Source organism: Fistularia commersonii, chromosome 12 (assembly GCF_037954325.1).
Source record: "Fistularia commersonii isolate RoL2024-O1a breed Wild chromosome 12, RoL_Fcom_v1.0, whole genome shotgun sequence".
NCBI lineage: Eukaryota > Metazoa > Chordata > Actinopteri > Syngnathiformes > Fistulariidae > Fistularia > Fistularia commersonii.
Genome location: NC_141295.1, coordinates 14,963,782 through 15,017,860, shown reverse-complemented (window position 1 = coordinate 15,017,860; position 54,079 = coordinate 14,963,782). Strand labels below are relative to the sequence as shown.

General features: G+C 42.3%; 4 protein-coding genes across 5 annotated transcripts; 3 read left to right on the top strand and 1 right to left on the bottom strand.

Annotated features, from left to right (window-relative positions):
- Window positions 1–6,242: 6,242 nt before the first annotated feature.
- Window positions 6,243–31,059, top strand: tbc1d9 (TBC1 domain family, member 9 (with GRAM domain)). The gene is made up of 21 exons (XM_086157334.1): window positions 6,243–6,722; window positions 13,975–14,085; window positions 15,068–15,186; window positions 16,032–16,260; window positions 17,199–17,460; window positions 17,737–17,944; window positions 18,378–18,584; window positions 18,690–18,854; window positions 19,213–19,363; window positions 20,544–20,758; window positions 21,450–21,567; window positions 22,176–22,461; window positions 23,211–23,340; window positions 24,154–24,252; window positions 24,386–24,454; window positions 25,661–25,901; window positions 25,981–26,046; window positions 26,305–26,391; window positions 27,424–27,492; window positions 27,788–27,891; window positions 27,996–31,059. The coding sequence occupies exons 1-21, from the start codon at window positions 6,602–6,604 to the stop codon at window positions 28,779–28,781; spliced, it is 3,843 nt and encodes a 1,280-aa protein (XP_086013460.1). The 5' UTR covers window positions 6,243–6,601; the 3' UTR covers window positions 28,782–31,059.
- Window positions 31,060–33,300: 2,241 nt separating this feature from the next.
- Window positions 33,301–36,386, top strand: ucp1 (uncoupling protein 1). Its single transcript, XM_086157335.1, has 7 exons — window positions 33,301–33,459; window positions 33,648–33,784; window positions 34,001–34,208; window positions 34,362–34,559; window positions 34,656–34,757; window positions 35,128–35,308; window positions 35,421–36,386. Exons 2-7 carry the CDS (start codon window positions 33,659–33,661, stop codon window positions 35,533–35,535), a joined length of 930 nt encoding a protein of 309 aa, XP_086013461.1. The 5' UTR covers window positions 33,301–33,459; window positions 33,648–33,658; the 3' UTR covers window positions 35,536–36,386.
- On the bottom strand, window positions 36,282–45,149 carry elmod2 (ELMO/CED-12 domain containing 2). The gene is made up of 9 exons (XM_086157336.1): window positions 44,903–45,149; window positions 43,656–43,803; window positions 43,536–43,564; window positions 40,505–40,602; window positions 40,290–40,419; window positions 39,504–39,637; window positions 38,558–38,626; window positions 37,631–37,764; window positions 36,282–37,516 (listed from the first exon to the last, which is right to left on the bottom strand). The coding sequence occupies exons 2-9, from the start codon at window positions 43,798–43,800 to the stop codon at window positions 37,359–37,361; spliced, it is 897 nt and encodes a 298-aa protein (XP_086013462.1). The 5' UTR covers window positions 43,801–43,803; window positions 44,903–45,149; the 3' UTR covers window positions 36,282–37,358.
- A 3,814-nt stretch (window positions 45,150–48,963) lies between these two features.
- Window positions 48,964–53,719, top strand: gprin3b (GPRIN family member 3b). 2 transcript variants are annotated; one of them, XM_086157327.1, is made up of 3 exons: window positions 48,964–49,183; window positions 49,283–49,381; window positions 50,758–53,227. In XM_086157327.1, the coding sequence occupies exon 3, from the start codon at window positions 50,850–50,852 to the stop codon at window positions 53,097–53,099; it is 2,250 nt and encodes a 749-aa protein (XP_086013453.1). In that variant the 5' UTR covers window positions 48,964–49,183; window positions 49,283–49,381; window positions 50,758–50,849; the 3' UTR covers window positions 53,100–53,227. The 2 variants fall into 2 exon arrangements, with proteins under 2 accessions (XP_086013453.1, XP_086013454.1); XM_086157328.1 differs by lacking the exon at window positions 49,283–49,381 and having other exon boundaries at window positions 48,974–49,183; window positions 50,758–53,719.
- The last annotated feature ends 360 nt before the right edge of the window (window positions 53,720–54,079 follow it).

The window sequence follows — 54,079 nt, the reverse complement described above, 5'->3', positions numbered from 1 at the left end:
TTATCAATTATTTTCGATTGTAAACGATTTTGACACATAAAACTGAATTCGACCTTCTCACTGAAAGATACAACCCTTCTTTCTTAGATACAAATCGTGGAGTCTCGCAGTCGTGGTTCCCTGAAACATCCTCGGGTTGCTCATGTCATCTCGCCGCCCTCTCTCGGGTTATTTTATCCTGAAGTTAAACTCCCAGATGACAAAATTCTCAGATACATCGCCAGGGGGAGAAACTTACAACCAAAAATATCCCAAATCGGCCCATGGTGCCTTCCGCAGACTGACACAAGTGCAAAAGTTCAACAGAAATTTTGTAACAATTAAACTAAAAAAACGAATTTTCCGATGTTTTTGCACAATTTTAGCGTCATTGCATTACTGATTTCAGCTCATCTTTAATGTTTAAATGATCTGCGTTGGTATTTTATGATCTACACCAACTATATTGAAGGATATAGTTGATGTAGTATGTAGTATGAGGAGGTCAGGAAGCCGAACGACTCAGGTGAATGGGAAACAGAGTCGAAGCCACAAAGTTTGGTCCATAGGCTGGTCCATAACTACTTGGACAGAAGCATCTCTATCTTTTTGCCTCTGTGTCAATGGATTCTAAATAAATGGAGATATGACCGGGCAGAGTCACAGTTGGTGGCTGCTGACAGTCTTGACCTTGTGGCCATGACTAAACGCTGTTCCCTACATTGAAGCTCCTTCAAGTTGCCGTTTCTCCGTGGCTTAAATACATTCGCGTTTGAGTTCGGTACAAGTTCAATATAAAGTTAAGGTAGTTTTGAGTCAGTAAACAATACTGACCCTGCAGTATCATTACCATCCCATCAATGTGTTGGACAGAAATGCATCAGATCATGAGTTAGTGCCGCATCATATTTATTTTTGTCATCATCCAAATTTTGGTTTAAATCTTATATCTAAAGATTTTGTTCCCAGGAGGTTTTATTCCAAGTCTTCTTTAACGGTTGCGTGGGTATTTCCTGTTCTTGAGTGTCACCAGTAATTCGCAGGTTGTTGCAAACCCTCTGTATTTAAATGGCCGGAGGAGTGTTTTGATTATAGAGCTTTACAATACAAAGCATTCCTCTTTCAGATCCTTCCTGCTTTGTCCGGATGCTAAAACCAATTTTCCTCACCAAAAAAAGGCAGTCTTTCATCATCCTCTTTTTGTATCTGTTTTAGTTTAATCAATTCTGAGCCTGTCACTATTTTTCCTTTATTTTTTGAAAGCATATCCCAGGTGTTGATACTCTGGGAATACCCAGGAAGATGTAACTGCCAAATGCCCAAATTCCTATTTAAGCCTCTGTACATGAAGACTTGAGTGCAAAGGTAGCTACACCTTCTAAATGTTAAATGCAGCATTTTAGTTAAATTCAGTAAATTACAGACAAGATACAAACACACACACACAAGTGGACTTGTTAGGATAGATTAAGATAGACTTCCCTCTAAAAAAATAACTTCTCGCTTTCTGTGAGTTGTAGTTCCGTTTATGGCCCAGTATGGGCGCCAAAAACCACGGTTGTGAGGGTGTTGGAACAAGAAATGAGGCTATAGAGCCTGCATACACACACACACACACACAAACACACACACACACTGTCACAGTCATTTAGCTGTGATAAGTAAGCAAACAGAGATATAAAAGTACCTTTAAAAACCACATCATTGACCAACTTGACATCAATTGCATTGCTCTATAATAAATGGAACTCCAAGGTTCAAGTTTATCATCAACACGCTGGCGCTCATTCATTACAAGCATTATGAAGATAAGAACGGAATAAGCTCTTCCCCTTATTCAAAGACAGGTCCTTCAGTCATGACTAGAGTAGGAAGAACCCCCCCCACAAAAAAAATGTCATTCTTCCTGTTTACTGGAAATTCTACAAGACCTATCAGAAAAAAAGGGGATGTGATCCAGGAACTAAGAAGTGGTGTATACTGTCAGGGACAGAATGTTCCCAAACCCTTTCTTTCATGCAAAAGTTTCACAAAAACATTGTCTTTACTATGCACAGTAGCATGTTCAGAGTAAGTAGAAAACTAGAAATCACCATGGTCACCCGTGCTTGGTACATTCTCACAGTTTTGTGTTCCAGTATTACTGTTATTGAGTTGTTTTTTTTTCTTTGTTTTTTTTTTGTGAAAGAGCAGGACTTACCCCACTGTTCATTGACCAATTCATTTATTCATTTAATATCTATTCTGCTTATCCTGCACTTTGGCGTCACAAGTAGCTGGAGCCAGCTGTAATTTCACAACAACCACAACAACCAACCTCGACAACCATTCACCTGTTATCTTGTCATACAGTGACATAAACCCATTTACTCTCACTCATGTCGTATACAAACATAAACATTCGCTGTCATTCACATGTCATATGGAGATGTATGGCCTGTATATTCACTCTGTCACTGACATGTCATCATAAAATGTATTACTATTATAAAGAGACATTCAACCATTCACACTTTGTATTAATACATACCATAATTTCCGGACTATTGCATGCACCTGAATATAAGCCACACCAGCTGGAAATAAATAAATACATGTGTGCATGTATAGGCCACACTTGTCTGTAAGCCGCAGGTGTCCATGTTGTAACATGAGATTACACAGAAACTTTTAATTAAATGCATAACGGTTACATCCACCAATCTTCTTCTTCTTCTTCTTCTTCCTCTTTCGGCTTTTCCCGTTAGGGGTCGCCACAGCGAGTCAACTTTCTCCATCTAACCCTATTCTCTGTATCTTCCTCTCTCACACCAGCTACCTTCATATCCTCTCTCACTACGTCCATAAATTTTCTCTTTGGTCTTCCTTGAGACCTCTTGCCTGGCAGCTCCAATTCCAGCATCCGTCTACCAATATATTCACTATCTCTTCTCTGTACATGACCGAACCATCTCAGTCTGGCTTCTCTGACCTTCTCTCCAAAACATCGAACATGTGCCGTCCCTCTGATAGATTCATTCCTGATCCTATCCATCCTGGTCACTCCCAAAGAGAACCTCAACATCTTCATCTCTGCAACCTCTAGTTCTGCCTGCTGTCTTTTGGTCATTGTAACAGTTTCTAGTCCATACATCATCGCTGGTCTCACCACTGTCTTGTACACCTTTCCTTTTATTCTGGCCGATAGTCTTCTATCACATAGTACCCCTGACACTTTTCTCCACCCATTCCAACCTGCTTGGACCCGTCTCTTCACCTCTTTTCCGCACTCTCTGTTGCTCTGGACTGTTGACCCTAAGTACCTGAAATCCTCCAGCTTCTTGATCTCCATTCCCTGTAGCCTCACCACTCCACCCGAGTTCCTCTCGTTCACACACATATATTCTGTCTTGCTGCGACTAACTTTCATTCCTCTCCTTTCCAGAGCATACCTCCACCTCTCTAGATTTTCCTCTACCTGTTGTCTGCTCTCACTACAGATCACAATGTCATCCGCAAACATCATGGTCCATGGGGATTCCTGTCTAACCTCATCTGTCAGCCTATCCATCACCATTGCAAACAAGAAGGGGCTCAGAGCTGATCCCTGATGGAGTCCCACCTCCACCTTGAACTTCTCTGTTACCCCTACAGCACACCGTACCAGTGTCTCACAACTAGCACACATGTCCAGCACCAGTCTAACATACTTCTCTGCCACTCCAGACTTCCTCATACAATACCAGAGCTCCTCTCTTGGCACCCTGTCATATGCTTTTTCTAGGTCTACAAAAACGCAATGCAACTCCCTCTGGCCTTCTCTGTACTTTTCTATTAGCATTCTCAACGCAAATACTGCATCTGTAGTACTCTTCCTAGGCATGAAGCCATACTGCTGTTCACAAATGCTGACTTCTGCTCTCAGTCTAGTTTCCACTACTCTTTCCCATAACTTCATTGTATGGCTCATCAACTTTATCCCTCTGTAGTTGCCACAATTCTGCACATCCCCTTTATTCTTAAAAATAGGCACCATCACACTTTGTCTCCATTCTTCAGGCATCTTCTCACTCTCTAAGATCCTGTTGAATAATCTAGTCAGAAAATCTACGGCTGCCTCTTCTAGACACTTCCACACCCACACTTGCTAGGAATTTTGTGGGTGTTGTTTGGGGTGCAATGAATTCTGGTTGCTTTTTTTTTTTACCTGGAATTGAGCGGGAACAGTTAGTTGTATTGCAGACTTGTGTGGCGTGGCTGTGACCAACAACAGCTTCTGCTCATTAAACAGACATTTTACCATTACCCGGGTGTTCCCCTGACTAAAACGCAACAATATAACCATTCACCTACTCATCCACATGTCTTGGCCATTTAAGGTCTCCAATGAACCTCTTATATGTTCTTGCAATCGCTGGCAGAAGATCACGGAGTTGCCCAAAACGGGGTGAAATAATAAAGGAATGATGGCGTGCTGATATTAACGTGACCCTCCCTTCCCCTGCCTCCAATCGTCACCACCATCTATCTATACAGCATGACATCCAGTATGATCTTTTCATTTGCAGCCCCACAAATGAAACCATACTGGAATCATGTCCGTGGAGGTTCTCAGTCATCCAGGTCATGGTGAATTCCTGTGGAAATCTTCTTGTCGTGGCAAATGGACTTGAATTTCTTCACTTGAAGACATTTCACCCCTCTTCTGACAGGCTTTTTCAGTTTTGATGACCTGTGGGGAGTTTCCCGATATAACTGGCCGGGTTTTGGGCGGGTCTAGGTTATGGTGCATTGTTATGTAGATGTAAGCATTGATTGGCAGACACTGGTTCTAAGGAAGTGACATAAAACAGGAGGAAGACAACAACAGATGAAAGAACATGGTCATACCACACGTTGCTGGTTTGTCAGAGAAACTCCGAAGGGTGTTAAACAATAACCATATACATTTGAAACCCAACAACACTCTGAGACAAAAACTAGTGCACCCCAAGCATAAAACACCCAGGCATAAGGTGAAGAATGTGGTGTACGCTGTCACTTGCACTGCGGATTGTCATGCTGTCTACATTGGAGAAAGCAAACAACCTCAACAACACCAGTCACTTTTGTCCCTTTAGAAACGTCAACTCATCTGTAGGGGGTGGTTTCAGTCTGTAGATTGCGGTTCACAAAAGGGAGAAACTTCATAAACAACAGCCTGAAAGCTGCATCTCGGTGGAGACCGCTTGTGAGTAAAGTCCCACTCAATCTCTTCCTGCATTGTTTTTATAAAGAGTAACAAAGCACACTTTTATTTTTACCAGTGGTGTGACCTTGTTGTGATTATGTTGTGATCTTACACAGACATCACTCCATCGAGTGATCCGCTTTACTCAAATTCCAATTTTCAGGATCTGTGTATTGTTAGATATTCATCAGACAGTAACTTGCGGGTTGACTCATTTTGTTGTGGGAATCGAGGCATATGTATGAAAAACGTGTTTCTAATGTGTCACTGTGGCATTTATGTGGGTGATGAATCTTGAAAAGTGTGAAAGCAGCACGGGGAAGGTTCTGTCTGCCATCAGGTTACATTACATTTATGACATAGCGGGTAGACGCTGCAAGGAAAACACAGCATTACCTGACGTCTCATTCCTCCACCTTCCTAAATTAAGGTCATTGTGCAAACCATGAAGGTCAACAAGATGCTACAAGGACTCATTGTTTTTCTGAAAACTTTACACCAAATTCCAAATAACTTTTGAATAGAAACTGATACTGAAACACAATAAAAATGTACATTCCACACCCGACCTTCTGCTTTTTGAGGTCAGACCCTGAAGGTCAAAGAGATGAGGGCATGGTTATTCCGAAACTTTCACATTGAAATGCAGTCATTTCAGATTAAATTAATAGTAAGTTCAGACCCGAAAAGAATCATAAAAAGGAATAGAATTTCCATAATGCACATTCCCCGTCCAACAGAACAACAATGATGGCATAGTATGAATGCTTTGTGTGACGTCATAGCCGCTATCTGACATCACGCCCCTCTATGTTATTATTCCATTATCTAACTATTCAAATTATAATAATATTATAGTTGGGAGATTAAAAGAGTTTCCCCCTTTGATTCTATGATTTGAAGCGAGGAGTGTTGACGTTTGCGTGTTCCGTCACGCCTCCTGTGCCGACCGCGACGCACTACTTTAACGCGCGGAGGCGTCGGGGAAAAAAAGGAGTGACGCGGTCGGCGGACTAAAGCAGACTCCAACCGCCCGCCGGCTCGCCTCCTCACACGCCTCACCGCCGGCCCGCCGCTCGGCTCGGGACGGACGATCCGCTGAGCTCGGCCGCACCGCGGGTTCTTCGGACCCGACTCCCGTACCTGTCCCGGGGGAGAGAGAATGGATAGTAAAGACCGAACCGGGTGAACCGGAGAGGCCCGCGGAGCGGAGGCTGACCGGTAGAACCGGACTCGTATCCGGCGGGCGTTCGGTCGAGAAAGGCCGCTTGGATTCGGTTTAATTATAGCGACACTTGCCTGCGCGTTCCCGGCGAGGGAGCCGCTCGTCTTGACGTACGCGCACACACACACACACACACACACCTTGATGTCACCTTAAAAAAAATTACCAAACAAAACAAAAACCGCATTATGTGGGTCAGTCCCGAAGATGTGCTCCTGGCGGGTGCACTGTGGATCACCGAGAGAGCCAATCCGTATTTCATCCTCCAGAAACGGAAAGGCCACGGGGGCGGCGGCGGAGGACTGGCGGGTGAGTCTCACACGCACACTCCTGCGCGATCCGATCAATCGATCAAATCGATCGATTTGAGAATACGCGTCATTTTTGTGTGTGGGTTTTTTATTTTCTTTTACGCGCGACTTGTTTTGTCGACTGCGGACGAACAACGTGATGATCACGTGACCAATCGGCGGTCAGGTGGCCTCACCTGAGAGCAGAGCATCAGAACAGGCCTCTTTCCAAGATCTGACCCCCACATTGTGGATAGAATTGCAAGCAGAAGTATAAAAAGAGTGTCAAAGTGTGCAGGGCACATTAACTTTATGATCCAGGACATATGACATGAGCTTATATCATAATAACAGCCATTAATGGAGATCGAGATATGCACTGCATTTTTAAGAAATGCAAATCCACGTACTGCAAAATTGTGAGTAACATGGTGCATCCTCTGGTAAATGTGCTTCGGAAAACATAACGTCTGCAGAAATGTTTTCACCCCAGCAGCCTGTGCAGCTGCAGAGTCTCCATCAAGAGGAACACGGTCAGGACTGCTCGCTCATGCTGAATCATTCCCCCTGTTCTTCTTCTTCTTCTCCTTTTCTCTCCGCCTCTCGCTCGCTTGTTCCAGCCGAAGTGGGTCAAGCAGCCGCAGGAGAGAGGAGAAAGAGGAGGAGGAGGAGGAGGGACAGGTTATCGAAACAGTTGCAAAGGTTCACACACATCCTCTCTCGCAGATGTGAAATACTGTCTGGCTCTTGACCCGCATTGGAATCTGTAGATTTCTGTGTGTGTTCTGTATGTTGTCTTCCAGATCTATTTTCAGAACAAAACCAGAGTTATTTTTAATGCTTCTGTGTTTTGTTCCCAGACAATTTCTCGCTTTCTTCATTTTTCTTATCACCGACCGGCGATCCTTTCGGGTCAACAACAACAGGCCCACTGCTCACTTCTGTTTTCTCTGCGGTGACAATTTGAATTGTAAACGTTTCCACCACATAACAAGAAGGTTCCCAGTTCGATTCCAACAAGGGGCCTCCATGTTCGTGCCGAGTCTCCGTGTTCTCCCACGTGTCTGCGTGGGTTTTCTTGGGATTCTCCGGTTTCCTCCCGTGGCCCCAAAACATGCCACAGCTTCATTGGAGACCCCAAATAACCCAGATGTGCACATAAGAGTGTCATCTGTCGTCTGTCTCTTGACCAGTGAGTATGATTTTCACAGTCGCAGACTAAAAGCCTGAGGTTGCAAGGAAATCCTAGGAGTTTTACTGGAGTCGGAGGACGCATCTTGATCATCAAGTATAAGCCAGTAATCTGAGCTGTTTTAGATAAATCTTTTCCTCGTCTTGGTTCTACGACAATATCAAATGTGTTTGATATTTTCTCTCAGTCTTCATGGTGACGTCATGCGATCAGCAGCCAATAGAGGAGCTCCATCACAACCGCAAAAAGGAATCCTGGTACAATCACCAGATCGCCGCAGTATTGGCAGCAGAGATGGTATTTCTTTACGGTGTGGATGAACAGGAACGGCATTCTGATCAGTAGGGTCGGTCCAGAAAGAGTTGCGGATGGTGAAGGTCTGGACAGAACAGCCCGGCTTGTGCGACGTAAACTCGCCAGCGACCGGTTGGAGAAGTAAAAGTAACGGAATAGCAAAGGCTCCGCAAATACCCATTGAACACATTGCATTGTGGGGAAAAATAGCCTTTTTTTCCCCACAATTCAGTCTAGATTCACAGTCTTTGCAAAATCTTCTAGTCTCAGAGTGAGTGAGTGGTTGTATGTCTCCCTTCCATGTGAATAGTTGCATGATTGATTGGTGACTGATGGAGGATGATTCTTGGCCTCTCACCCAATGATAGTTCTCACCAAACAGCAACCCTGATAGGAGAATAAATGGTATAGATAGTGAATGAATGAATTTCAAGTGGTCATTTTGTTGTGATCGATAGCCCCATATTTTTGAATTATGATCATGTATGTCCCCAGATGATCATTACTCCCTTATGAAAGAAGTAATATAGAAACCCTGGGAGTTTGGACTGACAAACATACACTGCATTAATTGATGTTATTGGCCGTGTTCCCCTTGTCTTTGTCGTAACACGGCCGCCTGCAATGCTACCGCCTGAGCGTTGGCGGTCGCAGTCGGTGCGTTGCGTCCCCACCAGCTGGAGTCAGCAGCTTTTCCGGGCTATGGAGTTTGTTGAATCGGTGCCAAAGCCGTCCTGTTAGAAACGTCACCCTGCCAGTTTGGTTAATCGCTTCGGAAGGAGGGCAGAGGTGAGAAAAAGCAGCAAAGGCATTTTGTCCAAAAAGCGCAAGCGCTAAACCAAATAACCAGCCACGTTTGCATCTTTTAAACACACACTTCTCCAAACACAATTTTTTTTTTTTTTTATTTGTTCCATCTGCTTTCTCCCTGTACCTGACAAATACAGACTTAAGGCCTCTTCATGGTCCGGTGAGTTAGTTTCTTGTGTCTGCTGAACCCTGATCTGACCAGTCAGTGTGCTGTGTTCAATAGCCTCCTTGGGTAACACGAGAACATCTAGGCAACCAGCCTGTTCTTTGCAGTGGGTGTCACATGTCCCTGCCATTATATTAGCGGTTAATGTGACTGTTTACGTTGCTATTGTAGCATTTAGAATTAGCATACAACACATCTCCACCTCTGGACACTGGGCTCGCTTTTATTTGCTTGCGATCTTGAATGCAGAGCAGCTACTTTTGTGTCCCCTGCTGAGAATCTGCTTGTCTGTGTCGCTGCTCCCTTGACCGGACTGTCTCACCTGTGAATCCCTGGTTTATATAACTTTAGAGAAATTCAATCAAAAAGGGATTTCCCCCGTGTTTGAATCCCAAGAGGTGAAAGTCGGGCCAGGCAGCAAATCAGATTTTATTTTCACGCAATTTTGACTCCCAAGGATTATGAATCCAACAAAACTATTATTGTTCCGCATTCCTTTTATTTGTTTTCCTTTCACTTTAGTTCCTTCTTTGAGAGGCAATAACATGATTTTTAAACCCAGAGATACAAAAAATGTTTTGGTTTGATGCATCGTCTTTATGTTCCTGAGTCAGTAAATGACCAGGAGTTCAACAGAATTTAATGATAATCAGAAGTGTTTACGTTGCATAATTTGATTATTTTTTTCAAAACTCCCAATCTGTATTTTGACATCCTGTGACCTTGCGTAGTCGTCACGATCGTCAGGTCAGGCACCACTGATGTAATCACTGATGTGGGATTGTGTGTTTAATCACTCAAACACACGACGAAAAAACCTTATTACTTTGACGCACAAATCTCGTCCTGTTAATCCCCCGCCTTGTCGAGCCGTCCTTCTCAAAAAGGGAATCCTTATCTACACTGAGGAAAATATTCTGCCAAATTCCAATCTGACAGACAAATATTATGCAATTGATTCCACTCAATACAAATTAGACAATAAAGCGATTCGATGCTCTCAGCCGTCGAAGGAAAAGAATTGGTCTCTGCTGAATTCTCGCAGAGTCTGTGCTAAATAGCACTGGAAGATGATGTCATTGCAGAGTAAACGCTGAGCTTGCTGACTTGCGCTGTGTGCCAAATGGCACGCTGCACCCCCGGGCACACTGGCACAGGCGTCTCCTCCAGAAAATGGCGGAGGAATCAACCACAGGACCGAGCGCATCGCTTGGTCGTGCCGAAATGCCTGAAAATGAGAAACCCTCCGAGGTGTTGAGGATCTGGTCAGTTAGAAAATCTCCAGAAACATTTGTGGTTGACCATTATTCTATTTTATTTAAATTATGGGTCTCATATTACACCTCTACCAAACACTATAAATGATAAAGTTGATCTGTTCCTTGTAAGACACCAAGGTCCAGAGTCAAGCTAGTCTGCATGTTCGGGTGATAACTTGTCCTATGATCAAAGGGGACATTACTGAACATGATCATGGGTTACTTGGGAGACAGTTTTGAAAAGAACCAGGATATTAGTTTTAAATGATCAGAACTTTAAAAAAAAAAAAAAAATGACTGCAGGCAGTTCCTGTGCAAAATCTTTTAAAAGAATAGATGGACAAAAAACAATGGTTGCCTCCACCAAGTGATTCAACCAGAGGCCTCATATTTTATTTTAATCAAATTAAAATAAACAGGATTGTGCATGTCTAATACTTAATACTAAGTAACCAACTTTATTGCCTTTGATTTTTGCCCCAGGAATACTCCCAGTCCAATAATGTATATCTGAATATGCATAAGCCCTGTTTTGTTGCGCTTAACCTACATAAGCAGTCCACAGGTTTCCCAAAGCATCAATAAATGTAGTTGTTGTCCAGAGAGCACACATCAGGGAGCAATGTAACAGTTTTGTTATTTATCAACATATTAACCTAGACTGGTCAATGCACGAAACCGTGGAGGATTTGTTTGATTCGAAGAGTTGTACTTTCATCTGATGACAATCCAGAGTTTGTGCTATTTTCTGGTGTCATGAATAAGTACCCTGTGTCCTTAATGTAAATATCACCGGATTGTTTTTTGATGGTTTTAGAGTAAAGAAAAGTAATTTTGTCACACATTGTTTAGCATTGCTCACTTACATGATGTATGTGTCAAGCACAAATCTGCGATTGCAATGTGTTTTTCCATTCGGTCATGCACAAAACATTCCATGATTCCATAGCTTGTCGTGTTAGTTTGTTTTTTTCCTAGCCAGAAACAAAACATAGATCGCCCATTACGGATTCTCAGCTTGTGGCCTCATGTTTACGTCCTGTTGGTTGTGTACTACCTCGATTACTGAGTGGAAGAACACGTGCATGGAAAGGGGTTGACGTGACATCGAATATCGACGTGAACAACAACAGACGCCCCCAAAAAATCCTCCATCTCAAAACGGATGTTTTTATTTTCTTTTTCTGATTTTTCTGAGGAGGAGCGTGCTGAGTAGCAGCCTTGACACCTCATGCGGTTTCCTGACTTGTGCACAAAACCCAGAGTTTCCTGTGTTAACCTCAGTACAAGTAGTTGCTCGCGTTGAGGCTGTCATTTTTTTTTTGGTCATTTTAAGGACCCCCTTCCAAACCTTCTAGACCAAGAAGGTCCTGTTTTGTAATGAGATTTTTCTTTTATGCGTGTGTGTCATTAAATTGGTATGCCCTCAGGCAATGTATGAGACATTGTAGTGTTGATGCTGTCTTATAGCCTTGTGATTTTTTTTTTTAATTTTTTTTTTTTTGTCAGAGGAAGTTGCTACGCCTACCATGTAACTAGCAAGCATAACACTACATTAAGCCATTGGTTTCTGTCTTACTTCAGATCAATGGAAATGTGTTCTTGATTAATGTTTACCAAAAAAGAAAAGCGTTAAGTCTCCTGTTCTTATTTGTCAGTGCAAAGAACCTTGACATGTGATCAGAAGCTACAGCATGTCGCTGGGCTTCGAGATGATCATTGTGATTAGCGTAGCCGTTTTCTCTTAGCATGCGCATCATTGCAGGGATGGAGATTTATATAGTAAAGTAGAGTTTGTAACTAAAAACCAGGGAGGAGCACAAGAGAAAATCAATGCTTCAAGCGAGTCAGTTAGAGCTTGGAATTTGCGAGTGTAGCCCAAAGTGATCGTTTAGGCTCGGTGTCGTTGGACTGACTGTAAAATACACTCAAACCACACAGGTGTTCTTAAGCGGCTATGCGCAGGGGGTTTGAGTGATCGTCTTTGGAACTGAACATTCTTGGTTCGATTTCTGGTTCCTCCCAGCTTGTCGAAGTGTTGTTGAGCATGACACTGAACTCCAAACTGCTCCCCTGGCACTGTTCCTTAGCTGCCTCCTGCTCATGGTGCATCCATGATTGGTTAAATGCAGTAGTCAAATTTCACTGATGTTATGCTCTATGTATAACTGTACTTCTTCTTTCTTCTTCTTATTCAAACACACTGACATCAACTTGGCTCCTTGCATTTGCCATCCTTTCTGCACAGCTCCCATATTATAAGTCAATTAACAAAAGAACCTGGACCTACGTAGACCCAGACAGCCCAAGCTTACAGCTACATAAATCCAGTGTACACAAACAATATCTTTCCTTGCAGCTTCTCCTTTCAGTGGTCACCAAAGTGAATCAACTTCCTCCATCCAAAGCTCTCCTCTACATCCTCTTCTCACGACAACAACTTTATGTCCTCTTTCACTTCATCCCTCAGTCTCTCTGATCTTCGACGGGGCCTGCAAGCCCAGCAAGTCTGTCTGACTTTATCTCCAGAACATGTAACATGTGCCGTCCCTCTGATTGACCCATTCCTGGTCCTATCTATCCCTCGCTCTCCCAAAGGGAACCTCAACATCTTTACCCTTGCGTGCTCAATGTCTTGACATGCAGTATCAAATCTGCAATCCTGTGAGGATGATTTCTGAATTTCAAGGGGACAGTGCTTTTTTATGTTTTTGTTCCTGCTGGATTACCGTTCAAATTGACCTTGTTATCAGTTTTAAGTTGGTAAACGGGAGGAATCTTTCCTGGTGTTGGAAAAAAGCACAATGTCTAGTTGTCTAAAAGTCTTGTATTGTCACATCTGGCATGAGTTTTTGGGATTTAACTTATTAGTTCATTAGTGTTGAAAGCCTGTTTTTGAAGACATCACACAGCCTTAACTATTTTGTAATATTTTGAAAAGTCACCTGTTTTAAACAATATATTTTATTGTGAAACACATGACCTCCTTGAGTGTCCCACTTTCTTTGGGTCAAGCAACAGTGATTCTTCATCCCGAGAAGCTCTGGCACCAATTCAGCTCTCTCCATCATTTTATTAGATTAGCCCCTTTTTGCTCATACGCCATTTGTCATCTATAAGAATGCCAGTTACTTGACACTTCTTTCGCTCCTCGGAGGGGGAAATCAAATTACTGTGTTCCACAGCTACAAATAAAATGCAGCATCGCCGTCACATCATGTACCCGACAGGCTTATCAAGTAAACAATTGTGTGTAAAGTACATCACCAGCTAATCTCAGAAAGACAAAACCTCATGGATTTTTTTTCCAAGAGGTTGATTTTAAATGCTCGTCATTTCATTTATTTAGCATGTCTGTGATGAAAAGTAATGTCTCGAAGCTATATCGCTGCATTGCAAATCAATATGTCACATAAAGTGTCTCTGTATTTGTATAAACACACAACACAATACCATCTTTATGCAGCTGCCGTGAAAGGACTTTGTGTTTACTTGTTCTCTATTCTGTGCTTGAGTCTCAGTCTTTAATTATATCATTCTGCGCCCGCAGGTTTGCTGGTGGGAACCCTGGATGTTGTCCTGGACTCAAGCGCTCGCATGGCCCCGTACAGGATTCTGTACCAGACCCCCGACTCTTTAGTTTATTGGATCATTGCTCACGGTGCGTACACACACACACACACACACACACATATGCGCAAACCCACTTTTTTATTGGCTCACTGCTAACGGTGCATACACACAGACACACATGCATAAACCCACTTTTCGTTGTAATTCAAGAAAGGACCCCTTTGTCTTTTACTTCTCCTTGCGAACCCCGCACCCACCCCCCACCGACCCTGGCCGCCACAAGGCATGATGTTGTAACATTCTGCCTTTTCCCATGTGTGCGGCCGAATGCCAAGCATTACATCATGCCCCAGTGGTTTAAAGGGGTTGGATTACAGGAAGAGGTGCCAGAGTTAATGCTCAATAATAAGTGAATGTGAGAGGTTTCTGCTAATCACTTGTTTTTCTGATGTTCACATTGTTCACTACATGTTTAGTGCAAAGCTTGATTTGTTATCTGATTTTTACTCATTTAGTTTTTATTTATTTCTAATCGATAAGAATCTATCAAACGATCTATCTTCACCCACAATGGCGCTTCTGTTTTTGCCTGTATGTCTCGCTGGCTTCATTTTCCAGACCCCATTGTTTTCTCCTCTCAGGATCCGGGAACCCCCGGTAGGGCTGTCTTGCAGACGTAGCTAATGCAGTTGAAGTGCAGTTTAGTGGAGGGCTGTTTGCAGCGGGGTTGACGGATAATAACCCGTGGCAGCAGGCAGCTCTCCGGCTGAAACAGACCAGTTTTGACCTCACAGCGGACCAAGAACAAAAACAAAAGAGGCACCAAGTCATGTGGTTTAAACAGAAGGGAAAGATACAGTTTTATTCAATTTCTATGAACCAGATTTTTTCACTTTAATACCTTTTCCTAAATTCCTATCAAGAAAAAAAAACAAGCATTTGTGTGTATTGCTTCTTTTTAGATTATGACTTTAAATGAACACATGTGTATGCAGTATTTATGAAACCTAAGATCCGCAGCTCCTCTGGCGATGTGCACTTATGTACCCCCTCCCCCCATCATCTTCCAGGGACCTCCCGCAAAGAGATCACGGAGCACTGGGAGTGGCTGGAACACAACCTGCTGCAAACACTCTCCATATTTGAAAATGAAAACGACATAACCACCTTTGTCAAAGGAAAAGTTCAGGTAATAATGTATTCTTGACCATCATGTTGTTGTTTTTTAATTGTCTTCATAGAGTACATTAAAAAACAAAGCAGTAGGATGTACACAAAGAGCGGTCAAGGGGAAGAAGATTAATTTATGCAATATCGACAGCAATATATGCAGATGTAAGCACAAAGGTGGACGATCTGTGTATGAATAAAAGCAAAGTTCCACTGAAATTATATTTTCCTTTTGCCCGCATTTGTAGTTCTCCCTCCTGATTGATTCAGTGGGAATTACATACATTGGAGATGGCAGTGACTGAGACATCTGGCTTTTCTCAAATGCAGTTTATTTAATTGCACCAGTCTTAACATGTTAAGAGCAAAGAAAACAAATGCTGGAAAACTCAACGGTAGTGTTTGTTTCCTAGAGAAATGGCCGTTTGCTCAACATCAAGGAGGGGCCCTTTTGTAAGCGGTTTCATGCTGGAACTGAACTTGTAGTTTTGCTAAAAAACAAGGTGTCCTTCACAAATCTGCCCGCAGGTTCTGTTCAACATCCAACACTGCTTTTATTTATCTATTTTCAAGATGTATTTTTAGCGCTTGAGCACAACAAGACAAATAACCATTCAGTTCCACTGCACGGGAGGAAAGGCAGACGAACTGGCAGCATGTATCTTGTTATTTTGCACAACAATAATCAATATTCCTGCAAACTACATTGAGCATTTCTACAAGGGGAAACTGTGAGAGCTAAGAAAATAGTGGGGATGTAGAACTGGATCAAGGCTTTACATTGAAATGTTTTCGTGCCGCTGAGCCTCAGCTGTTGAGTTCCCGAATCAATCGCGCCTTTTGTTTGTTTCCACCTTGCTGCAGGGTATTATTGCAGAGTACAACAAGAACCATGATGTCAAAGAGGACGATGACACGGACAAGTTCAAAGAGGCCAGCGCCAAATTCCGTAAACTGTTTGGGATGCCGGAGGAGGAGAAGCTGGTCAACTATTACTCCTGTAGCTACTGGAAGGGGAAGGTGCCACGACAGGGGTGGCTCTACCTGAGCATCAACCACCTCTGCTTCTACTCCTACCTGCTGGGAAAGGAAGGTAGGATACGTGCTGTGCTGCATTGAAATACAGATGCTCCTCAAAAAAGAAGATTATGAACAGAACTTAACTTTAACGGCTTTATTACACACCATTTCCCAGATCTCCCATTTCATCAGAGAGCCTGAACTTCTCTCTAGCTGATATTCACTTATTGTCTTATGTTTGTGTCTGGCAAAGTGGTGTGTTCCTCATTATCTTTTCGATAGATGGATAGACTTCATTAATCCCAGAGGGAAACTCATTTATCATAGCAGGTACATTTGGGCGTCTTAAGGGATAAGAATATACAGCTTGTATCAGCATAGAAATAAGTGTAATTCTCTCTCTCTCTCTCTTCATATATATATATATAGTCTATACAGAATGTTGAAAGGAAAGGTGTACAAGACAGTGGTGAGACCAGCGATGCTGTAGGGCCTAGAAACTGTTGCAATGACCAAAAGACAGCAGGCAGAACTAGAGGTTGCAGAGATGAAGATGTGGAGGTTCTGTTTGGGAGTGACCAGGATGGATAGGATCAGGAATGAGTCTATCAGAGGAACAGCACATGTTAGATGTTTTGGAGAGAAGGTCAGAGAAGCCAGACTGAGATGGTTCGGTCATGTACAGAGAAGGGATAGAGAATATATTGGTAGACGGATGCTTGAATTGGAGCTGCCAGGCAAGAGGTCTCGAGGAAGACCAAAGAGAAGATATATGGACGTAGTGAGAGAGGATGTGAAGGTAGTTGGTGTGAAAGAGGAGGATATGGAGAATATGGTTAAATGGAGAAAGTTGATAAGACCCCTGAAGGGAAAAGCCGAAAGAAGTCCATACAGAATGTTAGCATGGAGATAGAAAAGGGTTATTTGTGTTTTGTTTTTTTTTGTGTGTGTGTTTTGCATTGAGTGACGAGTACTTTACCCAACTGTGCTAATGTTCCATTTTACTCACAGCCAAACTGGTGGTGCGCTGGGCAGATATCACCCAGTTGGAGAAAAGCGCCACCCTCCTGCTGCCCGACGTGATCAAGGTGAGCACCCGTGCCAACGAGCACGTCTTCTCCGTCTTCCTCAACATAAACGAGACCTTCAAGCTGGCCGAGCAGCTGGCCAACATCGCCATGCGTCAGCTACTGGACAACAAAGGCTTCGAGGAGGACCGTTCGCTGCCGAAGCTGAAGAAGAAGTCACCCAAAAAAGTGTCTGCTCTCAAGAGGTAAGATGTGGTGGTTTCCAGTCATTGCCAGAGGTTTCAATATATTCTAACAATCAGAGACTCTTTAATAATATTTGCGGCAGGGCAGCATTGCAACGCCTGCTTTGTGATACCAATGTGAATAAAAAGTTCATATTATCTGGGGATGTTGTATACAGCATGTTACCTAACCTTTGGAACTCTGAAAAACTAAACGTTATTTGGCATTAGACAATTTAACAGCTCTCACAACACTAAGCACCATTTTGTATAATTCCCTTTTTTTTTCACATTCAGAGATCTGGATGCAAGAGCTAAGAGCGAGCGCTACAGGGCACTCTTTCGTCTTCCCAAGGATGAGAAACTGGACGGGCACACAGACTGCACCCTGTGGACCCCCTTTAACAAAATGCACATTCTGGGACAGATGTTCGTCTCCACAAACTACATCTGCTTCACCAGCAAGGAGGAGATGCTTTGCAGCCTCATCATTCCCCTCCGAGAGGTCAGTCATTCCCGTGCTTCAAAATATTCTCTTTTTTTTTTTTTTTTTTGGTATCAACATCCAATTCGGTAGCTTTATTTTTCCTTTTTTGTACATTTGGCATGGCAAAGGCACGGTGGCGCACTGGTTAGCACTTCTGTCTGAAAGCAAGAAGGTCCCTGGTTCAGTTCCAACGGGGGGGTTCTATGCTAATTGGAGATCCTAAAGTGTGAAGGAGAGGGTGAATGGTTGTATGTCTATATATGTTGTGCAGTTATGCTGATGAATGTATGATTTCATTTTGCATTGACCTCAAGCCTTTTCTGGAATCTGTAATTTTACTACTTGGTTTTTACCACTCATGTAGATAGTAAAATTGCCCTGGACATTAAAAAGATGCCTGTATTCAACCTATAAATGCAAATGAGATAGTAACTCACGATGCCTTCTGCAGGTCACCATCGTGGAGAAGGCTGACAGCTCCAATGTGCTGCCCAGCCCGCTCTCCATCAGCACCAAGAATCGCATGACTTTCCTGTTCGCCAACCTGAAGGACCGGGACTTCCTCGTTCAAAGGATCTCCGACTTCCTGCAGCAGACCACCTCCAAGATCTGCCTTGACAGGGAACTTACCGGCAGTCTCAACAGCTCTGATGAAGAGGTTGGTTTGTTGTGATTAATTTCTCCTGCTGCGTTATTAGAAAGTCGTTTTGGTATTTCCTTTCTCAATGCTCTGAGTGTTCAAGATGGCATGCGTAACCTGCAGGTTTACTCCCAGCCTGGATCCCTGCTCTCGAGCAGTCCGCCGCACAGTCTAGGCTCAGATGTCGATCGCACCTTCAACCTGAATGACAGCAGCGTGCCGACGGCCACACAGGCCCTCATGACCATGTATCGCCGCCGTTCTCCCGAGGAGTTCAACCCCAAACTCGTGAGTGCAATACGATCATTTCACGTATAGTAGAGAGCGTTTTAACATTGTCTAATATCTTCCTGGTCCCTTTTGAACAACAAGCTGGCAATATTTTCGATTTCACGTCACAAATGTAAAACCGTTTGTACGTGTTCTGTTTGGTTTGGCGGCGGCTTCATTCACAGTTAAGCGGCGTAGCAAATCTCTCTAAACAGCAAGATCTGAAGATTTGTTACAGCGAGGCTATGCAGCAACAAAAACCAGGACTGTTAACCCCACGGCGACTGCTCTCTCTCTGTGAAAATGAGACACTGGAACTGGCATTGTCATTTTTTTTCAAGTGTTTTCCTTTTCCTTTTTTTTTTTTCTTTCTCAGGCGAAGGAGTTCCTCAAAGAGCAAGCTTGGAAGAACCACTTCACAGAGTATGGACAGGGGGTGTGCATGTACCGCACGGAGAAGACCAAGGAGCTGGTCCTCAAAGGGATTCCTGAGAGCATGAGAGGGGAACTCTGGCTTCTCTTCTCTGGTGAGGAAGACCTGGCATGACCTCACAGAGCAGACAGGCCTCCTATTTAACTGTAGAAGATAATAAACTCACACCCTTCAAACTCCACCCCCCCAATTTACAAGTCATAATTTACATGAGGATCAATAATGAGCAAAAAAGAAATGATTCATATTCACCGGCCTGCACACTTCTATGGGGAGGTGTTAACCTTTGCTCTGCTCAGGATCAACATTTCAGCTGACAGAATGCCGACTCCAGGTCATCTGATCTCATAGGTCGGCTCAGACTTAACCAAAACCTCCACAGGTTACAGGGACAAACCTAAAGGGCCTTCCTTTTTGACTTTTTGTAAAGAAGAATGAGTAATTCTGCAAGGCGGGGGGATTCCTGAACCTTTACCAGAGATACATCAGATGTGATCTCCTGTGCCACAAGCCTCTAATGAAGCGGTTATTTTTTCCTCCTTTATTAAATACTGCCAAAAAAAAAATGATCAGCATTCATTGATAGAAATAGAGTAAATAGATTTTACTTTAGCTTTGATCCTCCTTATTAATATTTGCACAAGTTCCAGATATTCCTGATTTTTTTTTTTATACATAAACATCACCATTTGCATCACCACTTATTCTCAGGTGTAGAGAGCCATGTTGCCAACAAGCCCCTTCTTAGCTTCCTAGCGCCCAACTTACAGCGCGACCTGCATGGCTGCGCCGTGATGAACTTGTGAAAGGGGTGGAACTAATGAAATGGGAACAATCTCTTTTTACTGGATTTCATTATTACATATGAAAGACATGCCTTTTTTGGATTCAGTTGATCTAGATAATCTCACAGTATTTCACATGAAGGGTGCACAAACCAGTTTGGAGTTTCTTGAAGGGCATGATTTGCACTTCATTTCAGCAGCAGGGTAAACACTAAAACACTAATCCAGTATTTGTAGTATATATTATACTGTCCTTGTTTTATTCATCTTTTATCTTTGTTCATACTTTTTAACTGCTTCAGCTGCTTATGATCAGCCGCTCCTCTTTTTTTAAAATACCACATTAAGTTGTGTGACAACTGTTGCGTTGCATAGCAGCTGGTTAAAGCATCAGCGGAGTTACAGTTCTCTTTATTTAAATCAGTATTCTCAAAAATTGATCACATGCTTGCATGACATCGCTAATTTGTATTCTTTGAATTATCTTAGGGGCGATCAATGAAATGGCCACTCATGCTGGGTACTATGAAGATCTGGTGGAGAAGTCCATGGGCAAGTACAACCTGGCGACGGAGGAAATCGAAAGAGACCTGCACCGGTCCCTGCCCGAGCATCCGGCTTTCCAAAATGAGATGGGCATCGCCGCCCTGCGCAGGGTCCTCACGGCCTACGCGTTCCGAAACCCCAACATTGGATACTGTCAGGTAAGGAAATACTGTATTTTCAGGATTATTGAGTATCAGCAGCACCAGCTAGAAATAAACAAATTAATATATTCACATATATAGGTTGCACTTGCCTATAAGCCGCAGGTGTCCACACTGTAACATGAGATATTTACACAGAAACATTTTTCTTTTCATTAAATACTGTCATATCCAAGCGGACATGCCCAATGATGACGATTTGCTGCTTAAGAACTCTTCTCTTTTTAAGCAACAGCAGCTCTACTTAATCTTCTCCATCTCCGCGCTCTCCTTTCTCCACCCCACCCCCTCATTCCCTCTCATCCCAAAACACATTCACAGCCAGTAGGAAGTCACATAACTGTGAACATTGATCTCAACAGTATGACAGGGTCGCTACGATACATCCCGGTAACATCCACAAATATGTACTTGAAATGCTTTTTTTCCAAACAGTGCTCGTTGAACACAGCTGACGAAAAAGATTGATGATAAATACCACAAGAAAAAAATCCATCAATTTTCTATTCCCGCTTTGTTCTTCTCCAGCTGATCGCTATCTTCGTCTTCCTCCTGCTCACTTTAACATTTTAAGTCATCGTCTTCCGTGTCAGAATTGAGCAGCCTCAAAACTAAGAACTTTTACATGATCTCAAAGCAGATGAGTGGTTTTTATTTATGTAATTTTTTTCCTGCTTTTACTTCCCAGGCCATGAATATTGTGACATCAGTATTGCTGCTCTACTCCAAAGAGGAGGAGGCCTTCTGGCTGCTGGTGGCTCTCTGTGAAAGGATGCTGCCCGACTACTACAACACAAGGGTTGTAGGTCGGTATTTCCATATCGATAGCAGACTAAGGGTTATTGTTTTGTTTTTTGTTTTTGATTAGTTTTTTATTAATCAGATGTACGTATGAGTCTTCAACTGATGTTCAGGGCTTTCCTTTAGTATGGGGATTGAAAGGGGCGTTCATACAATGCTCTGAAGAACCAATATAGTATTTTGAAACATACTGCTCAAATAAATAAAGGGAACACTTGAACAATACAATGTAACTCCAAGTCAATCACACTTCTGTGAAATCATAGTGTCCACTCAGGAAGCAACACAGATTCATTTTGACTTGTTTTAAGGACATTGCATCAAAGTTGGATCGGCCTGGAGTTTGTTTTTACACTTTAATTTTGAGTGTGATTCCTAATCCAGACCTCCATGGGTTGATACAATTGATTTCCATTGATCATTTTGTGTGATTTTGTTGTCAGCACATTCAACTGTGTAAAGAGCAAAGTATTTCATAAGAATATTTCATTCATTTAGATCTAGGATGTGTTTTTTTAGTGTTCCCTTTATTTTTTTTGAGCAGTGTATTTAGTAGGCATGCCAAATCAAGAAAAAAATGCTCTTTTTTTTTTTTTTTTTCTTCCTCTTCCAGGAGCTTTAGTCGATCAGGGGGTATTTGAGGAGCTCGCACGTGAATACGTGCCCCAGCTGTACGACTGCATGCAGGACCTCGGGGTCATCTCCACCATCTCTCTCTCCTGGTTCCTGACCCTCTTCCTGTCCGTCATGCCCTTCGAGAGTGCAGTGGTCGTGGTCGATTGCTTCTTCTACGACGGCATCAAGGTCATCTTTCAGCTGGCGCTCTCCGTGCTGCACGCCAACATCCACCAGCTGCTGAGCTGCAAGGATGACGGCGAGGCCATGACCGTCTTGGGCAGGTAAGTGGGGAAAAAACAAATCCAACTGGGGAATCTGCAAAATGAGACCCCAAGGACATGGGAGAAGATAGGAGGTTACTATCTTACATTGATGGAGGGACATGAGTGCAGAAAGGATAGGACGAGTGGGAGGAACGATAGAAGTGCATCATGGGATATCCCTCATCAGAGTAAACCTATGGTGGTCTAATTCTGGGGCTACCTCTTCAGCTATCTCTGTGAATAGGACTTGAATGTGAAGTTGACCTGCACTATATTGAATAGCTACAGTAATAGAGTAATTATTGAAGCGTCAGCTGCATTTTATTTTTTTAATTCTAAACATTTAGTGTATAAAAATGGCGAAAAGCAAACGGGGAGGTATTGCAGCAGTGTTAAAAACATGAAGGATGACACCCAGTTAGATTTATTAAATTTATTTCTGCCTATTTTAAGGTTGTTAAATATAGGTCTATTCAAAGTATCACTGTTTCCATTATTCCAAAATTACACCACAGCAGTCCACTGCTCCCTCTACAGTTAGAAATAAATGAGTAACACTGTATGTTTGCACTATATATATTTATATATATATATATATATATGTATAATTATAGACATATATTTGGGGTTGTTTTGTATTATTTTACCAATTCCAATGCAGGTTGTCTCATATATTATGAAGAAAATATCACAGATATAATTTGTGAGACGCCACTGGCTCAAGAGTAAGATCTGAACTGAAACATCTCGCTTTCTTTGTTTTGCAGATACCTGGACAACGTTACGAACAAGGATAGCACGCTTCCCCCGATCCCACATCTGCACTCCTTACTGACAGACAACGGAGAACCACATCCGGAAGTGGACATCTTCAAACTGGTCCGCAGCTCCTATGAGGTATTTCAGCGCCGGCAGTTATCTCAACATGTCTGTACCTCTATTTTTGGTCTGACTTATGGCGATATGAAGAGAAAACTGAATCTTTTTTTTTTTTGAGAAAACTGTCACCCACCATTGGCATGACCAGTCACTGATAAATTACTTTGACAACTGGGCTAGTTTTTAAAAAAAAAAAGTTTAAGACTTTTTATCTCATCTGAGAAGCTACTTTAGCTCAAACTCCAAGGATTTCAGCAGAGAGAAGGGGTTAATCCATGGCCCGCTAAGTAGTTTACACCTTGAGGAGCAGGGTGGGTCACTGAGCCAGGGTTTGAACAGGAGTCAGCTGTGGGTCTTTGACCCGGCCCTTCATCATGTGAGCCATTGGAGTCACGAGTCCAAGGGTGGATCAGACCCTTCCTGGTACCTCCTATAATACTCCCCCCGACTGATAAGACACAAAGAATCCACCTGGGCGAGAGGTGAAACATCTTCAAGAATATCAACCAAGTCCGTTTTCCACAATTAAGAGTTATCAGCTAATACTATAACCTGGATGGTTATAATATTAGAGGATACTATAGGATCTGGTAGCAATGCATTGTCAGTCCGACCATCAAATTTTCACTTTTTTTTTTTTTATCATTTACTAGGATTTCAGAAATTTTTTTTCTAATGATTTAACCTTGAGCAACTGAAGGTTGGGTTCCTGTCATAACCTTGTATTGATGGGTTAGAGAGTTACGAAAACCAAAATACAACTGTGACTTTATTCCTTATGTTGTTGTTTTTTGTCTCGCTCTCTCTCTTTCACTGTTTTTTCCATCAAAGAAATTCGGCTCCATCCGCGCAGATGTGATCGAGCAGATGCGTTTTAAGCAGAGGCTGAGGGTCATCCAAACCATCGAAGACACAACCAAACGCAACGTGGTAAGGACCCACTCCCAAAATATTTTGGTCTGAGGACGTTTTGTTCTGCATGAAAGTGGATCCTGTAAGGCCGTATTGCTCCTTCCTCATTTCTAATCTTATTCTACGTCCTCAAATTGATCTCATGTTTCAGGTGAGGACGATTGTCACGGAGACGGCTTTCAGCATAGACGAGTTGGAAGAGTTGTTTGTGCTCTTTAAGGTGAGCGACTGGTTCTTGTGTCGCGGTGACAGTCCTGCTTGCATGGAGACAGTTTTAGACAAAAAAAAAAAACATTAGGAAGAGGTGTAAAAGAGGGAAAAGTTGCTGTTCAAAACATCTCAAGTCACTCAAGGAGAGCAATTCATTTCTACATGTGGGTAACATTGAAACTCTCAATGAAAAGCATGTTGGTTGCAACATACCGTCTAGTGAAGCTCGCCTCCAGCTACACGTAGAAAAAAACAAAAAAAACAATTGATTTTCTTCTTTTTTTAAAGTCCCTTCACTGAAACGCAAACATTCTACGGTCAGCGCTATGGATACCACTCACTGAGCACTACAGATAGCTGGGCAAGATATATGACCACCAGCTTCAGTTAGATGCGGAGGCAGCAAGCTGGAGGGGTCATTGATGTTTATGGTTCCTTAGATTGAACGTTTTAAATGTGGATGAAAAAAAACAATGGCTCTTTTTTAGTGATTTATTCATTATCTATACTGCTTATCCCACACTTAGGGCGGCAGGGCTGCTGGAGCCTATCCCAGCTGTGATTGGGCGAGAGGCCAGGTTCACCCTGGACTGGTTAACAGTCCCATCACAAGACATCCAATCAGAATCAGAAATACAGTATTAATCCTGGAGGAAATGGAGTGGTCTGAGACACTCCATACAGAAAGTGATAAAATAAATAAATAGGAAGAAATTAGCAAGTAAATGTAATAAAGTAAATGAATGAGGATAATGAAGATAATCATATTTAACTAATAAAATATAAATGCTATCATGGTTTAAGATCTAAAGACATTCAACTATTTACTCTCTCAGAGTAGGACAAAAAGTTCCTCCATCCCCTTTTTTTTAGGTTTTTGAAAATGTTTCTTATTTTTTAAATTGACCTTTTTGGGGTCTTTTTTTTCTTCAATTTTTGACATTTTATTGGATGATCACGTCTTTGTGCTTGGTATGCATTTTATTTATTGTGTCCTATTTTTGTCTTTGAATGTTTGTTGGTGTAATTGACTTTTTGTAAACCATGTTTCCCATCAGGGATAATAATTAAAGCTGACCTGAACTTTAGCCTAAGTCTTCTAGTTTCTTGAACATTAAGTCGGTAACAATGACTATGTGCAGTAACTTGCGCATGGAGTTACGAGCAGAGTTTTTGCGCATATTCTGCATAAAACATTTTCCCTGCCTCTCCTCAGACGGAGCACCTGACCAGCTGTTACTGGGGCGGTAGCAGCAACCCCACCGAGCGCCACGACCCCAGCCTGCCCTACCTGGAACAGTATCGCATCGATACGGAGCAGTTCAAGGGCCTTTTCAACCTGCTGTTCCCGTGGGCCAACGGCGCCCACTCGGATCCTCTGGCTCTGCGCTTCTTTCGTCTGCTCGACCAAAACGGAGATGCACTCATCAATTTCCGCGAGTTCATCAGCGGCCTTGGTAGGTGCCAAGAGGCGCACGTGTTCCCAACATCGCCACGGTCGAACAATTTTTCACTCTTGTTGTTGCCGTGTTGCAGGTGTTCTGTGTCACGGAGACCTCACGGAGAAGCTGAAGCTCCTCTACAAGATGCACGTTATACCAGGTGAGTGCCGCTGGAGAATTCTTATCTTTGGAATTGACTGTAGAAAGTGTGTGTGTATTTGTATGTGTGTATACAAAACATATGTGTGTGTGTGTGTATCTGTGCATATATATTTGTGTCTGTGTGTTTGGATGTATGAATGTATGTGTATGTATGTACTGTATACTGTATGTGTATGTGTGTGTGTGATGTACTTGTTTATTTATTTTAAAAAGGGAACATTTACATTTGAGTTGTCCCAAATGATTCTCTTTCCAGAGATCACTCATGAGCAGGAGGAACCGGACTCTGCGTTTGAAGCGACCCAGTACTTCTTCGAGGACATCACCCCCGAAACCTCCTTTGGTGAGACGGCTCAACCCCATTGCTCATATTCACACAGCTGTCATTTGCACGTCAGTCATCATTTGGTGAAACCCTCTCCAAACAGACTGATTTATAGAAAGAAGATAAAAGCCGGTCAATAGGAAAAAAAAACACACTTCTTTATGTTAAGAAGCAAAGTTGGCTGAGCCGTACCGATTTGATAGTGACCTCGGTCCTGCATCATATTAATGGCCTGATGATAAGCTTTCAGTAAATATTCATCTGCCAGCAGGAGCGCATTATCGATGATTCCATCTCCCTCTACTTAGCCAGTATTTGTTTTCCAGAAGCATTACAGAGTTTTTCCTACATCTGTATTGATACGTGTCCGTGCTGCCAGCCGACTAAAAGGAGTGAAGTCAATTCTGAGAGCTGAAAGATGCGCAGTCGATTGTTATTTTGTTTCTTTTTTTCTATTGTTTTGTTTAATGCTTTGAGATGTTGCTGCCTCCAAAACTGAGGTGACTGTGTGTGTGTGTGTGTGTGTGTACACATGTAAATATATATATATATATGTGTGTGTGTGTGTGTGTACATATACACACACATTTACGTATGTGTGTGTGTTTGTATGTATGTATATGTGTGTGTACATGTTAATATATATATATGTGTGTGTGTATGTATGTAAATGTATATGTGTGTGTGTGTTTATCCATCTATCTATATATCTTCACACACACACACAAATATAGATATGTATTTACATATAGACACACATATATATACTTTTACATACATATATACACACACATATTTACATGTACAGATAGATATGATATTGATATTTGCTTAATATATGTTTTGCAACGTTTCAATCACGAGTTTTTGATCTTTCTTTAATTTCTTACAGACTTTTTGTGACCTTTGAGTTTCTATGAACTATGATTTTCAACTACGCTTCATTTTTACTCTGTTGGTTGGAAATGGATGGATAACAATGACAAAAAAAATTCTAATAAGTCTTAGTTTATTTAATGTCTGATCGCAATCATCACTGTGTCTCCTCAGGCCAAGACTCAAAGAGCAGAAATGAGAAGGATGACGGCTTTGTTAGAGTCACTTTTAAAACTGAAAAAGGTAAGTAAACAAAATCCTGTTCTTTAAAACTGAAATACAGGGAATCAATGCGGACAATACTTGTAATAGGTGTATATGTGATTTTATATATATGAATATCTTAACGATTTCAAAGAAGGTGTCACGTGTTTTAGTTAATGTGTATAAAACTGGTCAGTAGCAGTATGTTCCTTTAGTGGTGATGGACCAAAGGAACAGAAACTAGTCAATGTCTATGATGTCTGCGAGACAGCACGACAGCGAAACCGAAATGAGTGTGTTCTCTCATTACCGCTTTGCCTTAAAAATCCCTCAGTCAAAAAGTACAACACTCCCGATTACCGAAATTACCTGAAACTGTGGAACCAAGAGACGAAGCCCAAACTGGAGCACACTAAAGACCTGCCCAAGCTCAACCAGGTAAGCCTTCCTCTCGTCACCATTTTGGTCTTTTCATGAGCTCATATAACATAAATAATAGAAAGCAGGTCTTGGAATCTCAGACATCTCGTATTTTCATTCAGAGCCAATTCATCGAGCTTTGCAAGACCCTCTACAGCATGTTCAGCGAGGACGCTGCGGAGCAGGAACTTTACCACGCCACGGCCACAGTCACCAGCTTGCTGCTGGAAATGGGAGAGGTGGGCAAACTCTTTTCCTCCTCCGGCAGGAAGGACCACAACCAGGAAGTGAGCCCTTGCACAAGAGATTGCACGGGCTCCAAAGTGTCTCGGGAAGCGCTGTGCGAAGGCGCGCTCCAGCAGCTGGATCAGAGGGAAGCCTTCATGTGCACGGGCCTGGAGAAAAGCCAGTGCCCCTGCGAGGAGGAAGGTGGGGAGGAAGGGGGCGAGCGTCTGCCACCCATGCAGGAAATCAAACTGGAGGACTCGTCCCCCAAGGACGCGGGCACGTCGTCCGCCATGCTCATCTCCGACGACGACACGTCCATGTCGTCCTACTCGGTGCTCAGCGCCGGCTCCCACGAGCTGGACGAGAAGCTGCAGTGTGAGGAATTAACAGACGACACGGTGCTGGTGCGCAGCGACGGCGGTTCCGGCGTCGACAAAATCGGCCACCCGGCGGGCGGCGGGCCGTACGGCGGGGGGCTGCCCCACAGCACCAGCATCGACAGAGACTGGGCCATCACCTTCGAGCAGTTCCTGGCCTCCGTGCTCACCGAGCAGGCCCTGGTGCATTACTTCGAGAAGCCCGTGGAGGTGGCGGCCCGGATCGCGAACGCCAAGAACGTGCGCAAGGTGGGGCGCTCCCCGCTATCCACGAGTGACTATGAAATCTCCCTCTCCGGCTGAAAAGGAGATTTTTCAAAGACAAGAAACTCGCCGTTTTAAAGAGGGAATGCGGTCGGTGTCGGACGTAAAAATGTAAGATAGTTGAAAGAATGTGACCAAAAACTGCTTTTAGCAATGTATTTTACCATATGTGGGGGGTTGGTGGGGAGAAGAAAAAAAACTTTTATCAAGAAAAATGAACCAGATTCTCTTTTAGCTGAAGAGGAAACAAGACCTTAATATTAAAGTTTGCTCAGATGAAGTCAGTGTGTACAACGTGGTAGCCGTACTTGAAAGACATTATGCATCGGTGTGTAATACTGTAATCTCTAGTACTATTAGACTATTTAGATGTAATTCTCCACAGTACTGTTCTAAACGGAGATATTGATAGTCTACGTACGACCACCTCAGATAACTGGTTCCAATGTTGCTTCCTTACTTTACGAGACTTTTTGCTGCTACTTTTATTTTTACCTTCTTTTTTTTTAGACTGAGAAGGGTATAACTCAAGATGGTATAAATGAAGCTCCGGTCTTTTTAAACCAATGTTATGCGGGGCGGTTAGAAGGGGGGGGTCACACACACATTTCCACGCACGGACCTATAAACACCCCCCGTGTATTCACTTTCCAAGATGATGTGTTCACTAAGTGTCCCACTCGTATATAAACGGAAAGTAGAAGACGCACAATCCTGAACGGGGAAAAGCTTTGACGGGTTTGAGGTATTTTTAATGCTGTCCTGCGAGTCAGAGGAGAGTCAGGGGTTCAATGACGATTTTACACTAAAGATGCTGGTTTACTCCACTTGTCTACCGCACAATGTGACCCACTAATATATATTTCCTTGGTCTTTTTTTTGTTTTTTTAAAAACCCTGATTTGTTGGCCTTTTTTTTGTACTGTTTACGGCCCTGCAAATTATTTCACTGTTTTTAAGTTCTCTTATGTGACTGTTGTTTTTTTTTTTCGTTTGACACGTCCTGATGTTTCTACTATGGAATACGATGCTTTGTGTATCACTCCGTCTAATTAAAATTCCCAACGACCAATGCAAGACTGCACAGTGGAATGACTTTGTTTTTCTCTGAAAGCCAACCAATACGGTCAGCACTGTTGCTTCTTGCTGCCATCTTGTGGGCTCTCCATGTTCTTAATAACCTGACTTTTAGTAAAGATAAGATTACACAGCACAACTGCTTTGGTTCTGTCTTTGTGGTTGACCCCAGTAAAGGAGGTAGATTGCAGTTGGTGCTATAATATATTCAGTGTACAGTAATTCTGATATTATGTGAAAACATTTGAAGCCAAACCTTTAAACAGACACTCTGGTATTTGGTTTTATTCACTCATTCATTCATTTTCTATATGCCTGCCCTGCATTCAGGGTTGCCGGGGATGCTGGAGCCAATCCCTGCTATCATTGGATGAGAGTCGGACCGATCGCCAGTCAATCACAGGGCCACATTCACTCGCATTCACGGGTGACGTAAGTCATACACCTGGTCACACATACAATTATTCACTCTTTCACTCACAAGTCATATAGAGAACTAAACCTCTTCACTCCCTCATTCACACAGCGTACAGACATCCCACCATTCACTCTCATTCATGTCATATTAAGACTTGCAAAATCTTTCACATGTATACATATAACTTTTTTCTCCCTTATTCACAGTTCATGTAGAAACCAACAAGTATTCACTCATTCACACGTAGAGACAAAAAACTATTCACATGCCATTTAAAGATATTAATCAACCTCTCAAATCAACTATTCACTCAGTCATTCATGTCATACATTAACTTCACACACTTCATGGAGAGGCAAACTATTCACTCATTCATACAAAGGGACTCAAAACCATTCACACACCTTACAGACATTCCACCAATCATTCACATGACATATAGACATAAATGTACAATAATTCACATTTATTCATACACATAGAGACACTCCACTATTCACTCCTTCATTCACATTACACACAGAGGCAAATCACTTGGCACTCTTATTAGAAAACTATTCAATCACATGTCATGTAGAGATGTAAACCCAGAGGTGGGCATTTTAACGGCCCTCTGGCCACATCTGGCCCGTTTTTTCTTTTATCTGGCCCACCAAACTATTTTCTTTGATTATTTTAATAAGTATTTTCAATCACTATTGAATTTAAAAACTCCTTTTTTTTAATTGTGTATGGATGATTTCCCTACAAAAATGTCGGTACATTTATATGATCCTTCATGATTTTGAAGTTGAAATAAAATGCCGAAAAATGTAAATATTTAAATAGCTTTTTTCATTTTGTTCAATCTACATGATACCAAGTTGGCCTGCGCATACAAAATTAAGAAATGAGACCCGCCAGCCAAAATAATTGCCCACCCCTGCCTAAACCTATTCATTAACTCTTTCATTCAACATAGAGACATACAATTATTCCCCTCCTTCATTCACATATACAGACTTAACATTATTCACTGTATTCACGTCATATGCATACAGTACAACTATTCACTCCCTCCTTCATGCATATAGTGACGTACAAATGTTCAGTCTCTCATTCAATTGTCATAAAGAGACATGCAACCATTTACTCTCACATTCGGTAAGAGACCTGCAGTAGATCAAGCAATGACCCCTGGGAACCTGCAAAATGAGTGAGCCCCTTTACTTTGTAAATTCATATTTCAAATTCTCACTCAGTTGATAAAAGAAGGTTTTTCTAATTGGAAAAAAAACACCTTGAGCAGAGAATCATTGATGTGAATGTCTGGGACTACAGGCGTACACTTAGTATTCACTTCCAAAGATGAAAAACAACTCCGGCTTTAACGCAAATAATTATGGAAATGACTTCATTTTTTTTTTTAAACTCAAATCGGGAATTGTAAAGGCTGCCGTGACCCGCCACAACAATGGTAGCTTCTAGGAAATGGATCAGGATGAAACGTTTACGCCTTTCAGGTCGAAGGACTTGCCTCGCTGGACTCACTGTAACTGCAACATTCACTCGCAGGATTGATGCTATCTGGTGTTCAAAAACTCAGGCCCGGTTTGATTGACGTCTCCATAAAACACCCTTTTGGCTCTTTCAGTCCAACCTAAGTCATTCTTTCCGTCTTAAAATTGAGTTCAGCACGGCCAATAGAGGATGCACACGCATGTTTTTCTAAAAGCTAACTAAATACTTCGCTAGAAGTATGTGATTAGACATTTTCACTAGAAGACAAGTCCAAGATAAATGTCGACCAAGTTTAGCATTGGGTTGCCACGGAGACAACCGTGTACCTTGTCGGCTAATTGAGTCCTCTTGAGCAAACACATTAGGGTTGTGTCCTGCGTCGACCAATCACAGATCAGGCCAAGCGGATTTTAACCGGGACACACAGCCAATCGATCAATGATTAATCACTCTGAAACAATTGGTGTCTGATTGAACCAATCACAAGACGAGGACAGCAGAGGACAGCTGTGATTTTTGGTCATTGTCAGTTAATTATAGTAGAAATTGTGAATATATTTGCAATGTGCATGACAAATTTGTGCCTTAGTCACCAATTTTTCTAAATCGGATTTGTCTTGATTTTATCATTCATCATTATTTTTATCAATAATAATGCTAGTACCACAAAACCAGCCATAGTGCTTAGTACCGCCGCATATCACTCGCATTTAATATTTATGTATTGCTTATCTAATATTTCTACTTATGAAGTTGCATGTTTGTAATTTTTGATTTTTTGGGGGTTTACACAAACTAAATCTTACTTAATCTGCTACCCATCTGCGGGTTAATAAAATCAAGGAGTGTGTTAGGAAAGAGGCGCTCACACTGCCAAACTAACAAGGCTCTTATCTGCAGCAGGATGAACTTCAGTCCTCACATCACGTCACAACTCACCTCTGTGTTTTCTTCATTTTAAAAATCAACGTCATTCATCCCATAATTCTGGTAGGTCCTCAGCTGCGGTTGTTGAGAAATAACAAATAAAGATTACAGACTGTGTTAGCTTCAATGAGAGAAAAGGAAAAAAAGAAGTAGGGTGAAAAGAAAGGGTCACTTTATGTGATAAAGGCACTCAGCCAATAAGATAGTTTAAACACTCTTACCGTTGTTCTCACACAAACACACACACACACACACACACACACGCACACACAGACACATGGCAGACAGCTAGAAGCCTCTAATGACTATAATCCAGTTGTGTTATTGACTTTCTTAAATTCAGACCCATTCAGTACCTAATTGTTTATATTGATGGATTGAACATAAATGCTAATGTATAACTGAGAGCTTAAGCAAGAAAAATAAGAATGGAAACATGAATATAATACTATTCCAGAATTTAAACCCACTGTTGCATGGAAAGTTATTTAGGTTTAAAATGAAAGAATGTAGAAAAGGTGTTTATCTTGAAAGTGCTTGCACTGTAGGGCAAATTGAACATTGACTTTCTGACAGCCGCTGGACTTTGATTTGACTGGGTTAGAAGCGAAGCACACAGTAACGCCTCTCTGCGGATGTCATAAAGAAGCCTGCCGCAAATTATATAAATACAGACAAAAAGATGCAACAGTCCTCACTCAGGAGCGCAGCTTTTGATGGATTATAATCCGGCCCATGTGATTCTGCCTGGCAACAAAAATCAAAGATCATAAGGAATCCTGAATTCAAAAACGATGTAAGTGTGTTTTATGATTTTATCGCTTAACCCGCATTTTATTGTTGAAACATCTCGGCCCATTTAGCCTGACATCCATTCATACAAGTCATAAATGAGGTTTGAAGTTATGCTCTTTTTTTTTTGTGATTTGTATGAATTTAATGCATTCTGTGTCTGTGTGCATGTGTGTGTGTGTGTGACCCCAGAACTAGGTACCATGGTAGGGCTGAAACCTTCAGATGTTCCCCCTCCACTCGGGGTGAAGATGGCAAGTGCAGGAGCAGCGGCTTGCATAGCTGATTTAGTCACATTTCCTCTGGACACGGCCAAAGTCAGACTGCAGGTACGTGTGAAACGATTCTGGCAAAGAGAAACAGAAATCACAAGATCAACAGGTTTACTTCACAGAGTCTTATGTCGAGATGAAGCATTTGAATGTTTAGGAATATGGCAATATAGTTCTGAACAGCGAGGAAACGCTTAGATCAGGGTGTTTCCTGCAAAAAAAAAAAAAAAAAAAAGTCTATTTGGGGAAATTGAACGCACTCTCCGGCCTCAGATTCAGGGGGAGAAGGCGTCCGTGGATGCAGCCAAAAGCATCCGCTACAGAGGCGTGTTCGGGACCATAAGCACCATGATCCGCACAGAGGGGCCTCGGTCTCTGTATAACGGGCTGGTGGCCGGCCTGCAGAGGCAGGTGTGTTTCGCTTCCGTTCGAATCGGCCTATACGACAACGTCAGAGACTTCTACACCGGCGGGAAAGACAGTAAGTGGTTAGTTTTAAAATACAAGCATGGTTCTTTTTTTTTTTTTAAGTCAGAATTTCACATGGCTATATGCAGTAAGTTGATACAGATATATGAAAAATAAAATCGGTGACACATCATGTCACTGCCTGTCCTTGTTCATCTTTGACCAGATCCAGGGGTACTGGTGCGAATCCTGGCGGGCTGCACCACGGGTGCCATGGCCGTGTCCTTTGCGCAGCCGACCGATGTGGTCAAGGTTAGGTTCCAAGCTCAGATGAATTTGGACGGTGTGTCTCGGCGCTACAGCGGAACCATGCAGGCCTACAAGCACATCTTCCAGAACGAGGGCCTACGCGGGCTCTGGAAAGGTGCTCCTCGGGGGGGTGGAGGGTCATGACTTTCAACTCTCGTAACCCTGACGGAATTTTGAATTAATATCACAACAAATGATGTCACTCCTCCAGGAACTTTACCGAACATCACAAGAAATGCATTGGTCAACTGCACGGAGCTGGTTACGTACGATCTGATTAAAGAGACCATCCTCAGACACAAGCTGATGTCAGGTGAGAGAAAGAAACGCCGCGTTTGCTTTCTGACTACCTCTCTCACAGACACACGCATACACACACACACACACACACTTACAAACAATGCCATTCAAGAGAGACAGCCGATTGGGCAGGAGTCCACACACACCCTCCTGCCCCTTCAACTCCTCTTTGCTGATAACGGTACACATGCTGATAGAGGACAGAGTGTTTCACCGCCGTAACTGCAGCAGTTCATACGTCATTTACGTATCGCAACCCTTTTATCGTTGTTGTTGCGACGTTGCATAATCTGGACGAAGGCTAAGAATAAAGTGCGGCTCTCATTCATGCACATCGGGTGTGTTGCCGTTGCCTATTGATGAGTCTCTCATCTCGCTTCTAGACAACCTGCCGTGTCACTTTGTATCTGCGTTCGGCGCCGGCTTTGTCACCACGGTGATCGCCTCCCCGGTGGATGTGGTAAAAACAAGGTACATGAACTCGCCACCCGGCCAGTACAGGAGTGCAATCAACTGCGCTTGGACCATGTTGACCAAAGAGGGGCCGACGGCCTTCTACAAAGGGTACGCTTTTTTTTCCCTTCAGCATCATCTCATTCGTCTGTCATGATGTAGAGGAAATGTATAAGATTCAAAGTCTGGTCTTACAAAGCACTTATTTGTTAATCCCCTGCAGTTTTATGCCCTCATTTCTGAGACTGGGCTCTTGGAACGTTGTGATGTTCGTCTCGTTCGAGCAAATCAAGAGAGCCATGATGGTCACCAAAAAAAGAATCGATGCCACTAACTGAAAGCTCTCTTGGAAAGCGCAAAGGAAAGCCCGGAGCGCGGATGAGCAGGAATGGAAGAAAAGAACAATTCAATTCATATCAATTTTACATTTCATGCTAATTCCTGTTCTATAGGGACAAACTCCTTTTCCCAAGAGGAACATTAGACAGCCGGCTCTGTCTGCAGTGCCTTGAGCTGGTGTCTAGAAAATATTTGCATTCTTATATACATATACTTATAATTGGACCATTTCATTCACTTGAAATTAAATGTATGACCACTAGGTTCAGATACTCTTTGGAGTTGTCGGGTTTGTACTTGTATTCGTCAATATCTGCCTGTGAAATACACAAGGCAGCTTAAGCCAGAACACCGTTATACAGGACTGTCTCAAAAAAATTACAATATTGTGATAAAGTTCTTTATCTTCTGCAATGCAATTAGAAAACAAAAATTACTTTTTCGTGATATTCTAATATTTTGAGATAGGATTTTTGAGTATTCTTAAGATGTAAGCCATAATCAGCAATATTAGAATAATAAAAGGCTTGCAATATTTCAGTTGATTTGTAATGAATCCAGAATGTATAGTATTTTTGTTTTTGCATTACAGAAGATAAAGAACTTTATCACAATATTCTAATTTTCTGAGATAGTCCGAGGAGTCAGTAAACAACTGTAAAACATTTTTGAATGTAAATCCCTTCAAAAAATATCCATATTTAACTTGTTTTGACAGACATGCAACACAAGGACACGAGTCATATTTCAAAACATCAAAATGTGTATTTATTAACGTTGAGCGAGGTGCTCGTTGTTGCGTATCATCCTCAACAACAAATTCAGAAATAAATATAAAAAGTGATGTAAATGCGTTGTCAGTCTTTAAACTCAACACATTAAGAGGGCATTAAATAATCATTCTGACATGACCTTTAATATATAATACAGACTGTATTAATAGTATTAGTTGACGACCCATTAGACCGTGCAAGATACTTCAAGTCACCGTCAGTCAAAGAAGCATTTCTCTTCTTGTTCCTTCCGTCAAGTGTTACGAGACTTTACTGTGTGGAATGCGGTTAGAGTTACACACTGGCAGATGTTTTGCACTGAGTGACCAAAGTGTAATCGCTGAACGCGTTCACCCTAAATCGAATTTTAGCAGGCGGTGCTTGGGTACGGGACCTCTGGATTTGAGCGGTTTCAATCATGACATTCAAAAAGAGGATAAAAATAAATGCACTTTTGTACAGTCTGTATATTCAAATGAGGGACAATTGGCTTTTAACGTGAAATTATGATATTTCTCTAAAGAAAATGTGAAATACACGTTTGTGATTGAGTTTGGAGTTTGGCTAACTGGACCTACCATTTAAGGTGACTAAAACTGGAAATTGGAAATCGTTCTTATATTTGTTAATCTCCGGACATAAATACCAAGTTCCTGAGAAGGTCAACTGCGAGCCTTCTTTACAAAATTTAAAAAAAAAAAAAAATGGTAGTGAAATTCCTACTTGTGTTTACCTCTCTTTGGACTGCCACAAACCACACTGCTCGCCTGCTGAAAGTGCTCCAACTTCAGAACTACAATCCCGTAGCCACTCACAGTTTGGAATGGTGATTTTTGAGGTACGTCTGTAGTTTATTCAGCTCTTCTGTATCACTGTAACTACGTTAGCGTGATCTCTTAATCAGAAAAACACGTATTAGCTTGACTGTTTGAGGACTACGATTTGACTTTCCTCGGCCTGCCGAGCCCCCGAGCAGTGCAGCCGACTTCTTCCAGGTCCAAAAACCATCAGAGGTCACGGCAGGGTCGGGGGACGTCCCGGACGGGGGTTTAGTTCTTGGAACTGACAGTCAGTGTGAGAGACACATCGGGGTCTGTCAGATGTGCCTTGACCGCGCTGTGGAATTTTTCTCTGTACTGGTTGAAGTGCATGATGCTTTCGGGTTCTTCTGCTATCCAGAATTTATCGAATTCGTATGCGAGGTAACCTGTGAGGGGGAGACATGAGCAGCTTTACTTTTCTGCCCTCTACAAACAGGAGGAAGGTTTTTTTTTTTTGTTTCCGAGGTTCACAAGAACGCAAACGGGTCATTTTTACTCACAATATAGCTGATGGAAGTGCAGGAGCTTAGGGTCGCCTTGTACCGTGTTGTAGAAATGAGGTTTTAAAGTGCCACTCTTCAGGAGGCTGTAAGCCATCTCTGTCAGATTTATTCCAACTATGGCATAGGAGTACCTGAAAGGGGATGAATTCAACTTAAGAATGAGTAACATCACAAAAAAAAACCCAGCAACATCTATTTGCATTGTTTTGTAAAGATATGTTACAGCATTGCTATACTCGAGTTAATTAAATTGTAAATAAGTACATTTTTGTATCCTATTTTGTAATTGCATCATGAATATCTACCTCTTCTCTACTTTTCCACCGATAAAACTATATCTTGAACTTACACACATAAGAAAAATCACACGTATATGACGGCAGTACGCGCCAAAACCAGACATAGTCCCTGCTCAATTGAATCAGTTTCAGAAACACACACACTTGCAACACACTCATTAAACCGTCATATCACACATGTATATCAAGGGGTTTGTGTAGAAAATTCTGCAGTGCAATATAATGATATAATAACATATAATATATATGCGGTATATATATAAAAAAAAAAAATCAGAATCATGCTGTCATAGTGATCCAGAGGGGAACACGGCCTGTTCAGACATGATACACATGCACAATCAGACAGAGTGACAATGAAGTCAACCCACGATCGACCTTTCACTTGACCCTGTCAGTAAAGCTCCAGCTGTCAGGAGACCCCTCGGGGTTATCTCACTGTGGAGATCTGACGTATCACGCCTGGCACTTTGCATGGGAATGATTAATTCCAAAGTTATGAGAAAAATGTTGGGTTTGTCATGGCCCAACTGTCTCACAGGAATTTACAGGAGAATTAACAGTAACACAAAATTACTAAAATAACACGTTGAAGCGCATCCCAGACGTGTGTGAATTGTCTTACCCAAGTTTGGGATGGTTTGCATGAGACAAAACTTGACGAGCTTCCTCTGTGTAGTTTTCACTGAAAAAACTGGGGAGAAGAAATCAAACCAATGTTCTTTAATCCATGCGGTGAGTACATGGTAACTTTAAATCGTAATGTAAATGTCAAGCAATGGATTGAAACAAATCAAAGCCTCCACAAGAGTAAATTATTGACAAAAACAACACGATATACAGTGCAGTTTAATATTTAGACATGCTGTGCAAAGTGCACATTTTCAGTATATTTTTTTTAAAGGTACTGAAGTATAAAAAAGAGGAAACGCTAAAAATTATCATCTGCCAACTGTGTTTTGATTAATCATTTTTGTCACTGACAATCTTGGTAATTAGTTAATTGTTTAAAAAAATCTATCAGATTTTTTCTCTTTTTTTTATAAAGACTGATATACAGATGTAAAGCTCATTCCAGCATTGATATGTGTCAGTCATTAGCAGCGTTAATTTCAGCGTATTTTAGCCAAAAGTGGATTTCAGATTGTGAATTAAAATGTGGACTTAAAGGAGTAATAAAACAGGACCTCCAGCTCAATGTGTTTCAGGCCAAGTCAGTAAACAACCTCAAGGAGGCCTGCCTGCTGTCAGTGAACCCTTTTCTGGTTGCATTTCAAATGAAATATTGATGGGTAGAGTTCATTGTGATATGGTGAGGAAATATGTAATGAGGGATCAATGACCATCCAAATGCAAAATTTGTGAGCAGTGAAGTGTGTATAAAAAAAAATTGCAAATCAAAGTAAAATAAGAAGAAGAAGAAGAGAGAAATGGTCAAAGGGTAAAATGGTCATCACACTTCCACTGTACCCAGTTAGCCAACATGCTGTCAGCAGATACTTCTCTGAAATGTCACTCTGGCACTACAGTTGGAATAAAATATTCATATACAGTATTCACCGAGTACTCACACAAGGTTAATGAGGCCTAGCATGCCCATTCCCCTGAAGTCCGTTTTGGGGTCGTCTCCTTGGAACCCTATGTCTCCCCATTGTTTGGTTATTCTTGACTCCAGTGGAACAGTTGGCATCAACAGGTTCCAGAGCTGAGAGAAACAAAACCGCTTTGTAGTTACAAGTTTCACTTTTTTCACTGCCATATTTACGAAAATCTGGTCCCGAAATCCAAATCCTTTAAGATAAGAGCCCCAAGGATGATCCTTCCAGCACTTAACCTCAACATGGTCAAATTTTCATGTTTTTGTTTTGCATTGATGTTTTTTCTGAGTTTGTAGGATTGGTTTCAGTGTTTCATGGCTTCTTGTCATGCCCCTATTAAGCTCCTTCAACAAGTTTAATGATAATGACCAAGGGAGCAGTAATAAAACCTCATAGACAGAGGAAGTAATAGAATACCAATGATTTCAATAATACTGATTTCTTGTGCTGCTTAGTGCATTTTACTGCAAGTAAAATGTTGTCAATGTCAGAGTATTTCTCAACTAAAGTACCAGGAGCATATGTTAACAGTGCTTGCATGAGTACATACTGCTTCTGTTGTTGTCATTTTGGATATTGAAATTTTTTTCCCCCTCCCAATTGGTGTATCTGAATAACTTTGTGTTCACATTTAGCAGATACCGAGATAACATGGGGCTGACCAAAGTCGACCCCAATGAGACTTAAATGTATCTGACGGCGAGGAAAAGATGAAGCGAAGACTACTTTAATTCTTAACTGCAAGGGGAAATAACACACCTTCAGCAGCATGGCCTCATGGTCTTGGTTGTCTGAGCTAAACGCCTCCTTTCTCATGTCTTCGACTGCTGTAAACAGTCTTCCATATCCTGTTATTTGCAACAAAGAAATGTGCAGGCTCTCCTTAAACCTAGAAAACCAGGAAGATAAAAGTGGGAATTACAATACAGGTTAAATCTGAATGCATTTAAAAAAAAACAACAGGATGCTCTTACAGGGGATCTTTCTGAGGTTTGATGTTCTTCTCTTTCATAATTTCATCCACACATTGTTCTAACTTATCCCTGCTGGCTTCCAAAGCGCCTCGTAGAACCTACAGAGAAGAATTTACACACAGCTGAGGTAAAATACACACACAAACAGTAACATAATGCGCTCTGAATCATGGTGGCTTAAAAGAAAAAACAACCCCAAAACACATTTTAATTCTAACCTCACCCAAATACATAGATGGCAAAGCACCTGTGACAGGAAAAAATGCTTACTGGTCTGTACTAGAGACATGTGGAGACAATACATCTGCGCTTGGCAAGTGCAGTGAAAGATAAGACTGATAACACTCACAAACGTTAACACCTACAAAAGCCAGACTGATAGTGAGCTAATCAGTGTGTTTTTCTTCTGCTAAGTTATTACAGAAACAGTCAGGACAGAGATTGTTCCAAAGCTGTATTTGTAGACAAGTGGTCAGACAGAGCGGCGTGGCAGAAGTGAGAAGACCGGTTGTCTTGGAACTGAATGTTCATGGTTCGATTCCCAACATCCTCCCAGCCTGCCAAAGTGTTGTTGAGCAAGACACTGAACCCCTAAATCACATGTGTCAAGCTACTGGCCCACATATGACCCATGACTTCATTTTTGACCAGCATGATAAACATCGGCACCAGTGTAGCCCTCAACATGTATCAATTGGTAGAATTTTAGCCCCTGAGTATCTAAGTTTGACACCCCTGCCCTAGATGTTCCCCCAGCGCCGCTAAGTGCCTGCCTGCTGGTTCATCCATGATGGGTTTAATGCAGCAGAGAGATTAAGCTGATGCTATGCAGCACGTATAAATAAGTCTGACTTAATAAAGGGTTTTTGTTTTCTTATTCTTTGCCATGAAAGACAAATAAAATCATGACAAAATAATGAGATACACTAAAATTCATCAAACTGTCCTATCACATCTGGTGGACTTTGAAATTGTCATTAAAAACGCTAGTGTTATTCGATAAATGCCCCTGCGATATTATTTCAGCAGTTTTCTGGCGCGATTGTCTTCTGTTACAAATTTGAAATTCATTTTACAAATTGTATATTTACTTGACTGAGCCTAAATTTACAGCAAGAGACCAATATTGGATGTAAAATCAGTCCACATTACAATCAATAATAAAAAAATAAATACATTTAAAAAAGCAGGGCATGACCAGAAAAAAACAATGCAGTATACAGAGTTCTTTTTTTCTTGATTGTTAGTGAAAGGCTTCTGAATGCAGTGCAGGTGGAATTCTACTATTTCTAATCATACTCTGCGTATGATCACTGACGTGATCTGCCATCCCTGAGCAAATGCTCCTTTAGAGGAAATGATCTGTGTTCAGAGGCAATATAATATAAATACGACTGTTTCAGCCAACGTGTGCCGCCCCTTTCTCTGTGTTTTGAGTTGTCAACTGAGGGTAATCAATGTGTGCTGACTGTTTTAACCATGCAAGGTGGCTGTTGACGTGGAGCACGCCAAGAGGACACGCTGTGTCCCACTGTGTGGGGAGCTAAGGCCAATACTGTTTGGTTTGTGAGGTCAAATACTGTCTTGTTAAGGCCGATACTTTGCAGTTTGTGAGCCCAACTATTGTGAGGGTGTTGGGGTTGCAGATTCTGATGTGCTTTGTTTTCTACCAGTTTCAGGTAGTGTGAATTTTGTTTCCCTCTGTTGTTCTGCAAGCAGAAACCTAGACAGTGGGTGGTTCTCCTTGAGGACTTTTGTGTTTTAGTCATTTGATTTGCGCAGCAGCCAACCTGCCCCCCCTTTTTTTAATTGTATTTCTGCACCTTCTTTTGCAGACTTTCATAGCAAGCAGATTTATTAAATACCAATTACCGTACATCTGGTTTTATGTTGCCTACCTTCCCCTCTCCGAGCCGGGACGTAACTCATTCGGGATAATTGTTATAGGGTCCCGGCAATAAAAATGTTTTGTAAGTTTGGCTAGATTGTGTAGAGTTTGAAATAAGGAATGTGTGTAAATTGAGTGCAGCTGGGTTACCTGAGTGGCAATCACATTTAACCAGGAGTTATTTCTGGCCACGCCCACCCTTGACAAGCTGTCCATACTACAGGGTGAGCAGAATCTGCAATTACAGCTCTCCCTTAAGCAGCAGAAGACCATGCTGCCTGCATGGCGATTGAGGAGAGCCAGAGCAAACTGCAGAGACAGGTGTTCACCCTGGAGCAGCAGTGGGAGCTGGCCCGAATGTCCTTGCGAGGTGAAGTGCAGAGGGAAGGATGTGGAGGAAAACGACGAGGACCCACAGGAGGTCAACCGCAAGAACGCACAAGTGTCAGTCTGTGAGCCACCTGACAGCGGAGATGACCACGTTCCAAGGGGAGCGGATGTCTAAAGAGACGGCGCTGCAGCGTCTGAGGTGGGAGGTCGCCCGCAAGATTTCCGAGACTGCCCAGTGCAGTCAAGCTGCTGACGAGGGTCAACAACTTAATGAATCGTGGAATAGAAATCCTTGAGCTTTACATCTTAAGAGGAGTGTTACGGCCAGTGCAACCCCCCCACCCCCCATTCGTTGTGTTTCAAATTGCCATGCAGGTGGTCTGTGTTGTCAATGTGCTGACTTCTTTAAAGGCAGACACAACCATTGATGGTATTGGCTGATGTTCAGCTGATTTTGTTTTCCACCAGTTTCAAGTAGTGTGGGTTTTAGCAATGGGTCTTATGAGGACTCTTATTCCTTTCATTGATTTTTAAGCAGCAGCCAACTTGCCCCTTTTTCCTTAATTGTACTAATGTACCTTTTCCAGACTTTCATAATAAACAAATTTATTAAATACCAATTACATCTGATTTCATGTTGCCTTTCCAAGCAGGAATGTAACAAAGACTTTAAAGGGAGTAATTCAGTTATTGCAGCACTCTGATTCCTTTTACTTCTCTCTGACTTTCTGGCCATGAGCTTGCTTTAGGATATTCAGCTTAAGTAGCATATTATCCTCTTTCAACTAAATTTCAAAGGTAAATCTGTCTTACCTTGCTCTTTGAGGACTTGAGAGAATATTCTAGAAGACACAAGAGGCGGGTAAAAATATGAGACAAAGAAAGATGTTGAATGCAGCATTAATTTGAATTCATATAAATGGCTTGATTTACCCGTTTTGTGGGTCCGGGCAGCTCCTGCTTTGTATCCAGAGCATATTCTCTGCAGCTCACATCTCCCTGTGGCCTGCCTGATAAGCCACTTCAGCCAATATCTCAGGAAGGATGTGTAGAAATACTGCCAGATGTACCCCAACATTTCCTTCAACATGACAAGAGACATTGTAATGCCTCTCAAACCTGGAGTCTCATTATCAAGAATTCTTAGAACACGAAAATAAAATTTAAAAATCCATTTGAACAGTAGTCCAAAGACAACCACGATATCACGAAGTGTACATCGTGTATGTTTCATCATGAACAATGAAATAACTCATGATACAATGAACTCAATTTCTGGATGATTTCTCAAATTGGACACCAAATTGCACCATGTTACTACACAATCTATCTCCAGCAGTTGGAAAGCCCTCTGGATTAATGTTATATTCAAAGCAAATTGGCTTGATACTTGTGCTTACGCACACATACAGATTTAATATAGGTGAGTAACAAAAACAGTAAAACAAAACAGAAAATATCCTAAATATCTGAGCGAATTTTTGGCCACTATCCAATGTAATTAACAGCTCTCTTGACAAATTTACCACGTTTAAAGAAAATCGTACTGAGGCAGTCCGACATTGAATGAACGACTAGCTAGCCACTGATCACATGACTATAATCATTGTGAAGAGGATTAGGGCTATTAACTATGGCTATTGATTAGGTGTATCGATAACTTTCACAGAAGCCTTCCGGAGATGAAATGTTTCATGGACAAGATAGCTGCCAAGGGGTTGAGACAGATGTGCCTTCGAATAGTTTTAAACAATGTTTTCATACATTACAAGGCTAAAGGCGGCATACATCAGTGGACGAGCAGAAAGCTAGCTCAGACAGCCACGATAGCCGCCTATTACTAAAATACCAGCAGCTATAGCTAGCATTGTTGCTAGTGCTAACTCTGGGGAAATGTTACTGTTTAGCCAACGTTGTATCTATTTATCTGTCTATCTATCTAAGTATCGTAGACAGTATCGCCGTTGTAACTTTGTGACAGTGAGCCGCTATCTGCTAACTTACCTCGGACTTAGCCACCTTTAAAACTCATAAATGACAGTGAGGGATGTCGCTCAGACAACAGGTTGTCATTGTGATCGCAAAACGGTGATATGGTACTGTGATTCAGGTGTTTCCATCAGCTTTTGGTTGGCAATTTTCCGAAAACCACTGGTCCGTTCTGGATTTGAGATTCTTACCTTATACAGACGAAAATATTTCCAAGAGGTTCAATCAATGTGGCCGTCTGGATGTGTTAGCTACGTTTCTTATGACAACACTGTCTGGCTGTGATGCGTTCAATGAACACCAGAACCAACCGCGGCGGCAAGTTGCTCGCCATGGCCATCAAGTGAAAAGAATTGTCTCAAGATAAATCGCTTAATTGCCGATACTAATTTGTTATTTTTAGAGATATCCTCATATTATCTTGCAATTTGAAATAGTTTTCCTTTCTCTGTGTACAAATAAGGTTATTCGACGTGATGTCTTTAAACACACCAGATTGGTTTTTGCAGGATGCACGTCGTCAATGTTGATCCAGCTCCATCTACTGTCCAAACCGGTGGGTCTTTTCAAATTCATAGATTTCAGGGACAGTGGCAATGATAAAATAAAATGCTGGAGGCAGTGCTAGAGGTACCAGAGTTGAAAATGTTGAGGTTGTCATCGGGAGTGACAGCTGTCCATCAGAGGGACAGCAGATGTTAGATGTTTTGGAGATAAAGTCACAGATGCCAGACTGAGACGGTTCAGACATATACAGAGGAAGGACGGTGAAAATCTGGATGCAGAAGTTGGAACTGGAGGCCTAGAGGAAGACATGAAGTTAGTTGGTGTAAGAGAAGGGGATGCAGAGGATGGAGCCAGACGATACACTGTGGCATCCCCTGAAAAGAACAGCGGCACAAAGTAGAAGAATACAATTCCTCAGAAACATAGCAACTGCCATCCTCAGTATGTCCTCTAGATGTTGCCAGAATTATACAACAACTTCAGGTTGGACGATCACAGTCTACTATCCTGCAGTCACACCATATACCCCATATTTGTCATTTGGTCTTCGTCATTCATGGGATATCATCCGGTAGTAGTCACACTTCCTTCCCATAAGTCATAGCAACCGAAATAACAGACATCATTATTACTTAATTGTATTTGCACTCACTCTGTGTGTCACTTTTTTTTCTCCAATTGATTGCACCCAGCCTTCACCCCAAGGCAGCAGTGTAGCATATCAACCTCACATGCAGCCTAACCTGAATTGCTCTCCAACGGTGCACTCAACTATAATTAAGTCATGGTCTGCCTTCTCACCTAATCAGTCCCTCTGGGTCTTTTTAGAGGCGGGAGGTCTCTCCTGTGTAAGTAATGCATTCCAAGAGGAAACCCCGCATCAGACCGGTCCCGAGCAGTATTTGAAAGCCGAATCCCAAAAGTCATCTGGTAAATTACAGTCTGGGGGATCGGCCAAGGCTAAGCTTCAAAGATCCCCACGATATAACAAATAATGGCGGCATTAAATAAGATCTGACAGACACATAATTTCCAGCTTTGAAAGACTGATGTGACATTGTCAAGTCTATTCAATGGAATTTGAAAATGCACTTTCTGGGGCATTTTGTACACCCTTTGTGTTTTTCTATCTATGGAGAGTCTTCGTGGTACCAATATGGGGCAAAGCCTGAAATATTCAAATGACTATAATACCGGCAAGTGAAAAGGCATTATTTATCATAAGCTGACACGTCCCACCCTGTATTATTTCTGTGAACACGGCCCTTTTCAATGAAGTACAAGTTCACAAAGTAAAACTAAGATCCAGTCTTATTGCTTTTAATCCGAGCTGAAGGGGTGGTTTGACATCACATGGTCGTCTCCTCAACCAAGGTTATGTAAAAATCAGGAAGTCGCGCTAGATGATACTGATGCTTCTCTGCCCGCGTTGCGTACGTCTCTGAGTTGTGCTGATTTGCAGTGCAAGATAAATCAGCCACAATCTGACTCAGTGCGCCATCAAACTGTTTGCACGCATTCTTATCTCTAATTTCAAACGCTGCTATGATCTTCAACTGTCTCTTCCTGCACGCTAGAAAACCCTCACAGGAGAAAAAAAATAAGGCTACATGTCACACATAATCACAAAGTCCCATTCAAATAGGAGATACTTATAAATAGATTTCTGGACCTGTTGTCACACCTCTAGATGTTAACACACTCCACCCTTGTCAGTGGTTTCCTGTCGATAGAGCGACTTACTGAACCGAGTCGGTCTCCTCAACATTTTACTGATTTCCTTACACCTTAAAAAGCTCTTACTGCTTACCTTCCTTTCTTATGGGACAATATCCATTCCTTAGTCGGATCTAACTGTGCTGCAGTGTGACCATCCTCATGTGTAAGTTGCTTCAATTGTCTAACAAATGCATATAAATGTTCATTGATTTGGCCCCCTGGCCTCAGTTTTTATAAAACAACATGGTATTATGCTAAGGTTAGATATCTTTGAAACCTGAAATGAATGATTTAGATTAGGTACTGTTTCTGACTTGGGGGATAGAGGAGTACAGCTCAAAAAAAGTTGCAAAATAACATGTCTGTGGAGGTTCTCAGTCATCCAGGTCATGGTGAATTCTTGTTGAAGTCTTCTTGTTGTGGCAACTGGACTTGGATTTCTTCACTTGAAGACATTTAACCCCTCATCCAAGAGGTTTCTGCAGTTATAATGAGCTGTGGGGGAAACTCCCCACAGGAAGGTGTCCACAAGAAAACATCAAACTTGTCTTTCTTCACAAATCCCTTGTTATAGAAGTTTCTTGTCTGTGAGCACTCTAAATATGTCACTGAGAGTAGGATGTCAGGAGTAACAAAAAAGCTGAACAAAACACAGGCACTGTGTGTGTGTGTGTGTGTGTGTGTGTGTGTGTGTGTGTGTGTGTGTGTGTGTGTTTGTGCATGCACAGGTAAGTAGTTCAAATTACTTAAGACTGCATGCCTGTTGATAAAGTTGTGACCCCCACACCCAACTTCCTGTCTGAATGTCTATGATCTCTTAAAAAATTGGTACACACAAGTGTGTTATCTTCCGAAGTCCCCCTGCAATGCAAACGATCTGATAATTAGATGTTTTACTGGAACTTGCAGCATGTTCAGGCAGATTAAATTTTTTTGGTTTACAAAAAAGGCTCTTTTTTTTAAGCTCATTCTTTTGTTTGATGCTTTTTTTCTCTCTGAATGGTAGATAATGAAACAGTTTTTTTCTGTTTACAGTATGAATTATTGACATACAAATTGGATTCAACAAGCGAGGGATAAAAGATGAGTTGTTTTTTCAAATTTAGAAAAATATAGAAGCAACTCAGACAGAAGGGCAGAGGGGACAAAAATAAAGTTGTTCTCCCTTGGATCCATACATATAAATAAATAAAAGTGAGTCAATATGAATACATTAGGAGGAGAACTGCAAAACAGGAAGGAATATTACTTAACATCCAGTCATAAGCATGTTTCTTATTCAATAACAGGAAGAGTGCAATTTGGTTTTGTTTCTTGTTACGAATGATTTCACATGGAATATTTGATGTATGGAGATGATCTTGATATCAATAAGGCCAGTGAACAGGCTGAATAAGTAAATAAGAATTGACTCTTATGTTATTCAGTCTCGTCTGCTTCAAATGCAGGTTTATAGTTGATTTTTTATATAACAATCACAGTAATTTCAGTTCCTCATAGCATATTCTTAAAAACAAGCATCCTCCAGTCATCCCTTGTGATTTTTTTTTTTCCCTTTTTGGAAAAAAAAATTCTGTGTCTCAGAAAACAATTTATTTTTTTCTGAACCTCCAGATCAGTCCCTCATATCCCCTCAAGAAAAACACACACGCACAGATCGAGTCCATTCTAATTGAATCAATTTGAATGAATTATATACACAAGCAGTGCGAAATAAATCATAGGCTCTGCGGGCCAGGGGAAAGACGCCGCCCGCTTCGAAGATTCAAAAAAAAAAAAAAAAGAAATAAAGAATAATTTCCCCCCCCTAAGTGCGAGTCGTTGCCTGCGGCTGTGCGGACACGCACACGCTCCACCTCCATCACCGTTCATCCGGTTGCGCTCCAGTGCGGGATGGCACGCACATCCAGCGGTTGACAGATGCGGTGACTTTCCTTCTGCGGGGTGGCAAAGGGGGTGGGGTGGGGGGGAACCGATCAGCCGTTGCGCAGCGCCCGGTCGGTCACGCAAAAAAAAAAAAATAGGGTGTCTGGTTTCTTTTTTTTTTTTTTTCTTCATTTATTTATTTTTTTTTTCTTTTCCGTGCGCTCGGATCGATACTTGCAGGAGCCGGATCGTGGGGGTGAAGGCGTGGCTTGTTGTCACCGAGACGCCGCCGATTTTTCCATATTCATATTCCGTGGGGTTCGACCTCGGCTCACTGACGCGGACGCAACGGTTTACGGGACGATAAAGCGTCCGGCAAGGTAAGCGATCCCCTGCATTTTTTTTTTCCCCCCCCAGACCCCAAATCTGTGGTACCCCACCCCCCCCTTTCCGGGTCATATGTTCAATTTTCCCACAAGGTCAAATCAAATATCGGAAGCCCCCCCGAGGTGTGCGGGCGGGACGGGACGCCCGGCGCAGGATCCCCTCGGATCTCTGCAAGGCTGCAGGTCGCACACGTATGTTTCGTTTGTCGCCCTGCATGAATTCACATTCTACATCTCCCTCCATTTTTCCCCTCTTATTTTTTTTTTTTTTTAACTGCTGCAAGGGAAAGGGAAACCACAGGCGCCTGTGCTTTTTTTTTTTTTTAAATTTCTTTTCATTTTTTCAGTTTTATGTTTGTATTGTGGCCTCCTCATATCTCATGACACCCTGAATGCTTTCCATCAATATTTGCACTTTGACAACAGACCCAGGCTGCTGTATTGTGTGTGTGTGTGTGTGTGTGTGTGTCGGAAGACACAAATGCACATCTCCGTGAATCTTAAACAGTAGCCTGTGCACACCTTTTCTTATTCGTGTCACTTTCTAACACATACTCGTTTCTATGATGGCACCCAGTGTATTTAATGCATTATAAACAGGTGAGAGAGCAAATGAAAAAAAAAAAAGCTATTTGACATCATTTACCAGCAGTGACAAACGTGTTCGCTGTGCAATGACAAAAACAGGATGGAATAAAAAAACAACAAATCCCAGCTTTAGTTTCCAGAGTCCATGATGAAGTTGATGCAAATGAAATGGCCAGCTACTGTTCACTGCCAACCGCTGAATTACAGGGAAGGGCCGTTATCCTTGATGAAGTCTTGTTCAGTTTAATATGAAGGTATTTTAGGGGTCTGCTGTCCGCTGGCACATTACTCGCAGAAAATGCCTCACGGTTCCGGGAGATTAACTGATAAGGAGTCATTCATCAGCCCGCGAATTGAAGACATTTGTGAAGCTGCAGGTCGTTTGGATTTGGATTTATACCGAAGTGCATCAAGACCAAATACAATCTAATCCTCGAGGAATGTGGTAATGATTTTACAAACTCTCCCGTGGTTCATTTTCATTAAAAAGCGTTGCAAGGGAGCACTTTCACAACCAGAGATTGTAATGCTGTCTCTGATGCAAATAATACATTTAAATGTTTGTTTTTTTTAATCTATTTAATGTACTCTTATTTGAATTTGATATTGCTGCTGTGCTTAATATGTTTAATTAAACTCACAACAATTGTATCATCCAATATGATCAGGACATGTGGGTTAATCCATAACAGCCACGTGTCTTGTGCCGCCTATAAGTTTGGGGAGATTTTAAAAAAACACATTTTTAATTCATATACTTGAAGTGCACATGAATTTAAAAAAAAGCAATTGTTAATTATAGTCCAAAAAAAGAAATGTTTAAGACTCATGATAGGGCTTTTAACTTTGATTGAATGTTGAATGTTCAGTGACGATTGCGATCTTCCAAAACAACAAGAATAGGGAAAAAATGCAAATTGATACCAGCTCACTAGTTTTTATTTCTAAAAACTATTATTCCTGTTGTTTTCTTCCTTTAGGAAATTGAACAAAGGGTTGCATAATCCCATTGTGCACCTGTTTCCATCTTTGGATTACAAGAATATTGGAAGACTGAAACTGTGAATACGGCATGGGCTCCAACCCAAAAAGGACAGTCACGGTCCAGATGGTGCCGCAGCTCGCTGTGGTGGACACCTTGGGCAATAAGGAGTCGAATGCCAACTGGTCTAAAGAGCCCAACCTGAAACTCTCTCAAGTTTGTCCAAAACCCAGCCTCACGTCAACCGACAACAAACCGGAAAACATATCTCACGCTGCTGCTCCCGCGAACAACCCCCATCCCCCAAAAAAAGCTTCCAAGGGAGGCGAACCACTCAACGCAGCTACGGCTGATAAATCGACGCCGGCCGGTGGAAACCAGAAAAAATCGAAGGTCGAGAAAGGCGAGGGCCAGCAGATGCCAGTTAAGTCTGTGCTTGAGCAAGGTTTAGGTGAGGTGGGAGCTGACCAGAGGGATTCTAATGCTAATGTGAGAATGTTAAGCCCGACCGATGAAAAGGATAAAGCCTGTCCGTCGTCTGCTCTTTCATCGTCGCTTGTAGACGGACAGACTATTGACTGCATAAAAAGAGGGCAAAATGTGACGCCTGAGCACGAGCGCGTGAACCCCGTGTTATCGGGAACACCCTCCATTAAAACCCCGGCGCAGGAGGCCAGTGCAGAAAAGGTTTCTGCTGGGAATCTGAATCTTAACAACACCTCTGAGCAACCACGTGCACCAAGTGACGTTTTGCCACCCCAGCAGGTAAATAAAGGAAGTATGTCAGCCGTTGTAAACAAAGACGCTACTTCGCCTGGCGCGCTGGATCATACACAAAGCTGTCCGCAGAGCCCCGCCACTGCGCAGGAGGCGCCTAAATTTGCACAACGCACGGAAACCGCAGCTCCGCGCGGCTCGACTTCGACTCCGCCGAATAACCGAGGCGCGGAGGCTGAGGTTACAAATAAAAATTCAAGTGCAACAAATCCAGAGGGGGATTTGCCACCAGTTAATAAGTCACAAGTCTCCCCGGAGAAACATCAGCCAGTGTCTTCGCGGAAGGAATCCTCAGCTTTACCCGAGGCAATACAAAACATGCCGGCGCGCAGGCAGGTGGCCCAGGTGGCCGGCCAGACTGACAGGGCTGACTTTGAAGGGCAGTATCAGCAGCAATGCAGGCTCTACAGGGAGGCTTCGACCATGACCTCATCCCCTCAATCCACCCCAGTCAAGCAGTGTCACGATATGGAGGTTCAGGCAGTAGCTAACATGTGCAATAAGGCCGTGTCTACGAGTCCTAGTCTGTTGCCTTTCGGCGTGACTCAAAGGCCGATCGCCGGTGCCGTCATCTCAGAAGAGGTGCAAAGTCTCGCCGTCGTCCACCACGCCGAGGGGGCTGTGGGTTTCCATCAATCCGGACCGTCGCAGATAAATACGAGTTCTCTTACGACCCCCGTGGAGCCGCGATCTGAAAGATTCACTGTGGAGGCTGAGATGTGCCTCAATCATAACGCTGGCACGGTTTTTCAAAAAGGAACCCTGCAGCAGCAACAGCAGCAAGAAGACGCGAGACTGGGAGCCAAGCCGAAAGAGCCCGGGTCAGTTTTATGTAACATCCAGCCGGTTTATCAAATCAACATCGAACACAGCAACCATAAGTTGCAAGGAGAGACAGGTAATCCCCAAGACAAAATTGCAGTTAGACCAGCATCTGCTGCTGCGCTCCCAGTTAAATCAGGGGAAACCCCAGAGACCGGTTCGGGGATCAAGCCTGGCTCGGCAGACAGAAACAACGCCGCGCCGTCTCTGGCTGCAGATGCAACCAAAACCAAAGAGGGACCGCCAACATCAGTGACTGCAAACACCAAGTCCAAGTCAGAGCTTGCGAAAGGTGAAAGTCCTAAAAAGAAGGTCGAAGCTGTAAGTCAAGTCCCGACGAAGGAAACCGTTTCTGGCGGAAAAAAGATTGAGCCAGAGAGAAAAGAGAAGGAGGAGGAGGAGGAGGAGGAGGAGGAGGAGCAGTCAGAGAAGCAGAAAGGAAAGAGTGTCCACGATGTCGTCTGGGATGAACAAGGCATGACTTGGGAGGTCTACGGGGCCTCTGTGGATCCAGAGTCCCTCGGCTTCGCCATTCAGAGCCACTTGCAGTGCAAAATCAAGGAGCAGGAGAGGAAACTGATCGCTCAAACCTCCTTCCGGAAGTCAATCTCCGGCGCGGAGTCGCCGCGAAATGGCAAGAAGAACAAAAGGAGGCAGCCGAACATTTTCAGGTCAATGCTGCGAAATGTCAGACGGCCCAACTGCTGCGTGCGTCCCCCTCCCTCCTCTGTCCTTGAGTAGCACAGCATAGAGGTAGCCAATGTCAGACTCCTCCCTTTTCCTGGAGGTCAAGATGTTTCTTCCCCCCCCCCCCAACTCCCACCCTGGACAAGATCATAATGCCATGTGAAACATTGATGGGATGGCCATCCCCTGTAAGTATCTCGGAATGTTGTAGAGTAGAGTCTAACTATCTGTCATGTTTGTGAACAAAGGAGATAAAGGTAGAAAATCCAGATGTGAGATGAACAATTCAAAACAAATTTTTAGAGATAGATGTAATGAAAGACAGAAAATGTTTTTAAATAACAAAGGCAATAATAGAGAAATGCATGTATATTAGTTACAGTTGTATGACCTAAAAAAAAATCCACAGCTTTACATTCAAAAGCACTGATCATGTATATTCATATATCACCTACTGTCAGAATATTTGTGCAGATATATTAACCCGACATCTCATTACATTTGATGCATTTGGTAAATGTTTTTGAGGTTTTTTGGGACCCTATATTTATAAGATTGCTGTATTTTCTTTTTGAGCATATTTATTTTCTAGTGAGTGGTTTAAAAGGGACTGTATGCGCACGTGCACTGTTCAACCTCTGTTGTTCTTGGGGTTTCTATTAAAACGAGACAGATTAAGTTGAGCCTTTCACATTCTTTTTTTTTTTTTTCCCGACCTGTGAGCAGACGCTAAGCGTACATTTGGTGTTTCGGATGGCTTATGCCATTTTTACAACACTCATTCCAGATTAGGAATTGTAAAATGTAATCAGCAAGATAATACAACGACATCAATATGGAAATAAGCTCAAGGTACAAGTGATGGCGCGACATTCCATAGATGAGAAGTTACGGTCGATTGTACTGGACCTATTACTTCCTCAAACATTAAACATTCCCAACTTATTCATTTAGTTTGGGATTTAGACAGAGATTTCACAATCGTTACCTATTTTTCGTCAACGTGTTGAAACGTGTTTATTCTGGTCAGCAAA

What these genes read in the sequence shown, in the direction of transcription:
- gprin3b (XM_086157328.1), top strand. Translation starts at nt 50,850, where the DNA reads ATGGGCTCCAACCCAAAAAGGACAGTCACGGTCCAGATGGTGCCGCAG.
- elmod2 (XM_086157336.1), bottom strand. Translation starts at nt 43,800, where the DNA reads ATGTTGGGGTACATCTGGCAGTATTTCTACACATCCTTCCTGAGATAT. An exon ending in TGCCCGGACCCACAAAACGG is followed by an intron (nt 43,565 to 43,655) that starts GTAAATCAAGCC and finishes TGTGTCTTCTAG; the next exon opens with AATATTCTCTCAAGTCCTCA. An exon ending in ATGAGGCCATGCTGCTGAAG is followed by an intron (nt 39,638 to 40,289) that starts GTGTGTTATTTC and finishes TGTTTCTCTCAG; the next exon opens with CTCTGGAACCTGTTGATGCC.
- tbc1d9 (XM_086157334.1), top strand. Translation starts at nt 6,602, where the DNA reads ATGTGGGTCAGTCCCGAAGATGTGCTCCTGGCGGGTGCACTGTGGATC. An exon ending in AAAGTGTCTGCTCTCAAGAG is followed by an intron (nt 17,461 to 17,736) that starts GTAAGATGTGGT and finishes TTTCACATTCAG; the next exon opens with AGATCTGGATGCAAGAGCTA. An exon ending in AGGAGTTCAACCCCAAACTC is followed by an intron (nt 18,855 to 19,212) that starts GTGAGTGCAATA and finishes TTTCTTTCTCAG; the next exon opens with GCGAAGGAGTTCCTCAAAGA.
- ucp1 (XM_086157335.1), top strand. Translation starts at nt 33,659, where the DNA reads ATGGTAGGGCTGAAACCTTCAGATGTTCCCCCTCCACTCGGGGTGAAG. An exon ending in CCTACGCGGGCTCTGGAAAG is followed by an intron (nt 34,560 to 34,655) that starts GTGCTCCTCGGG and finishes TCACTCCTCCAG; the next exon opens with GAACTTTACCGAACATCACA. An exon ending in CAGACACAAGCTGATGTCAG is followed by an intron (nt 34,758 to 35,127) that starts GTGAGAGAAAGA and finishes TCTCGCTTCTAG; the next exon opens with ACAACCTGCCGTGTCACTTT.